Source organism: Dipteris shenzhenensis, chromosome 15 (assembly GCF_047967505.1).
Source record: "Dipteris shenzhenensis isolate YYH24624 ecotype China chromosome 15, Dip_SZ_1.0, whole genome shotgun sequence".
Taxonomy (NCBI): Eukaryota; Viridiplantae; Streptophyta; class Polypodiopsida; order Gleicheniales; family Dipteridaceae; genus Dipteris; species Dipteris shenzhenensis.
In genome coordinates, this window is record NC_141610.1 from 38,429,085 (window position 1) to 38,501,173 (window position 72,089).

The 72,089-nt window shown below is 41.5% G+C and overlaps 1 protein-coding gene across 1 annotated transcript; it reads right to left on the reverse strand.

Annotated features, from left to right (window-relative positions):
• Positions 1-7,088: 7,088 nt before the first annotated feature.
• LOC147893777 (auxin transporter-like protein 1) lies at positions 7,089-30,591 on the reverse strand. Its single transcript, XM_087386524.1, has 8 exons — positions 30,237-30,591; positions 29,880-30,065; positions 29,452-29,564; positions 29,170-29,353; positions 28,972-29,069; positions 28,675-28,882; positions 28,304-28,558; positions 7,089-7,314 (listed from the first exon to the last, which is right to left on the reverse strand). Exons 1-8 carry the CDS (start codon positions 30,387-30,389, stop codon positions 7,108-7,110), a joined length of 1,404 nt encoding a protein of 467 aa, XP_087242650.1. The 5' UTR covers positions 30,390-30,591; the 3' UTR covers positions 7,089-7,107.
• Positions 30,592-72,089: the final 41,498 nt, after the last annotated feature.

Sequence of the window (72,089 nt, forward strand, 5' to 3'; positions counted from 1 at the left end):
ATGCTATCCTAAAATTTGTTGCACAATCCTATACTAAAACAATGCCCTTTAGACTGTTTATCGTTTCGTTAACCGTCAGATTTCATCCCATGCGTGCTTTTAGTATATCCCAACAACCACCATGCTGGTTTCCCATAACGAATCCATTCATCTTGTAATAATAGAAGCAAACCACCATGCTAGTGGCTGTTCATATTCTAGTGCAACCAACCACCACATTGCCGATAACTTATCATGTACTAATCTTGCACTACTACCGTGCTATCCCTACACCACTGCCATGCTATCCTAAAATTTGTCGCACGGTGCTAGTGCCCTTTAGACTAGGTATAGTTAACCATCAGATTTCAACCACCAGGCTACTTAAAACATTTAAGTACTAACATGAAAGCAGGTCGATACAAAATCAGGTATTAGGAGCACCATGAGAGTATCCACAATTTCAAGAAATGTCTGCAAGATTTTTATTATTTCAAGGAAATTCTAGACTGCCAACTATCTTATCAACCTCTCTATAGCAAGCGTCTCCCAGCTCTGGAGGCCAATCTACTGCACTATGGTAGACCTCTTCACACACTCGGATCACACGCTGCTTGCTTGAGTCTGTGACTTATACGCCCATAGTAACTCCTCCTTTCGCTGGGGGTCCTCTTCATCTTGCTCTTTGCGCTCTATATATCTTTGAGCCTCTTTCATGTCCTGCTAAAAGAAACCTACATCATGAGCTTGACAAGTACCTTAAAGGAGCATAAAAAACAATAGCCAAGGAAATTAATAATCACCATCTGTGCCGACTCTAAGTAATACACCCACCACCAAAGCATGTCCTCCTTGCAGCTAATTTTCTCCTTCTTCTCCGGGTCTGTTTCTATGAGGATTCCATCCAGCATCATTTTCAGATAGAAAAAAGCATTCCAAAGTCTTTTGGGTATGCCATAGATTCGCAGTAGGTGGATTGGTGTACAGAGTTTGGATCGATGTACAGAGTTTTAGGGCTAGATTTCATAATGGGCTCTTAGTTGTGTCTGTACTACACTTAAATAGGGAGAGAGTTCATTGAGCCTGACCTTCTCATTTTTCAGTCTCATGTTAGTTGTTTAGATCTAAATCTTTCATCTCACATAAGTTGTCTAATCAAAATCTTTCGTGGTACAATAGTTCACTAATCAAAATCTTTCAGTCTCACATTAGTGATCTAATCGAAGTCTTTTGTCTCACATTACGTGTCAAATTGAAATCTTTCATCTCATTATTATCATCGCACTGGCATGGATCAAAGGACACTATCTAGTCACTTAGCTGAGGAAACATTGCCCAAGTAAACTTTGGAGAAGATTAACAATTCAATAGATTACACACAGATTACATAGATTACAATCTCAAAGACTACTTCCCTTCATGCCACTTCCTCTTGAATTGAGCTTCCTGATTGTAGGCTCGGCCTTCTTGCTCCTTTCCTAAAGTGGGCCGGTTCCTCCCTTCAGGCTCCTTTTCCTCGCAGTTAGGTTCGGTCTTTGCCTTCTTCAATTTGAGCTCCTTGTCTTTAAGATCTTTTGCCCAAATGGCAAATTGAGCTGCAGCATCTATTTTCTCATCGTAGATAGCTATAGTAGGTAGGCGCATTTGATATATCCATGACCTAGGCAATGGCAAATGGCATTCTCTACATAGCAATTTTATATGCACCCACACTCGAAAGCAAAAAATGTGCACAGGGTGGTAGCATGCAGGCCATCAGATACAACAATCATCTATGATGGGGGTATGGCAGACCATGCACCCTACTGCATAGCAGGATAGGCATCCGATTTCACTATTACGGTTGTCAATACCACAATCTTGCTCTGTACATGACGAAGTTGCTTCTTGATTCCTTCCTCCCTCATCCCAAGGCTGTGGATGTTCATCTCCTCCACTTTTTGCTCACTCTGTGCAATAGCTTCATTTGAATCCCTTAGCATCTGTTGAACTTTCATAAATTCCTGAAAAACTTCTTCATGGGTGGTTTCCAAGACTTCCACTCTAGTTTGGAAATCTCATAGCGCGATGGACTGCTTTTCGTAACTATCAAAAGCCACGGCAAGCTTGTGCAAACATCTATCATGATCTTCGTGTAGGGTATTGTAGCTTGCTCTTTGGACTTCCAACAGTGTTTCAAAAAAACAACCCTCACCATGGCTGCTGCAAATTTCTCCACCGTAGTGGTTGGAACTTGCTCCACCGTGGCTGCTCTCTGCATCCTTCCTGCTAGCTTGGGGAGCTATCTCATTGTCTTCTCCACCTTGGCTCCTCTCTGCCCCATCCTTGCTAGCCTCAAAGCTCTCTCGCAATTCCTGCATCACCTTTCTAGTTTGTGCATTCTTCCTTTTTAGCTCCTCCATCATCTAGTGTTTTTCAATGTTCAATGAGTTTTCCATGTTGCAGAGCCATTTGTACAGACCCCCCTTTTCGGCTCTCTGATCTTCAAGGTTCTTTCGCATCTTTTCTAGCTCCTTGTCCACCATGTCCCCGTCATTTCTCACTTCTTCGAGCCTATCTCAACTCCTTCATGCACTTCTCTGCTTCTTCTCTTCTATGCCTTTCCATGTCAACTAATTTTGTGGCGGCCTCAGCTTGCTCTTGTGCCTACAAGGCCCTCTCTTGTGCCTCCTCCACCTTGGCTTCTACACCTTCCTTGAGACTTTTCTCAAGTTGCATTGCCTTTGCTACATCGGTGGCTTTCTCTTGTAGAAAAGTCACCTTCTGAGACATTTGCTTCTCGTATTGCTCAAAAATCCCTTTGAGGGTAGATGCCATTAGGTGCATTGCAACTCTAGCGAACTGAGATGACAATTGGGATTTGCCATCCATGAAATTCTTTAGGTTGGTTAACATGCTCTTGGAGATCGTCCTTAAGAAATATACATCACATCCTTTCAGTTGCTCTACTACTGCTTGAACCTACCAGAACTTGCAGGTTCCTCTCGTATCAGGAAAGAAGAGAATGGTCTTCTTCAATACATCTTGGAGTTCTGTTGGCAAGCTCGAAATCTTGACTCCGCCATCTTTACTAATTTGAGCATTAGGGTATACATCTAGAATATCATGTCTCTTCCACTGCTTCTTGAAAAAGTGTGCTTGCATAGTGCCTCTAGAAATTCCTAGAGCCTTTTCAATCACGCTTTCATTGACGGCAATCTTGTGACCTTGACAGACTAGTTGCTCCTCCACGTTAACCTCCTGCAACATCCTGGTGAAGTTTTGGAGAGCATCCAAATTGGGCTTTTGAATAGCGAGAGAGGAGCTCCCATATGTCAGGATTTCAAGATTAGGGGAGGAGGGGCTCTTGCACTGTGTTGCAAAGGGGGAGGAAAGATTGTGTGAGGAGCCTCCCGGACTGTGCAGGGTCCATTACAAGAGGGGATACAAGTTGCAAGAAGAGTGCAAGGAAGAAAGAAATGGTCAAGAGGGATAGCAGATGAAGTAGTGAAGGAAATGGAATAGTGGAGGCTTGAGATTGATCATTGCAAGGGAGAACGAAACGTTCAAGAGGGATATAAGAGGAAACGGTTAAGGGAATGGAATAGATGACTACACTATCAAGGTGAGAGCCACCACGGTGGTTGTAGCCCGACTACTGTCAAGGTGAGAGCCACTGCAGTGGTTGGCCCGAATTCTGAATAATTCAAGGCGGCAATACTGAGTTGCATGGTAATTAATGATTAGAGGTGATGGCATCTAAGATTCCCAGCCACATTTGTGGTGGCAGCTAAGATCCATCGGGCTGTCAGTTAATTAACATCCACCACATTGGCCCGCAATTACTCAGCTTCCAGTTACCACCACCGGGCTTGCATGCATGATTACTACGAGTGTAGTAAATTATGGTAATGAGGGATTAGAGGTGATTAGGCTTCATGATTTACTTTTGTGGGAATTACTGCCCGATGGTGGTGGCTGTCATCAACCACGTCTATCATGGCTATAATTCCACTGTGCCACCGCTCACCCACCACCATGCTTTAGCATGCATGATCACTATGAGTGCAGTAAAAATTACTAGTCACTGAGCTTGCATGCTCAATAGAGAACTAGAGTGCATGGTAATGAGTGATTAGACATAAATTATTGCCCAGTGGTGGTGGCTCTCATCAGCCACGTCTGTCATAGCTAAGTTAATTACCAGCCACCGAAGTGGCACCACATGGCATCTTCTTCATGATTACCAGCCTGTCTGGGGGATTCCACCGCGGTGGCCTACAATTAATATGAATGGAACCCCAGGCTCCAGCCACCACAGTGGCTTGAACTTTATAATATATATAAGATCTGTGGCATTTGGCATTTTACTATGTTGCTCTAATCTGCTCATGCTCTGCTACTTTGCTCCACACCCCTCCTCTATCCTCTATCTCTTTTGTGCCCCTGCTCTCCTTTGGTCCACGCTCCCTCCTCCAACTCTTGCCACTGCATGTGCTCCCCTGCTCATCTTCTGCTCACCCACTCATCTTTAGCATTCCTAGTTGGTTCCCCCCTCGATGCTCTGTGATCCCAATAATATCTACCTTCTTGCACTCATGTGAAGTAGAAATGCTCGCACTAGTGGAGACCCTTCATTCCCACAGGCGACTCCCCACACATCTGAATGTCATCACCTTGGATAACATGCTCATAGAGGGCCTCTTTATGGCTGTGCTATATGGGTTTCCCCTAGATGTCGACGAAGCCCTTAATATTTTCATGCAGAGTACTCTCAACTTGTTGGAGGGGCCATAATCTGAGTCCTGGCAATGTGCATGGTCTTCGGCCTCTCCATCGCATCCTCCTTTGCCTCCCTAAAAACTTTTAATGCAACAAGCTAGACAGGAGGAAAACTGAGTTGTACTAATTCCCTCTTGCTCGGACGAGGCTGGATGTAATCTTTTGGGTAAGCTCAATGATCTGTTGGCTCACTAGATGTAATGTTTTGGTCTCTAAGGCATTTATGTAATCTCTTTTTGTTTAATTTGAGGCTCTCAATATGCACTGTTGTTAGCTTTTATATTTGTATTTGAATGGTTATGGCTGCTACCTACAATCTTTTGTTTAAGGCTCTCAGCAATTGCCGAGTTTTTATAAATGTAAGATCCTCTGTTCAATTTTTTCTCGGTATAAGTTGATAATTTTTATATAACTTGTTATTGGACGTAAATGTACATTGTAATCACTTTTGCTCAATTTTCACTCGATAAATTATACTTTTGCCATCATTTATATTTACTATAACAAGGACTCAAATACTAGGAAAGAAGGACTACAATTTCCTTGGTTTATGACCAAAATAGCGCTAAAATTACTCCAAGGACCCCACCATGGTGGTTGCATGGAGATACATCTAGAAAAATACAATTAAACTTTCAGAAAATGCAATTGATGATATGGCCCTTGAGGGGTCCCCTTTAGGGACAAGGGCCATATCAACATGCCATTTCTATCCAGTGGCATCCTGATATTGCATAATGCATGTAGATATGGCCCTTGCCCTTAAGGGGAACCCCTCAAGGGCCATATCGTCAATTGCATTTTGCTTGGTTGCACAACAGAATACATTTTCCTTGGTACACAGTGTGGTGGCTTTCATAGATCTTCTCCCGTAATACGTAAAAATAGGTAACGGAGCTATAACTCCAAAAACCAGCGCGGTGGTCTCTTCAAGACAACCTTGAATTCTGGGTCACGCCAGAGACTACGCTGAGGCGATGCTCAAAATGATAGATTGTGTCTCATTATTATATCAAAAACTAGTGCGATGGTCTCTCTAAGACAACCTATGATTTGCATGGGCTGTGGGCAAAGAAGCGACAAAAGGCTACATGATGACAAGTGGCCAGCAGGCCAGAGACTGTGATGCGACGGTGTTCAAAATGATAGATTGCATCTAGTTATTATGGTAAGAACCAATGCGGTGGTCTCTCCAAGCCAACCTTCAATTTTAATAATCTGCATGGGTGTGTGCCCAGTGACACGTGGCAAAGCTGTAGCAAAAGGCTGCGCGATAGTAAGTGATCAGGCGGCGAAGGCCAGAGAGTGCACTACGCAAAGCAGTACAGAGATGCCATGTGTTGAGCTATGCGGTGTTCTGAACAAATAGATTGCGTCTCATTATTACGCCAATGTGACTTCATGACGTCGGGAGAAATTTTACGACGAGAGCGTGGGTCCGCACAAAATTCAAATATTCACCTAGAAGTTCATCGCGTCGCGACCCCAAAATGGCCTCGAAAATAGTTATTCGATTGGCTACACCCAAGCTAACGTTGACCCATTTGGATAAGACTTAGCAAGTATTTGGTTCTAAAACCACATTAGCATAATATTCCTCATTATTGGACTTTTCTTTGGTCCAATTTTAAAATGAGCAAATGTGCATCTAGACAAGGAGTTAGAACTCTAGAATGATATTCTTACATACTTGAGCTTTCTAGTACATGCCTCCATGGAGTTCACAGTATTATAGCCTTTATACATGATAGCATTACAACACAATCCTAAAACCTATGATACCACAATCCTAAAATATGGACTCTTCCAAATTGTAGACTCTTCCAAAATAAATATCACGGATCCTTCTAGATATGAATATTTTGTGGATCAATGATAGCATGATACAACAATTCTAAACATGGGCTCTCTGATATATATGGTCTTTCAAAAATGTCATGGATATTCTAAGGTATGTATATTTTTATAATAAACCACAATTTTTACTTTTAATCAACACTACAATTAATATGGCACTCATATCTAAACACACATGTGCACTGCGCCTGACCTTGCTTCACTAGGTGCATTTCATATAAGCCTTAATTTCACCCTATGATTTTGCTACCCATATAGTTTTGATACACCATGAAGTTCTTATTGATATTTTTAACAAATACATTTTTTAAGATATAAGAATAAATAAATAAAGATGCCATACACATGCATGTGCACATGTAGAACAAATCATATGGCCACGCGCATGCACATGACTATGTCCACACACACGTGCACACACGCACACACACACACACACACACATTCATGTTAAAGCTTTAGAGAGTGATCCAAAACTAGCTTTTGGCCATCTACATTTGTTTTATTTTGTTAAGTATTCTTTACAAGGGAAATATTTGTAGGGCATTGGTAACACTTATCAAATAGCCCAAAGTCACTAACTTGCTGCAAGAGATTTGAAAAGCTTGCCCAACTCCCAAAACCAAATCCAAAAGTTAAAATTACAAGGATAATAATAGAGTTCATGATAGTGAGAAGGTTCCTCCATGCATAGCTTTGGATCCCTTCAACCACACACTGTACACAAGAAAAGTCAAATGAAAGTAGTAAATCCTCCAATCTTTTGAGGAAAAATCCACAACCTCATCTTAAGCTTGAGGGGTTCACCGAGCACAAAAGTTTAAAGTACCATGTGCATTTAAAAGGAGGGTACTTGAGTTTAGCTTTTGAAAAAACTTTAACATGATCAAAATAACAAGAGGGGGTTTTTAATTGAAATTTAAAAAAAAACCATTAGTTCATAAGTAAATAGGGGTAGCATTATTGGGGAGATTTTAGTTGAGGGTGTTTCAAAACACCTCTTGTAGAATGCATGTGATACATAGGTTTCTTAGTAATACACCCCCAAGATCTTAAGTATCATTTATATATAATGCCTATATGTGCAAATCAAGGAGAATTTGCACATGCTAACGAAGCATTATAAGTCTATTCCAAATTATCAAGCCTTTTTAATAGACTCAGTATAAGACAAGTCTATTAGAGGAAATGTGCATGGTAAGAAAACATTATAAGTCTATTCCAAATTATCAAGCTTTTCTAATAGACTCAGTATGAGACAAGCAAAGAAAAATATATGCTCATAGTTGAACTCTTGTTGGGGATGAACGTGCCAATATGACAATCTCATTGGAACATAAAATGTAGTAATTGCTTCCACTAGTATGGTCATTTATGTAGAGCATCTTATGTAGAAGTCTTTTATGATTGTGAAAAGGCAATAAGTCTCGAGTCTTGACTACATTTTCTAGCAACATCATGTATTTAAGTATTAAATCTTCATGGTTTGAAATCTTTGGACAAATAAATCATCTATAAGCTTCCTAAATCAAATAATGTACAAATAATACGAGGGTAGAAATTACATATTGCATGACTTTAGTTTCATTCATGAAAATATAAAGACTTTTTGAAAAGACAATGAATTGTGTGTGTCATTCAAAGTTCCAATTTTCTGATGAAAAAATGACTCACTATTGCCACATGAAGGTTTGTAGAGAGCTTCACATACTTTCTTTCTATTTACGCCATTATAGTACATGTAGTTTTAAAAATGAAAAAGTCAAAATTTAGATAAACATCTAGTTAAAATATTTCCATCCAACTTACTCAAATGTAGCTAGCTAAAATCCAAAGACGAAAGATTCTTTCATGGAGCTTATTTCAGGACTAATATGCTTTCCAGAGTCTACAGACTTTTCTTTCTCAATCTAGGATCCCAAGATGTGGTGGTTGTTCCACTTACACCCATTCTTTGAAATTTCCATTCAAAAAGAAAAACTTGATGTCCATGTATAAGACTAGCCACCATCCCTATGTTGCTAAGGCCAAGACAATTTGAATTGTGTTCAACTTTGTTGTGGGGGAAAATTTACCTTGATAATTAAATCTTTCGACTTATACAATATTTATTCTATGAGCCAAGCATTGTACTTAGCTAATGAGCCATTATATTTATATTTGGCCATATAGACCCACTTGATGTCGATAACCTTGCATTTCTCTAGATGAGCTCCAAGGTCTCAAGTGAGATTCTTGATAATGGAACCATACTCAATATACATATCTTCCATAAAAATTGGGTTGCCTTGTGCCTTTGCAAGACTTTTGGGATGATCCACCTTCTTTTGTGTAGCCATAAGAGACCAAATGTGTAATTTTGCTTGGGCCCTTTGTTCCTCGTCTAGTCTCTTTAAATGGTAGTGGTCCAATGGTGCATCCTTGCTTATCAAAGGGTTATTGCTACCCAAAATTCGCTCACCTTATTAGGGAATGGTGTTCTCCTTGGTTCTTCAAGAGCATCATCTTCGTCTTCATCATCTTTATCTTCACTTGGCCTCCCATTCACCTTGGTGATTTGTAGATCTACTACTACTGATTGTGTTTGCTAGATAGAAAGTTGTGAATTTTTTTGGAGAGGATACCTCTTCAATCGATGATGATTCTCTCAAAACACCACATCTTAGCTCAATGTGATATTTCATTTTGTAGGATCGTAAAGTCATCATCCATTCATCTCTTGACTATATCCTAAGAACATACACTTTTGGCCCACTTGGTTGTGAATGCATTTAGCACATTCAAATAATAATCACTTCCAAAAGCTCTAAAATATGCAACTAGATCACTTCCAAATTTTCTAAAATGTGCAACTAGAGGGTTTTTCCTATAGTAAGCATGTTGACAGGTCATCCACTTTACCACTTTGGTGTTAGCTTTAGTTGATAATATGCATTGTTCTGTGAAGCACTTGAGGCCAAATAATTTCAACAAATCCTTTCCTTTGAGCTTACTCTTAGACATTTAATAGATGACATACGTGATATCATAAGTGTCCCCTTGTGAATACCCCAAGCAGGAGGACAAGGTTTCCATATGGATGCACTTCCAAGCATTGGTGACTGAGATTGTGATTATAGCAACCCGATCTTATAGGTTATTCACCTTTCTAAGAAACTGCTCTACTTCTTTAGACTCAAATAGTTTCTCTAACACACACTAATTCTCAAGATTATGGATCCTGATCTTATTCATGGTTGAATGTTAGTTTTTGAGCACTATCCATACTTATAAAATTGTAGAAACATGTCGAATTAAATCCATAACACAATCACTCATAGGTAACAATCCTACACATTGTTTCAATGTCCCTTTCTTCCATGCTAAGATCTCAACAAGATATGATTGTCCTTCCTCCATTGTTAGGAATTGAAATTGTAACTGAAATCATGTCCACCGCACTTGCCACCTCCCATACAAACTTAAAATAGGATTCATTGCAAATTTTTAGAGTGTGTGGTTTGTCTTTTCCAACTTTCCATTGGATTAAGATGGTGGGCTTCACACTCTTGTTGTAGGTTACGTATCTCTCCAAATCTACTCACAAATAGAAAAGTGGCAATACCTCTTGCCTAGAACCAAAGATTTGATAATAAAATACAACTTTTGCATGTAACATGCATAACAAATACCTTTGTAGACAATATAGAGACAAAAAATATGGAGACTAAAACTTTATTCCTACAAATCATTACAATAATTAGCAGATACAAAAAATAAGTATATTTAGCTCAAAATATCACATCCATTTCAACAAGGCACTTAACTCATAGTACAAATGAATCCATAAGTTGTCATGGATGAGTGATGACATGGAACCCGCACAAAAAAAATGAAAGCTCCAAGATAATCAACCTATAGACAAATTTTAGTGTTTCCATCACAACTTCATACAACTTCATGAATTGATAATGTGCCCATTTTTCGATATTGTGATGTCCATGGACTGAATGTAATTAACTATTGGTATCTTTGAATATAACCCATCCTCTCCTTAAGCTACAATAAAGGGAACAAACCTCCACAATATCTACGAAAAATGACAAAACATGTGATGCATCAAATTCCTAGGATACGTGGCTATTGTTGAGGCTTCCTCATGGCATTGATAGCTAACTATATTTATCTCAAAAGAGCAATGACACAAATCTACAACTCAACTCAAGTCAAAGTACAAATGAACTAAGTATTGGCTTATATTTATGGGTATAAGATTGGTTCCAACACATATACAAACTAACAATTTAGGAAAACTCCTAGAGCTAACATAGCTATATTTACCTAGAAAATTATCCTAGTGTTACCATCACAACTACATGTATTGATAAATTTGTTGCTAGTTTTCCCTCAATAATGTCAATATAGTCATATTTCCTTAACTTTTAATGTTTGGATCTTATCGACCTTCTCATTATGCTATGACAAATGGGAGAAATATTGGCAATTGTATATACCAACACATAGTGGCAACAAGTTTCATTTTGTAAAATTCTCAAGAGGCATTATTGATTTTTATGCTTTCTTAAGGCATCAATATTTCCATCGAGTGATACCATTAGGTATCTAATATTTCATTAAAAATGGTTATATCGATAACATGTGGCAAAAACTCGATCCACCTCATGTCAAACTCTTACTTTACTCCCCCCAACTCATTGACTGGTTGCATGGCATTGCCTCCCATTTTGGCTAGCTGGTAAATGTACTTTCTATATTTATTTTTTTATTACTCACCATTATGTATTTCGAAATTCATTTCACGTGTCATGTCATCCATACATATTCATATCAATAGAGTCAACAAGAAAAAGATCCTCGGATGTACCATTATGCATGAAAACCATACAAGTCCACTATCAAAATGTTGTAGTTTACAAAAATGACGACATTGATTAGGATTATGACATCACTGTTCTTTGGCATTTGCTTGTTTTCAAATTCATGTACTCACAACAAGTATTCTCCTCCATGCTATTTTTGCTAGGATGATTAATGCATTGCATTTTGTTCAATGAACAACCCTCATAAAAAACTAGATGTGGCTATAGGGCATTAAAGGATCCATTATACATGAGGTAAAACCAAATTCTTGGAATTTAATCATTTATGTGGCCTATGCAATTTTGCCACAAATTGTTATTGCTTTTGATTCAGTCTCTTTGGGTTTGAATCGATCCTTTCCTTATGAGGGTAAAGGGTCTTGAAGGGGCTAATGGGTCGGCAGAACCGAACAACAATGATTGTAATTGTGTGGTCCGTGCTACTGGCGTCTATTTTTTCTTTGCTCTGGTTTCGAATCAATCCTTTCCTGATGAGGGTAAAGCATCCAGATACGGTACTATGTGGCTTCAACTGCTGACTAGATGATGCGATTGTTTGAAAGCTTGCTTCCAACTATGTTGTGCATAAAACTGAGGCTATCGAACGATTAGATCAACTCGAGGTACATTGAAAATCTTAGAAGCTTCTAGGCTCTTCATTTAAATACTACATTAGTTGCGCTTGCTTTCAAGAGTCAGAATGAAGATTGGAGGTATCTCTTTAGATAAGGAAGCAGTCATTGTTTGGTAGAGCGTGGCTCAGGGGATCTTTTCTCTGTTTAATGATGGAACTCATTGAGGCGAGATGGAAATTGGGCGTGTAAAGCTCAAAACTAACTGATTTTTGTTGAGAGAGCGCAAGTCTGAGAATTGGTATATCATCTACTTGTATGGAGAGGCTAACTGTTCTTTTTGGAGGATTGTGGTGCGCTCACAGTACACTACTGATTCAGATATGTGATTCATATTCTAACAATCACCTACTCATTTCATTTCATCAAAAGTAATCTCCAATTTTCTTGTGCCGTAACTTTCCCTCCAGAGCCTCTTGCATCTTCACAGTCTTTGGTGTTCGTATCTCTGTAGTCTTTGGTGTTCCAGCCCGTAGCAGTGGTTACTTAGCCATTTGCCCTAGAGGTTGTTACAGTCACTCTTCAGGGAGAGAATTGAGTCAAAAGATGGAAATGAAGACGAAGACAGAGATAGAGATGGCAGAGACATACGCTTGTTATGAAGACATGGTCTCCTATAGGATCAAAGCTAGCCACTACACAACAAGAGTGAAAGATTGAATGGATCATATCTCTTGCTTCAATCCTAGGAGGCTCAAGTTATAACATAACCACAAGATTCCATGTAGAGTCTCAGTCGTGGTCTTCTTTCTTCACAAGCAATAACTACAGACAGGAAATCCTCGTCTCATGTTGCAATATCAATAGGTCCTAGTTGCAGCATTACCACAGGATGGGCTTCTCTCCCCATTAGTAGGCCATTCAAATAATATTTCCCCAGTCACATCTCAGGTGGACTTACTGTGAGGAATACTCAAGTAAGTAGCTCAAATTCTTGTGTCTTGTCACTGTCCTGATAGCCTTGCCACTCTATTTCAATTTTTATACCTTATAGGAGCATCTTGCAGGTTCACCCGTGAATTTGTTCATTATGCCAAAGACCCTGATTGCCTCATTTGGTCAGAGGTCTTATAAATTATGCTATCTAGCTTCTTTTTATTAGCTGCTTTGTTTTTTGTCACTCTGCTCCTTGAACTTTCATACAGCAGGGCACCTTATTTTGGGAGCTGGTCGTCTCATTCTAGGATGATTTTGGAGCTGGTTTCCAGATATTTTTGCTGGTTTTGCAATCCATGACCTGTATAGCCCTTTTGGTTAGTTACATTTAAAGTAAAGATCACTGAGTCAGTAGCTTAGTTTTTTTATTGATATGAGTTGTTGCTCCGGTTATGAACTGGCCACCCTCAATAAATGCATTAAAATTTATTGTGGAAGCTGATTTTGCCATTGATTGACTGTTCTGGACCTGGTCGGCTCAGTTTTACCTTTGCTGGTTGTGTTTGGTATGAATGGCTGTATGGAAATAGAGCAGCAGATTCAAGGTTGCACAAGTGCTAGAACAAGGGCAGATGGAGCCTGGGTTGGTAGGTAATGAAAAAGGACAAGGATTGGGCCCTCAAATTGGACCTAGAAGATGTCAAAGTTATGGCAAGAGAGCCAAGGCTTGTGGCAGTTTGCAACATGGCCAGGCAGGGCTTCCAAAGCCCAAAGAAGATAGACAACTAGGTGGCTCAGCGAGCTTACCTGGATCAGCAGCCTATTTCCCATACTAGTAAGTCAGTCCATATGGAGGGGTCAAGGCATTTGGACCGACACTTCGACACCCGAGATCTGGAAAAAACTCAGTAATAAAGCTGTGAAAAACCCTAGTACAAAATACTGAAAGAGGGAAGGGAAGGGGTAGGGAAGGGGCCATGGAGAGCAGCTGGTCGGCTCCCCTTCTTGCTGACCGACTAGGGAGAGCTTGAGGCTATTTCCCTCCTTGGTGTTTCATTCATCTTGTGGAGCAGTAGATCACTCCATTCCAGGGCCAGGCAGAGGAGCAAAGCCAACCCAGTCTGGCACCTAAGGAGCAGGGTAGTGGAGCAATTCATCCACTCTGTACTCCCTTCCACTTGGTTGTTGAGCTATGTGTTTCGAGCTCTCGAGCAGCCCGTTGTTTCTGAGATTTCCCCCCAGGTGTAGCGGGGCTTTCTCCAGAGATCACTTGCGATTCTCCTGTGCCTTTCTCGCCTTTCTCTCCTTCTCAGTGTGGTGTGTGTGTGAGGTGTGTTCTCTCTCTCTCTCTCTCTCTCTCTCTTCCATTCATTTCCGCACATGGTCTCAAAGCCATAGTTAGCTTGAGACCCGAGGGGCGGAGGGAGTGTCGAGCCAACACACAGAGAAGAGGATAAGGGTGCTATTCGGAGGTGTCTTTGAGGAGCAACGTGTGCAAGGAGTGGACTGTTCGGGTGACCAGCAAAGGGTGACTTTGAAGGGTGTTTTCAGACCAGAGAGGAGGTGTCCCTGAGGGATGAAAATCGAGGTGTGAAGGTACATTGGGCTATCAGCCCCTTCATCCTCGTCTTCAACCTTCAACCCTCAGCTCCTTCCATCCCCATCCAGCCTTCTCTTTCAGTTCATCGTCCTCTTCACTCCCACATGGCGACTTTGTCTAGGATGGCAGAGAACAAGACTAGAATTCCAGTGTTGCCCACGTTCCTCGTTGACCCGCAGTTGGATGGGCCCAATTACGGCGTTTGGCGGGTGATGATGGAATCTATGTTACAGTCATATGACATGGCATATTTCGTCTTGATATGTGTTGCCCGGCCAAATCCCCTGGTAGAGGACCTTGGTGTCCTAGCTCGAAAGGAGGCTGAGACTCTATCCCAGCTGTGGGACGATGTTAATGCTAGGATAAGATCATTTATAATTCTTAACTGTACTCCTCATGTGATTAATCAAATGAAGCACATGACGGTGGCCAAAAGTATATGGGAGCATTTGGCATCCATGTATAATTGAATCTCTCCCATAGAGAGGGTTTCATTGGAGGTCCATATGAGGTTGTTGGATCCCAAGAAGTCTTCATCGATGCGGGACCACATCAACAAGTTACAGGAACTTCAGCAGGAGATCCTGCAGGCGCGGAAGCATATTTCATCAAAGGACATGGCCATTACTCTTCTAGCCCACTTATCCTCTCAGTACGGGGCCTTCTATTCATCCCTTATCACCAGTGGTAGGTTGAATGAGTTAACCTGGTAGGAATTGGTCCCCATGGTGCTTGACCAAGAGGAGCGCTTCGACGATCGTACCTACGATAGTCAGCCAAAGGCTTTGACATCTGATAAAAGGGTAGAAAGCAGTTGACAGCTACGGAACGAGAAGCTCTCAAGGCATCCCGTACATGTAACTGATGTTGCCAGAAAGGTCATTATTGGCGTCAGTGTCCCCAAAGGAACGCAGAGGGGTCCTGTAACCACATCGCCAATAGTGTGACTGCTATGACCATGTACACTCCAGCCTTTTAGTAGCACAAGGCAAGTGCTGCCCGTAGGCTCTCTGGATCGAGATGGAGGATTGCTTGCTTGTCTGTGGCAGGTGGACCTGCCGATCAAGTGCACTGAGCAGGGAGTCATTTATCGAGGCAGTCTATCAGACAAGACCTGGTGTCACCTTCCTCTTCACTTCTCTAGCCTTATCTCTCTTATCACGGGAGTAGCACCCTGATTTTTCCTCCCAGCCTATTCTGCCAAGACTTCCAAGCAAGAGAGAGAGAGCTGTAATCGAAATCACGTCAAAACCAATTCTTCACTTCTCTCACTAGCCTTGACACACCCCAAATCCCTAGATAGATCTAGATGCCACATGTCATCCATATAGGGCCTTCCTAATGCAACATTTCACCCCTCTCTTGGGATGCATTTAATTCCTTGCCCCTAGGCACAATCTTTGCACTAGGCCCTTGGTCTCAGATCTATCTAGTCTGGTGCTATCAGCCCTCACCTAGGACCTTGACATTAATCCCTCCCGATCATTTACATAAAGCGCAAACACATATATTACAAAGATAGATCCTATAAGGGAAATGTCGACTGATTCTTCCGAGGTCATGCTACCTCGGCTAGAGCGTAACATTCCTTCCCTCTTCAGACATCAGCGTCCTCGATGATAAAGTCTGGGAACACTCTCCGCAACTGATATACGGATTCCCAGGTAGCTTCGGATAGAGGCTGGCCATGCCATGCAACCAACACCGTGGGTATCTTCCGATTTCGTATTTGCATTGTTCCTCGGTCCAGGATTCTTGTTGGTTTGCGCCTTGCAATATCCTCTATCTCCTGAAACAAAACCACACCTTCGATTAGTGAGTCACCAGTATGTAAAAATTTCTTTAAACGTGAAACATGAAAAACCGGGTGCACCTTACACCCCTGTGGCAATTCTAATTTATAGGCTACACTGCCTATTCTCTTTAGAATTAACCACGGCCCACAGTATCGAGGTGATAACTTAGCACACTCTCCTGAAGTCAACGACTTCGAGTGCGAAGGAATTCTGAGAAAAACTTTTTCTTCTTCTTCAAATACTCTTATAGACCGATTTTCATCCGCATACACCTTGGCTCTATCCATAGCCTGGCGGATATTAGCTCTCGCAAGTGCTAGCATCTCCCGCATCTGAACAACAAAGTTCGCGGCACTAGGCACTTTCTGAGGTACTCCAACTATAGTTGGATTGGCTGGTCTATAACCATAGTTCAGCTCAAACGGACTGAACCCAGTAGATGAATGTTTCCTATCATTGTAGGCAAACTCCAACAATGGTAACCACTTGTCCCATGTATGTTGCCTCAATGACACATATGCCCTCAGCATATCTTCTAAAGTCTGGTTGACTCTCTCCGTCTGACCATCCGTCTCAGGATGATCCCCACTACTCATTCCCAACTCAGTCCTTAGTGTCTCAAATACCGCTGTCCAAAAGTGACCGGTAAACCTGACATCTCGGTCTGACACTATGGATCTAGGCAATCCATGCAGACGAAATATATGTCTAATAAACAACTCCGCTACTTGCGGGGCACTAATAGACTCTCTAGTCGGAATGAAGTGAGCCATCTTGGTTAGACGATCAACCACCACAAGGATAGAATTATACCCTCCTTGTGTTGCAGGTAACCCTACAATAAAGTCCATGGAAATGCTCTCCCACTTACTTAGTGGTATTTCCAAGGGCTGTAAAAGTCCGGGTGGCTTCACCCGCTCGGCCTTACTTACCTGACACGAGAAACACCGTGTCACATATTCATGAATATGCTTTTTCATCTTTGGCCAAAAGAAATCTCGCTTCACGAGATCATATGTCTTCTCGACTCCTGGATGTCCCGCACACGGGCTATCATGGCATTGTCGAATGACTCTCTGCCTGAGATCATTCTGACCAGGTACTACAACCTTGCCATTTCTAACTAGCATACCATCCCTTATGGTATATCTTGCATAAGTTTGGCCTTTTCTGGATGCCAGGTCATCCTTTTCATTTTTCCCGGGTTTTAACACATGAGCCTTAGGCCATAAGCTCTGGACAAACTCGTCCACCTTCTGAGTTTCTCTGATCTCGGTCATTAGAGCACTCTCTAATACCGTGAAACTCAGGTTGTGCATAATGCGAGACAACGCATCAGCTACCTTATTGTCTTTTCCCCTTCGGTACCGAATCGTTAGATTAAACTCCTGCATGAGCTCTGCCCACCTAGCTTGGCGGCCCCTCAAGTCAGGCTGTTTACAAAAATGTTTCAGAGTATCATGATCCACATCCACATAAAACTCTGAACCATACAGATAATGCCTCCATGTTTTCAAAGCATGGATAACAGCATACAACTCCAATTCATGAGTTGGCCAATTCCTTTGAGAGGGAGAAAGCTTCTTGCTTTCGAAGGCTACTGGCCTTCCCTCTTGAAGGAGAACTGCTCCTACCGCAATGCCACTCGCATCGGTTTCTAGGAACAACGGTTTCTGGGGATCAACTATTTTTAACACCGGTCCTGAGACCACAGCTTGTTTTATGGTGTTAAAACTTTCCTGTTGATTCTGTCCCCAAATAAAAGGTACTTTATCTGAGGTCAGATCAGTCAATGGCGATACTATTTCGGAATATCCTTTGATATGCCTTCTATAAAACTGGACAAATCCCAAGAATGATCGCAACGCGGTCAGACTCTGAGGGATTGGCCAAGTTAGTATCGCAGCCACTTTCTTCGGATCCATTTCTACCCCCTGTGGAGTAATTATGAACCCTAAGTACTCAAGCCTAACCATACACAGTATAGTTTTCTTTTTATTCACGTAAAGACTGGCTTTCCTCAAAGTACTAAACACTATCCTTAAGTGTTCACAATGCTCAGTAACACTTTTACTGAATATCAAGATATCGTCAATGAAATGTACTACGAACTTTCCGATATACGGACGTAGTAAATCGTTCATAAGCATGACGAAGGTCGCTGGAGCATTGGTAAGTCCGAAGGGCATTACCAAAAACTCATAATGACCAAACCTGCTTCTAAAAGCGGTTTTATGCACATCCTCGGCTCTAATCCGGATCTGATGATAGCCGCACTTAAGATCTATCTTGCTGAAAATCACGGCTCCATGTAATGCATCTAGCAAATCATCAATCCGAGCCATCGGATACCTGTGCTTAACAGTGATATTATTTAATGCTCTGTAATCTATACAGAGGCGAAACGTATCATCCTTTTTCCTCTTTAATATCACTAGTGAAGCAAAAGGTGAGAAACTTGGTTGAATCTGCCCCAACTTGAGGTATTCTTCCAGTTGCCTACGCACCTCCGCTTCTTCAGTAAAACTCATTCTATAGGGAGTTCTATTTACAGGTTCTGCCCTCGGGATCAGTTCAATCTTATGCTGAACTTTCCGCTCTGGAGGTAACCCATAAGGTAGTTCATCCCTAAAACATTCAGAGAACTCCTCTGTTATAAGATTAGCCAGCTTGGCCATCTCATCACTTTGCGTAACATCAGTGCTAGCCGAAGACTCATCCACCGACTCTACCGATGCTGTGCAAAGGTATAAAAACTCTACTTGAGCCTTTCTGATTTCCATCACGGAAACCAACGGTCCCTGAGGTATATCTCTTTCACCTCGCAAGACATAAAGCACATCATTCATCTTGAATTGATATACGTGCTTTTTCCAATCAATGGCTGGATTCTTCCTAGAATGCCACGCCATTCCCACGGCTATATCCGCATGAGCAAGCTTGGTTATTTCAAAATCAAGCTTCTCAGCATAGTCCTGAATCCGAAGCTCCAACTGGGTAACCCTTTGGTCCCATACTTCAGTTGAACTTCCATCAGCCATCCTGACTGTATACGCATAGTCAGATGGACTTGTCTTTAATTTCAGCCTCTTCACGAGCTTGGAGTTAATCACATTGTGAGTTGACGCTGAGTCAAACAACACAATGACATCATGACTGGCCACTTGCCCTTTCATTTTGATTAACTCCGTATCATTGAAGGCTGTATACCCCGTTGCTGCGGGCTTAGATAGGATGTTATCAGGTGCACTCGTCACTAACTTAGTAACAGACACACAGAACAAACAAGGTACTAACCTCTGAGAAGATCCCGCTAGCTGAATCTGCATCTCTTCCGCTCTAGGACTTCCCTGCATCTCCACGTCGCACTCTGAGATCACCATCTCAGCCATCCGACGATCTTTATTACGTGGACAATCTCTCCACTAATGAGGTTGAAGGCAACCAAAGCATAAGCCTTCTCTCCTCGCTTTTTCCCTTTGTTCTGGGTTCAAGGGAGACTTAGACCAAGCCCGGGCTGCCATTGGAGTTACTTTCCTTTTCACTCCAATGGTGGTACTTGGTTTAGGAGTTTCAGCCGGTCTCGCCTGCTTGGCTTGACCACTCGGCTGCGAACCACTCCCTCTACTAGCCCACTTCTTCTTAAACCCAGATTTTTTTGGATACCCATACTGGGTTCCGACCTGTGCAAACCCACTTGGCTTGCTGCCCTTGGCATCCTCGTAGTTCAGGGCTATAGCTATTGCATCATCTAGCGTGTTCGCGAACTTAGCCCGAACTTCCATTTTTATTCGATCATTCAATCCAAATATGAAATCTTTCACTTGGATTGATTGAGGCAGGGGTTCGTCAACCTTCATTACACTCTCTCGAAACTTATCAGTGTATTCTGCCACTGATAAATTTCTCTGACGAAGGTTCCTATATTGATCCCAAGCTCGGGATGCCTCGTCAGGAGGTAAGAAGTGTTTCCTGAACTCTCTTTTAAACCCCTCCCAGGTAGTGGATGCTATGCCATCTTTTTGCTGTTTAATCCACCACCGATCCGCAGCCTCACTAAACATATGGGTGGCCTCGCGGATCTCTTTGATGTCATTTCTGATCTCACAAATGGCGAACGCCTCGTCCCATTTGTGTAACCAGGTCTCAATGACATCGGAGCTACGGTCGTTCATCCGACCAGAATACTTTTCCGGTCTGTAATTGGCAATATTTGGCACTTTAGCCTTCCTAGGCTCGACCGTATGGACACTAGACTCCAGTTCCATTGGAGCCTTTCCCTTCTCTTCTCGAGAAGGTCTGGCAGACATACTCTGTAGCACTCTCCTAAGTTCAGATTGCCCTGCGTTGGCTTGTAATTGCTGCGCTAACAACTGTTGCAAGGCATCCTCCAGCAATGCAATCCTGCCAGATAAAGTATGAGCTACTGGGCGCGATCCCTGCTGGGTCGGCCGGACTCCTGATTCACCAGGGTCCCTCCTGGAAGCCCCTTCTTCTGCTTCCATTTAGTTCAGTAGGTGTTTTGTTTTGGGGCTTTTTTTTTTTTTTTTTTTTTTAACACCCCTAGAACACTGTATTTACAAACTGATGCAATTCAGTGTACTGACACTCTGAACACAATTCCCTATACTAGGGAATTCCTGCAATCCCACATTCACACTGATCAAGCATTTAATACAGGCATATATCACAGATGGCGCTTTTCCCTATACTAGGGAAATTCCTGCAGTCTAATTCTAACTGAAGCACACAGGCATCTGCTCAAGCATAATTTGTTCTTGCTATAGCATCATCAACTGCGACCTCTGCCAAAACCACAAAAGTCTAACTGCTTCCGACAAAACAGGAATAACGAAAACCAAAAGGAAAATAGATAGAGTGCTCCCTGGACTTCGAATCCCACAGCTTGCAGCCCGAGCAATTTGCTCCTGCACACCGTTCACGAGCTGCTTGCGTACGTCGATCTACCAAAGGAATCGATCCTCATTCCGTATTCCGTCAGGTCAACCCGTCAGATGGAGGTCTTGTGCGTCACCCAGCCTACGTACCACGTTAAACCTGCCTATCGACCGTCGTCACGGTTCGTTCACGACCAGTCTGCGCTCCTCGTCGAATCACTTATGTGAAACTCCTTAAACACCACCCGTGGCCCAGCAAGGCCTTGTGACTGTGCATCGACAGTTCTGGCCAAAGCCTTTGCAATCTCTGAGTTAACTGATCGGCGCCGTGCCTTCCAGAGGTCCCTGTTCCGTCAGGGTTACGGGAACCCTGCTCTCCGTTCCTGTCGATGACTATCTCCAGCCCACGGACTAATCTCTTGCGCCAACGATCCTACGCTCCGTCGTTCTGCGCCAACCTACCAGCTAACCCCACGCTATCTTCGTCGAATCGCTGCATCAGCCCGTTCGTGGGTCCACGTGAGCGCCGCTCCTCACAGACCTCGTCGTCATACTCGGTTGATCCGTCACCAGCTACCGTCCGTCGACGTAGCACCTTCACGCACCACCGTATGATCAACGATTCTCTACTACCGTTAGCCCGTGACTGTTCGTCGACCAGCCAGCCTTCTGATTCGTTTCTTTCCAACCTTGAGCTCTGATACCAACTATCACCTTCCTCTTCACTTCTCTAGCCTTATCTCTCTTATCACGGGAGTAGCACCCTGATTTTTCCTCCCAGCCTATTCTGCCAAGACTTCCAAGCAAGAGAGAGAGAGCTGTAATCGAAATCACGTCAAAACCAATTCTTCACTTCTCTCACTAGCCTTGACACACCCCAAATCCCTAGATAGATCTAGATGCCACATGTCATCCATATAGGGCCTTCCTAATGCAACATTTCACCCCTCTCTTGGGATGCATTTAATTCCTTGCCCCTAGGCACAATCTTTGCACTAGGCCCTTGGTCTCAGATCTATCTAGTCTGGTGCTATCAGCCCTCACCTAGGACCTTGACATTAATCCCTCCCGATCATTTACATAAAGCGCAAACACATATATTACAAAGATAGATCCTATAAGGGAAATGTCGACTGATTCTTCCGAGGTCATGCTACCTCGGCTAGAGCGTAACACCTGGAGACATGAGGAGTTGTTCCCGCTGATATTTTGTTTGGACGTCATGACCTAGAAGATCCAAAGGGGGTCTCCTAGTGGTCTGCTGCAGCGATTGTCTGACGCTGGTGGAGATCCGGATGGGGCAGTAGATTGCCAGTGCGGGAACCCAGACATAGTTGATTGATCCTTGTGAGCTGTTATCAGCTCGTTGTCATTGGAGCACAGAAGTTCATCGATTTGGTGACAGTGTACCAGTTTGGACTTGAGAGCGGGCTTCAGAGGGGGCTATCTAGCTCTACGATATAGGTGCCCATGCAAGGAAGTAGACCTTGCACTGGAGGCAGTATCAGTTGGATTATTGTTCCAAGGTCCTCTTTTGGTGCTCGCTTGCTTTTGCAGTCCCAGGTTCAATGTAGCGGATTTGTAAATACCAAACGGAGAGCAAAACCAGCAAACTAACAAACAGGAAATATGATGGAGGGAGAGACACTTCGACACCCTAGATCTGGAAATAACTCTGCAATAATGCTGATAAAACCCTTAGAACAAGATACTGAAAGAGTGCAGGGGAGGGGCCTATAAATAGGGCCCCAACTTGGCAGCAGTCAGCTGCTTCAATGTCCCCACGTCAGCCTCAAAACACCTGTGAACTGTCCATGCTTTGAACACCTGCAAGAAGCAATCATCACTAGTCTCAAGCAATCATCACTAGTCTCTTGATGACCTGCAAACAGCAATCAGCTGCTTCAATATCCCCATGCCAACTTGAAAGAGCACTCTCTGCCAGTCCCTCGATGACCTCCAAACAACCCCTTTATGCTATGGTCGCTTGCCCTCGTGGATCTGTGAACGGCAAACTGAGAGCAAAAACAGCAAATACACAAATAGAAAAGTGTGTGGAGGGTGAGACACTTCAACACCCGAGATCTGGAAAAAACTCAATAATGAAGCTGAGAAAAACCCTAGTACAAGATACTGAAAGAGGGCAGCGAAGGGGCCTAGCCCTATTGCTGAGCAGACGGTGGTGCTGCAATTTTAGATGTTCTAAACAATTTGGAAAGCTTGGCGCATGTTAAGTTTTCCAAATTGTGGGAAGATTACCACTTCAAATTCTGCCTCCAGACCTCGATCACAAAGGGTTCTCATGCAACATTTGGCAGCGTAGTAGCTCTTCACAAACGTCATCTTTCTGCAAACTAACCTGCCATTGAAGCTATTCAAAAAGAGGTGTCCTCTTTTCTAGATCTATAAAGGGGGCACGCATTTTCCAAATCTACATAGGGGGCACGCATTAGTAATGTTCTTCCACTTGGCCAGCTTGCTTCTTGTAGGGAGCCAATGAAGAAGTGCTTTCCAGCTCATAAAATTGAGTTTGGCATACTGAATCCTCCATTTGGATGGTGATCCAGAGTCCTGCAAACTCTGTTAAACCTTCAAATTTCACCTGGAGCATTGCAAGTACTCTTGTAAACATTTTGTAGAATCGATATTTCCCATTGAGAAGCATCCAACATTTCAGCCCACTGATTCATTTTAACCACGCAATTGGTTGGGCAGCTGTCGCCAATCACCTACATCACGGTTTGTAAAATAAATGTCTCTGGCTTTCAAGTTGAGTTTAATTGTGACCTGCTCATTAGTGAGCCAATACATTTGTTTCTCATTCTAAATGTCTTTCTAAACTACTTGGTTGTGAGGATTCCTTGCTCTTCTGGATCGACACAAGCCAGAAGCTGCCCTTCCAAGTCAAGGGTGCTAGACCACCAGATGCTTTTCAAGAAAGCAGCATCACCTCAAACGTAAGTGCAGCTAGTCCAGTCCAAAGGGGCGTTGAGCTCCTTTCATGCTTGTTGTTGCAATATTCCCTGTTGACATGAACGAGCCTCAAAACTTGAGGGGAAAGTGTGGAAAAACTTTATGATGCCAAGGAAGGCCACTCCACTTTCCAAAGCCATGTCTTGGGTGTTCTTCAATAATCCACTTGAGCATCTCACACCAATCCATTTGCATAGCAAAGACTGAGCTGTCTTTTAACTCCATGCTGTGACATATGCCTGTTGAGTACTGGAGCTTGCACTTGATCTTCTTGAGTATCCATCCAAATGTCTTAGCCCTCTATACATACTCGCATATGGAGTGAGTTCGCATTTGAAAATTTCTTTGTAAGATCTCGCGATGTTTATTATGTTGTGTAGGAGTTGGCTGTAGCAAGAAACTCATTTCCATAACATGGTATCAAAGCTAAGCTATTGACAAGCTTTGGTGCCTTGGAGATCGACAACAAAAGGCCTTCTTTAAACTGAATGGTGGTGACCTAGCCAAGTAGGAAGGATATTCCACATTAGGGTGTGTTGTGTTAACGAGCAGTGCTGAAATAGGTTGAAGACTTTAGTTTACATACAGCCATTTGTGTTGATCCATACCATAGGCACGTCCTATCTCGGCTGTGGTCCCAGCAACTCCATGCTGTTGTCTTGTCCAGACCTGCCACATCAATAGACTAAATCCATATGGTTCTTCTCAGGCTTCTCTCCCAGGCCTAACAATGCTGAGCCATCTCCAAAAACTGGCACGTGTTGGTTTAGTGATTACACATCATCATGAGGTGCCTATGGTATGGATAGCTGTATCGAAATAGAGCAGCAGATTCAAGGTTGCACAAGTGTAGGCAAGAATCATTGAGCCAGACAATATCACATTTAACTTGTATGCCAGTATGGAAACTCTGGAACAGGGTTGGGAGATTCATGCAACTATGACTAGCAACAGATAGGAGTCACATGGATGTGTCCTACACATGGCTTTCATAAATGCACTTGTCAAGATGGGACCTATGATTATAGCTTTTGCTCATAATTCACATGACAAATGCGCTTTGAATGTTTTCCATCAGAGGAAGCTTGAAGGCTTCAAGCTGAATGAAATCACCTTTGTCTATGCTCTTGAAGTGTGTGCCAGTCCATCAGAGGAAGCTTGAGGGCTTCAAGCTGAATGAAATCACCTTTGTCTATGCTCTTGAAGCGTGTGCCAGTTTGGCTACTTATTAACAGAGGTGTAGGCAAATCATGCTGCTATATTAGATCATGGATGTCTCCAACACATGGCTTTGGAAACTGCACTTGTCAAGATGGATGTGATGTGTGTTAGCATGTGCAAAGCAAGGAGATTGTTTACCATAATCCCTTATGACAATGGTCTCCTCGACTGCCATAATTGTGGCTTTTGACCACAATGGGCATTGCTTGGAGGCATTGGATACTTCCATCAAAGCGCAGCAAGCTGATCAAGGTTACAGCAAGCACTGCCTTACAGTTGGCTGTCCACAGGGAGCAGTCTAGAGGTGAGATTGCAGGAGGTTACAGCAAGCACTGCCTTACAGTTGGTTGTCCATAGGGAGTAGTCTAGAGGTGAGATTGCAGGCAGCATCAGGCCTACCATCTTGTGCCTTGGACTTAGGATATTACAACAGGAGAAGCACACAAGGTGGAGCTTGGGCCTGAGCAGATTTTGCAGCAAGGGAAGCTTTGTCTATGTTCTTGAAGCATGTGCCAGTTTGGCTGCTTAACAGAGGTGTAGGCAAATCATGCTGCTATATTAGATCATGGATGTCTCCAACACATGGCTTTGGAAACTGCACTTGTAAAGATGGATGGAATGTGCTTGTTGCCTTCTGTCCTAGAATAGACAGCCCTACTTTGCTACCTTTGTAGCTCCCAAGATACCTTGGGTGCTGCAGTCTACTTGCAGACCTCTAACATGAGCCTGACAACTTTGCATTGATATCTTTCACCGCTCCAAGGTACTCCTATAAAGTTGCAGTAATCTGCTAGTGATCTTTTGTGCAGTTCTTGGTTCCCACATGGCCAGCTAGCATGCTGCCCATGTTGCATCCCTACCAATGCTGTCAGTTTTTCCCCCATGCATGGCCACGTTGCATTCTGACCCTCTGTTGGACACCTAACCCATACTCTCCCATATGTTGCCAGCAGTAAAAGTATGGATCTCTTGACCTTTCTGTAAGGCTGCTATGCTAGCACTAAGAACATAGACAAAGGTTACCTTGTATGGCTTCACACCTTTAGCTTGCTTTTGACCGAACAGTTGTAGGGCTTCCTTGCTGAACCCGTTCTGAGCAGATGTTGAAATTATGGTATTCCATGAGACCACATTTTACATAGGCATCACTGCAAACACAGATCTTGAATCATCTAGACTCCCACATTTGCCATACATATTGACAAGGGCTGTCCCCACAACATTAGATTTCAATTTACAGCCAATAAAACTAGCATGTAAGTGCCCCAATCTTCCAAGGCTTTTTCTTTGGTGCACACATCCAAAATGCAAATGAAAATGACCTTGTTATGGTCAATGCTTTCACCTGCATTTGACCAAATAGTTGTAAAGCCTCCTTGCTGTGCACTTCCTGGAGACAAGCTGTGATCATGGTGGCATTCCACGAGATCGCCGCATCCTGTACTGCAATCTTTGCAAAAAAAACCATTGAATCGTGTAGACACACTATAATCATGGCATTCCAAGAGGTTGCATTCCGAAGTGGCATCTATGCAAACACAGCCCTTGAATCATCCATGCTGCTACACTTAACATACATATTGACAAGAGTTGTCACCACCACCACATCTGACTACCATCTGTTGCCAACAATAAGAGCATATATCTCTAGACCTTTCTCTAAGGCTGCTACAATAGCACATGCATCTAATACACAAGTAAAAACTTGTTTTTCTAGACTTGTATTTGAATTTCTTCAAACAATTGTAAAGCTTCTTTGCCAAATTCATTCTAGGCTTAACATAGCAATCATAATACTCCAGGAGTATTTTGTTGAAAACAACTTGTGCATACTCCAAGCTTTCACATTTTCCATACATTTCAACAAGAAGGTTACTCAGAAATCTGTTATCCAAATATCCATGCTACTGATGCACACGCTCACTCTAAGAACTAAACAAGGATTTCCTCATTCAAGCTTTCAGGATAGCAATCATAATTCCTTGCAAACCCAATCTGATGGTGCCCATCCAATATATGTATATGACAAGGGTTTCTAGTTTGTAGCTCCTTAAGCACCTTCTTTGCAACCTTGGATCACTCACAATTCCTTTGTACTTGCCAAAATCTGATTTCGTATCCCTCACCCAATGGATCTCATCATACAAGCTTTCAAGAAGACAGAAGCCATCATTCCTCACAAGCTCACTCTTATGGTGCCCGTCTAACCTAGGTGTGAGAAAGCCCCCCCTCATTCCTAGCTCCTCTTTTACAAGCTTGAAACCATACAAAGTCAACATACTATATACTCGCTGCACATATACCTAGAACAAGAACCACCCTAGATGTTGATATGGCATGTTAGGGGTCGAGAACTTCTGAACTGAGGGCAAATTCTTAAAAAATTACCCTCCGTGCCCGATCGACTTTGCCCGCTGGCAGAGGTGGTGAGTCTTTCTTCATCTTAGATACAAGTGACTCGCGGCTTCATCGCTTGCCACTTCTATCTTAGGTAAAGGCATCCCATGGCCTCTACGAGGCACCTCATCTGAATCCCATGTTTGTCCGGAATATATAGAAATAAAACAGGGCTACTTTCTTGTGCCTCTTCTCTCATGAAGGTCTGGGTGTGGGAGCAAATTTGAGCGAATGGGAACTGAGGATCACGGTGTCCCTCGGCTACCAAGTCCACTCCATGTCCCAACGTGGAACGGTGGCACTGCAATTACTTGGAACTTCCTTTCGTTGTATCTATATAATCTATATATGTATAATAATGTGAACGGCATCTTGGACGGTTAGTGTGACCAACACGTTCTACTTGTTAGATGCAAACTCCAGACCGCAGAGCAGAGAGATGACGCTACAATACCTGGAGGGAAGCCGGGCTTCTGTGCACGATCATGAACGCAACTGTGGGAATAATGTACACCGAGAGACTCATGACGATGGCGCCCATAAGGGAGTTCAGAGGCCCGAAGAAAGGAAACATTAGTGCAAGGAACCATAGCAACAGCGCCACTGGCAACCTCGCCAAAATCCTCAACACAGATCTAGATTCGTGAACTCTCAGCAGCTTTTCCCACATGAAATTCAGTGGCATGATGTAGAGACCAAACGCAATGGCCTGCACCCACAAGCGCCAGCCCCCCTGTTCTGAGTAACGTTCCAGGGCTTTCCAGTCTCAACATTGAAATGGTCTTGACGGAAAGACACCAAGAGGCGACGGACACGAAAACTTACCTGATGAATAATCATGAGAACGAGGCCAACGCTACGAAACGTAGATGAGGGGAGAATAGCGAACGCATTCGTTACTGTAAGGAGCTCGTCTCCGAAAGCCCAGTACATGGCTAAACAATGGGGCATGGTAATTGTCAGCACATAAAGAACTGCTGAGGGGTAGACGTACTTGTAACGGTCCGGTGTCCACATTGCATGCATGATCTCTCTATCAGACGGAAATATGGCAACATCAGAAACGCACAAAAAACACTATTTTCCTTAAGATTATTGCAGGGTGCAGTAGGTGGTGCATACACGACGATGGCGTTGCCGCCGAATGCGAACAGGATGTTGGTTGTGCCGGTGAAGAAAGTCTCGAGCTTCTGAGGAACAGAGTGCTTAACGTTGGGTATCTGCGTAATGGACCCAAGTTCACAGACAACTGCTTTCAGGCTGAACATCACAATTGAGAGTCAAAGTTCCAACATCGCGAGCTTTGAGAGGGATACTGACCTGACCGTGCACTAGAGCTGCACTGAACAAGTACCAGGCTGTGTACGTTGTTGTGAGCACTCCGACGATAGACCACACACGCAGGTTGTGGAAAGACGGAAGAAACACCGTAAGGGTGGAAATCGCCCCAAAAATCAGAGCCCACGAGCGCTTGTCCAGATTGGGGTTTAAGTAGTAGGCATTACTAGAGCAACACACACAACCACATCATCAGGATGGAATGGAATTTGCGTCAAAAGCATTTTGGTGAAGATAACCGGCGTCTTGTCCATCTATCGATACCTCGCGCACGCTATGATCTGCACTACTGCAACTCCGGCCAGCGTCACAATGTTTAATACCAGCGACAGGCGACGAAGCCAAGCTCCAACCAGAAAGCCCATCACTTCATGGTACTGCATCCAAATCACACGACATGAATTCTATTCAAACAAGCGCCATAACGTAATAGTTTAAGCGTCGCATTGTTACCCACCAAATCGGAAAGTCAGTATAGATGCTACGAGTAGCGACAATTAGATAATAGTAGAGATATGAAACGCTTCACTAAAGGACTGGCTCGTGAGAAAGCTCCCTAAACTTGTTTTTCTTTCGTTTAAGTCTTCTTATTCTTCTCAATCGAACAGAATACCTGTCATCTCCCAATATCTTGCCCAGTATTATATTGCTGTCCCCCAAATTCACATTAAGGACAGGGCACGAGGTCTTGCCTGGATGATATGCCTTTGGAATACCACCCCCTCTTTCTCTTTGCGCAATCGATATTCCATGTACAGACACGCCATCAGGTAGCAAGTCCAGCAGCCGATGCCAGCATATAATAAATGCGAGAAAACGCCTAACCCATATCCCATCTGCGCGTAAGAATACGGCATCGAAAGAATGACTTGGCCAACCTGCACAATTCACGTTCAGGTGATACATTGAAGCCTTCGGTCGTTCCTACCTAAGGGATATATATGTAACCACTCTGAGCGCTCCTGAAGAGTCCAGACCTCATGATCTTGTCCGATGAGGTCGATGCACATCTATCGCTCTGGAGTGCACCACGGTATTAATTTACTAACCTGGGCCGATACTGCAATCAACCACGCATCGTAAACGGATCCGCCGTGCCAGACGTATTTGTTCCATACATGTTCCAGCTTCTTCGCACTGCTGCTCTGCCCATTCATGTCTGCCTCCTCCACCTCCATGTCGGGCGCTCCCGCTCTCTCCATGCCTGTCGCTCACCCTGGCTTCCTCTCTCTCTCTCTCTCTCTCTCTCCCCGTCTACACCGTGGAGATTTGTGCTAGGACGCAGTCTATCTAGCCGAATGCGCCTGTTCCAAGTGCAGTGTGCAAAGCTAGTCGAGAGGAGCTTCAGTTGCGTCTCATCTCGATTCTCCACGTTGTCGATCTTTCTCTTTCCAGGCATGGTGGGGGATTGAAATTGGGTGGATACAACTCAGACTGTCCTAACACTCCACAGGGCAGAAGACGACGCACAGGAAAGTTGAGCCGTGAAGGGTCCCGGTATGAAAGAACGTTTGTACTGTGATTGAGCACTAGATGTGACTTTGAGAGATCAATACTACCACTTTGTTATTAGCGTCATAGCTTCATAATTAATCTTTTATGCCAAGGGGGCCTGCTAATTACACAGCAGGAGAAACAGATCCTCAGCTCTTGTTCAGCTTAAAATTGTACGATCACAATATAGAAAGACCCTCGAGAATAACCGAAAAGAAATGCATCATGGAGACTTCATATTGTAAATAGACAAAGAGACAAAGAATAGCGTCGCCCGAGAAGGAATGCAACACACTGCTCACAAGGCAAAGCATTTACCCTTAGTACCAACCCTTGTGGGTCTTTACAACACTACAACTATTAAACCATCGAGTAACACTAGGTTGGTAGAAGGACATAAAAATGTCCCAAGGATACATTTATGTCCTCTTAACTTATCCACTTACTAGAATTATTCTAAGTCATTGATAAGCTACTTTGATGTTTTGATTATTAACCCTAATTGCTCATGTACCCAAAAAAATTGGAATCATTGTGAATTGGAACTTATACCTATGACTTTGAATTTTACCTAAAGTTTTAAAGTCGAGTTGTGACTCAACTTTTAGATGAAATGCCCATACTTTTTTATTACAAAAAGTTTTTTCATAGTTTTTAAGTCCCATAGTCTAATAATAACTATAACACACATGTTTATATTTCTTTTGGAGTTAGATAATATATTCATACTTATTATGATCTATGGAGTCAAAATTAAATCTTGTGAACACTGATAACTATGCCAAATTTACAAGTTTCAAATGCAACCATACTTTGTGTATGTCTTCCACAACAACACAAAGCACCCATAGATGCACACATAGACACGTTTTCTTAACTTTAAAAAAAACTTACGGATGCGTCTATTAGCATTAGTGTGTCTACAAACCCGCATCGACTGATGCGCCTATAGACCGCTTTTAGATGCTCTTTAGAAATTAAAAACAAAAAAACAAAAAGACGCGTTCATAGACGCACTTATAGAGGCTCCGTAGATTTATTTATTTTAATAAAGGCAAAATTTTGTGTGGTTGAACAGAATGTTATGTATGCTGTGTGGTTACAAGAATCCCATTTTCACAGTGTGCAATTCAATTCTTACAGCCAATCGCATTTTAATTAGCACGCTCGGCATTTTAATTAGCACATCTATAGCTGACGATTACAATTTCGAATAAAATATTACAACTCTAAAACATTTAGTTCACAAGGCATTCATTGATAGAACATTGCACAAGGAAATTGAAAGCCAAAAAAATAAAAGGAGTGTATATTAATTCATAGCCCAAAAAGTGCTTGTATGTACATTTAGCACGAAGCCAAGCCACGTTCTGTGGCTTCAAGAGAGCCACGAAGCCAAGCCAATGGCTTCAAGTACAAAAAAGAGTAGCTAGCACTACTTCTACGACTAATCTAAGTTCTCTGTGTCCTCGCTCCCTTCTTTGCTCCCTTCTTCATCGCCTTCCTCCGTATCTTGTTCCTCCTGATCAGCCCCAGGGCCCTATAAACGAGGGACAACATGTATCAATGTATGAAAAATCAAATCTTCATTTACAATATTGACATTATTTAAGTACTTTTAAATACCTAGGGGGGCACTCTAGTAGTCTAGATATACTACTCCTGAGTAATCAACCTGTCATCATAGAAGTGCCTCCATGTATCTCCTCTACGATGGTGGCGGTGGTAGGCTGTCTTGACAGGAGTAGGGTACTTGGCCACGATATCAAGCTGCAAGGTGACACAATTTGTAGAGGGGTTAGTACAAAGAAACAACCTCCTAATAAACCACATAAACACTATATAATTTGAGATCAATACTTACAAATTGGGCCTCCCATGATTCAACACCCCCTGGCAATCTCTATAGTTGTTAGCAATTATAGAGCGCATGAAGAGCATGATGTCTCCTATCTGAGTGATGTCATAGAGGATCGTACCACATGTGACCCTATGGCACGTCTGCATCATCTGAATCATTTCCGCCCCCACCATTATGCCCCTCAAAGCCCTATGCCATGCATCCCCCATCGCTCTCCTTACTACTACGTCAGCTGCCCTGTCATGTCGAGCTAGTACACTAGCTAGTCATATCTCGAGAAGTGACTCTCGACTACACAGGAGTACAGTGGCAGCTCTGCGAGGCAAAAGGGCCTCCTGACTGCAGGGGAGAAGGGTCTCCAGACCGCCACAGGGGAGAAGGGAGTGTTGATGATCAGGGATAAGGGACACTAGACCGCAAGGGAAAAGGGACTCCTAATAATTGGGCAGAAAGGGCGCAGCTCTGTAGCCTACTCAGCAGTCTCGACTCCACAGGAGTAATCTCAGCTGGTGTGGGGTTGGGCTGATTAATAGTCTATATTGCCGACTCCTGGGGGGTTTTTAGAGTACCAGTCATGTATGTGTATAATTCCCAAGGAGTGGGAGGGTGTCCCAAAATGTTATTTAAATCCCGAAAGATGGCATCCCGAAGATCAGGCCAGGCTGAAGAGCTTCCTGGCCACATGATGAACTGAAGAAAAGAAAAGAAGAAGATTACCATTGAGCATGCCCTCTTTCCATCATGCATGTAATCATTGGGGCGAAAGAAAAAATAGAGTGATAGCTTGACATTGAGCGAGCATTTACAGACTCCTGCATTCTTTGAATTAGTGATAGAAGTCTGTATCTGCTTGCTCAATGTCAGACTATTGAAGCTTGACATGGGGAAAAAGAGAAGGAAACAGAGGAGAAAAGAGAGGAAAAGAGGGGAAAAGAGAGGAAAAGAGAGAAGGAAAGAGAGGAGAAAAGAGAGGGGGAAAGAGAGGAGAAAAAAGAGGGGAAAAGAGAGAAAAAGAGAGGAAAAGAGATGAAAAGAGAGGGGGAAAGAGAGGGGGAAAGAGGGAAAAAGAGAGGAAAAGAGAGGGGGAAAGAGAGGAGAAAAGAGAGAAAAAGAGAGAAAAAGAGAGGAGAAAAGAGAGGAAAAGAGAGGGGAAAAGAGAGAAAAAGAGAGGTAAAAGGGGGGGAGAAAAAAGAGAGGATAAAAGAAAGAAAAAGAGAGAAGGAAAGAGAGGAGAAAAGAGAGGAAAAGAGAGGAAGAGAGGAAAAAAGAGAAGGAAAGAGAGGAGAAAAGAGACGAAAAGAGGGGAAAAAAGAGAGAAAAAGAGAGGAGATAAGAGAGAAAAAGAGAGGAAAAAAGAGAAGGAAACAGAGGAGAAAAGAGAGGAAAAGAGAGGAGAAAAGAGAGGAACAAAGAGGAGAAAAAAGAGAAAAAGATTGCTCCATCATGCATGCCCTCATTCTTTATCCTGCCCTCATGCTTCAGTCCAATTTTCCTCTTTCTTGGACCTGCCCTCATGCAATCACTTATTTTCATCATTCATGCAATCCCTTATTTCCTCACGAATGCTTAAGGCATTGAAAATTCGACTTAAACATGCATGCAAAGGAGAAAGGAAAGAGAAGGAAGGGGAAGGGGAAGGGGAAGGGAAAGGGGAAGGGGAAAGGGAAGGGGAAAGGAAATAAAACATAAGAAAATTGTCAGAGCGCGTCTATAGACACGTCTGACAGCGCGTCTACAGGCACGGTTGCCTGTTTTTGAAAAATTTAGATGCACTGTTAGACGCATCTGCAGATGCACTCCAACAGACACCTTTTTTTAAAAATGTGAAAAGGACATGCGCTTGACCCCAAAAAGAACAACACTAGTACCAAGAACATTCCTTCCCTGCATATGACAAAGGACGAATCCAAGGAGAGCAACTTCCAAGAAGACCAACCACCAAGAGACTTACCTTGGATAGAGGTATGGAAGCTTCTTGTCTTTCTTCAAAGCTACTTCTCCTTCTTCTCTTCCTTGTTCACCCTCTTCTCTTTTATGCTTGGGAATGAGCGTGTAAGCCTGGAGATGAGTGTGGGTGCTTAGGGATGAGTGTCATTGCCTAGAGATGTGTGTGTTAATAGGAAAGCAAGCCGCACGACGCTAACAGTATGTGAAGAAAAGCAAGCATGCTAAAAGTAGGCTCAAAAATCAGTTCGCATTCTATGTGTCTAAAAGCGCATTTATCAGTGAGTCTAAAAACGTGTCTATCAGTGCATCTACACTATTTTAGACATGCCTATAGATGGGTTCCACAGTATAGACGTGGTGTTAGACACGCTTTCAGACACTACATGGAGTTTTGACATTTGCAACTCATGTAAAAATACATTTTTTGGGTTGTTTATCTATAGGATGTCTTCATCTTCAATAAGTAGCTCCAGTGAGGATGAATCCCTTCATATCCACCATCGCGAAATGTGGTTGGAGCAAAAAATCAAATGTATGTGTGATCAATGTCGAGGAAACATGTATCGTGCACGTAGAATTACACTCAATCATGTCTCAAAGTACGAAGAATGGGATGCAACTGTAAACATGGTAAGTGAAAGCGCTAAGGTTGATTGAGATACCTATGGGTGTTCATGTGTTTGATATATGATCCTTTTTTAATTTGATACAGGATGTTGTGTCACACCGCATATGTTGCCCTATGCTCATCTCGTGAGGAGGCGAAGCGTTAGCGATATGAAGTGGGATCTTCAGGAGGGACCGTTACAGATGCATGGAGTGATGGTGATAGTAGCCCTTTGCCATTACCTCATGAGGTCATGGAGGAGGAGGTGTTTGATGATATGGTGTGAAATTTATATGTCCATGAGTCCTCAGGTAGGGATGATAGCATGGAGAAGGGAGATCTTTTTACTACAACATTGACTCCACTGTTTGAGGGGTGCACATTCTCTGTTCTACGTGCCTCCCTTGAGTTACTAAACTTACAAACCATCTATGGATGGAGCAATGCAAGTTTGAATGCATTACTCAAGTAAGCTTTAAAGTCTATTTTACAAACATGGTGAATTATGCTAGTGGGTCAATTACTCAAATGCTTTTTCTCATTTATGTTCTTCACGTGCAGGCTATTGTGTAAAATGCTTCCAAGGGAGAATAAATTATCGACCTCAAGAGATATGGCAAAGCAACATGTGACTTCTCTTAGAGGATTGGATTACAAGCGCATCCATTCGTGCGTCAACGATTGCATTCTGTTTCATGGACCACATAAGGATGCAAGAGAGTGTCGTACTTGTGGAGAGACAAGATATAGAGCATATCTCAAAACTTTGGATGTGCCTCGTAAGGTTCTATGACATCTTCCCATAATCCCTTGCATCCAACATATGTTTAAGTGCAAATCCATTGCAGATCTCATGTCATGGCATTCCTCCCATTGATCAACCAGTGGCAAGTGGAGAACTCCCACCGACACTCCTGTGTGGAAGCATATTGAAGACACATGGCCAAGCTTCAAGGAAGAACATAGGAACTTGAGACTTGGATTGGGTATGGACAGTGTGAACCCATTTGGTCTCAAAAGCACCTCTTATAGTGTATGGCCAGTGATATTGGTGAATTATAATCTTCCACCATCTATGGTGATTAAGAAAGGACATGTTATGTTATCCCTTCTAATTCTAGGGAAACATAAAGTCAAAAATCATGATGTTTATCTGGAGCCTTTGATTGATGAGCTAGAGATACTTTGGAGAGGTATCGAGGTGCATGATGTGAGCAGCCTCCCTCGTCATGAGACTTCAACTGCAAAGCAATCTTGGTGTGGACGATGCATGAGACTTCCCAGAGTGTTCAAGTAAGCATTGAACTTTTAATTATGAGTAGGCAATCGATGTGGCACCCTGAACCCACCTTGAACTCTTAATTGTGTCTATTGTTCAGGTCTCACTACATTGAATTACCATGCATGTCTTGTTTGTGGTCCTTTGCTAGTTGCCTCATGGAGATGCATTGAATAAGGTCATCTATGAGAATCACCATCGATTTCTCCCACCTGATCATCCTAGATATATCACCCCATGGAATGAAGTCCCCCCAAAGTCACTCACTATAGGAGATTGGATGAGAATTTGGGATGGTTCCACAACTCCTCCACCACTTGGCATGAGCTGGTAAGGGTTTGTAACTATTGTGTGCTATATTGAATGGAAATAAAGATTGCATGCTAACACCATGTTTTGTTTAGATAATCCATCTTTTCTCGACTACCATATTGGTCCCACCTCATCACCTTCTTGATCCCATGCATATCTTCAAGAATGTGGCATCTACCATTTGGGAACATTTGAATGGGACACGAGATTCCACAGGCATAAAGGAGGATCTACGCACCACAGGGAGGATGCGTGAAGCTTGGCCACAAGAGAGGCCAAATAGGCGTGTCTTTTTACCTTGTGCACCGTGGAGGTTATCAAAGCTAGAGATGGTGGCCATGAAGTGAGCTATCACTACAGTTCATACTCCCACTAGATGCATGACGTGTTTGAAGGGGGCCTTCACAAAGAGCAAGAAAAGAGGTGTAGAGCAATTATATGGCTTGAAATCTCATGATTGGCACAAGATGCTCCACGTAACTATTTTATGTGCATAATATATTTTCCCTTCCAAATTTTTGAGTGAATTAGAAGCAACTAATCAACCATTCCTCGTGTGTTCAGTTCATACTGCCTACTAGCATTTCTCGTAGTGCATCGAAGGATGTGAAGGATTGTATTTACAAGATGGGCGAGCTTGTGAAGTACTTTACAGGATACAAAATGTGAAGCGTATCAATGCTCCATGCAAGGTTTTCATATTGCTAATATGGTGTACTTTTTCCTTTCTAGGTATGTGAGCTCAAAGGAAATAGATCCCACCATGCTTGAGAATACTCGAGTTATGTCAGTGGAGGTGGTTTGTTTAGTGGAGGAGACCTTTCCACATTCTATTCTCACAAGCTAACTACATGGATGAGATTGCTATATGTGGCACTGTACATGCACGATGGTTGTTCTTCCTCGAGCACTTCATGAAGACCTTGAAGGGTTTCGTGAGGCAAAATGCAAGTCCCAAAGGTAGCACGGTCAAGGGTTGGTTGGTAGAAGAGTCACTTGTATATATTTTTGAGTTTCTTGTTGATGTGGATAGCTCTCTCCCATGACTATGGAGAGATGATGAAGACCTAAGCATGACCTCTATTGTGCCTCAAGGGAAAGGATGGAGAAAAGTAATAGACATAGAGTTGCTTAATAATATCAACCTCTATTGCATGCTTAATAGTGATGTAATGAAAAGATGGGTGACAAGGTATAAGGATGCAAAGGCAAGAAGACAAGGAGAAAGGGCCCTCTTTCGTACATACCACGAATCTCGTGTGCCATACCCTCAGCATCTAAGAGCACTTCCAAAGGATATTCATGTGGATTCGCCACTTGACAAAATAGAGAGAGCAGAGAGAGATGAGGGGATGCATATCACAATGGAACAATGGGAGTATGCTAGAGGATGCATGAGCAAGGTTGGTATATAGAATGTTATGCATAAGTTAGGAGCTTTCAACAACTCATCACATGATGTTGGATATAGTCCAACCCACTTGGCTAAGGAATTTTTGGCTAATCCAGCCACCTTCTATGTAGGGCAATGTAATATCACAAGATCACCTTGATGCAACTTTGAGGGATCTACATGCATGGTAAGGATTAATTATATTATCACATTTAGTCTTTCTATTAGGCCATTACAATCTTGGTGCTATGGACTTGTGAATTGGTGCTTTGTATGCAAACGGTTTGTCACATGAGCATTTCTTTTGATTTTAAATTTCAAACCTTATTCAGGCCAAATGTACCTCAAGCAAGGCCCATGGTATAAAATTACATTATCAAGAAAAACATTTACCACATCCATTGATGTAGATTGGCCAAGCTAGCCTACCTTGTCATGGACACTCATGGTGAGGAGAAAAGACAAGCAAGGCTTACGGGACTTAAAAGCTCACAAAAATGCAAACAAATGTGAATCCAAAATCTTGTCCACTCCTTTTATTGAATTGGCTCTAATGCTTGTACATACACATAATTAATCTCTAAATTTCTTGCAATTTAAATTAAACTAGAATTATTGCTTTTACATGCACATATGATGCCTCAAAATTTATTAAATTTATGAAATGATCATACTTGAAATCGTGAAGATCACAAAATAAGTGCATCCATTCAAATTTTAGTTCCATACTCTAAAAGATAAGAAATAAAACTACTATACATATCATAACTTATATTTGTGATTTAAGTTTCTTAAAATTTGGAACTACGAAATATTACATTGTTTGTCACATCATGATGCCTTGGCTTATTCATGCTTGAGACATAAACAAAGTACTTCTCTTGACATAGAAGAGATTATATGAAGCATATTGCAAATGCTTTGGGAAACATTTATAATTACCCAAAAAATTTGCATTTTTATAAGATAAGAACCAAAATCTAAAACATAAGCAACAAAACTAAAGTATCCATTAACAACATTGAGCTTATAACATGAAGTTGTATATCTATCTCAATGAATTCATATTAAGTATACTTGACTCTCCTTATGTCACACCAGTATTCAATAGAAAAATAAACTGCATATGACACAGGCTAACTACTTTTTACATCGTGCTTTGATTTTAAAAACATGATGATAAATTATTATGTATAAACTATCATGTAACAAAAACAATGTTTGCAAGTTTTCACATGATTCAATAACTTTTGTTGAACTAAAATATACTATATAGTTTACATGGATATTTAAAGCACTTAAAATTGAACTTCTAAAAGAGATAAAGCATGAAGAAAAAGAGTTCCATGCAAAAGTATCATGCTGTAAAACTGTGTAGACACATTACAATCAATAGTAACTGCTCAAAACATGTTTATTACAATCACAACTTCAAAAAAAAAAACCATCTCAAACATCTAATCAATAGTTAAACTTAAGCATCCAAAGGTTTGTCAAGTTTTCTTTGGATACATCATCTAGAAATGGCGACCATCAAGTTCAAGCTTCAATTCGATGTTTTGCATCAAGTTGAATCTTTAATTCAATGTTTTGCATCAAGTTGAATCTTCAATTCTATGATTCGCATTGAATTGGAGCTTCAATTGGTGCAAAACATCAAATTAAGGTCTAAAATTTATGTAAAATATCAAGTTGAATGTTCAAATTGATTATTTGCATCAAGTTGAAGCCTAGACTTGATGTAAAACATTGAATTTAATGTTTGACATCAAGTTAAAGCATAAAGTTGATGTGTAAGGTCAAGTTCAAGCATGAACTTAATATCCAATTGTAATTTTTGTATCATAATTTTATTTACAAGGAAATATTACCGATTTTCCATGGTAATATAGTAATCAAACTATTTGCATAGCCAAGGGGTGGAGGGGTGCTTCCAAGGTTTGAGCAACAACATAGCCAATGGGCATAGGGGGGTAGGGGCACAAGGGGCACAAGTGCACAAAGATGAGTAGAGGAACAGGGGGTGTAAGGGCGAAGGGGGAATAGGGGTGAGTAGGGTTGCAAAGGTGCAAGGCGAGTAGTGGCACAAGGGGGAATAGGGATGAGTAGGGTTGTAAAGGTGCAAGGCAAGTAGTGGCACAAGGGCTTCGATGTGTTGCATCTAGTTGAAGCTTCATCTCGGATGCAAAACTTCAAATTGGAGCTTAAACTTCATGTAAAACATCAATTTGAAGGTTGAATTTGATGTTTTGCATCAAGTTGAAGCCTTGACTTCATGTAAAAACATCAAAGATTTGAATCCTTAACTTGATACAAAACATCTAATTGAAGCTCAAACTAGATGTTATAAAACATCAAGTTGAAGGTTTAATTTGATGTCTTGTGTTAAGTTAAAGCCTAGACTTGATGTAAAACATTGAATGTGATGTTTAACATCAAGTTTACAGCTTAAATTTTATGCCCAAACTAAAGTTCAAGCATGAACATAATATTCAATTGTAATTTTTGTTTCATAATTTGACTTACAAAGTGTATTATCAAATTTCCATGCTTTTATTGTAATCAAACTAGTGGCACAGCTAAGGGGTATAACCACGGGGTAGAGGGACGTGGCTATGTAGTAGCAGATAGAATAGGGCAATTAGGGGCCTATAGGAACTAGGCAAATAGGGACACAAGGGCATAGGGCGAGTAGGGCGTTGTGGGCGCAGGGACATAGGGGGCAGCGACAATCAATTGGAGCGATAAGGGGCTAGCATAGGGGCGATGAGGGGATGAAACAAATAAGAGGGGATGTCACATCCAAGTAAGGGATGGGATGGCATAGCTAGGGGAAAGGGTGATGGCGCATCCAAGAGGTACAACAAGATGGAGAAGGAGATGGCAAAAAGCTCTCTTTAAGTGAAAATCGGGTGTGAAAGTACTTTAATTTTCACTTTTGCATCAAGTTAACCTCCAAATCAATGCAAAACATCGAGTATGAGGTTAACTTGATGCAAAAGTTTAGAATAAAGTACTTTCACACCCGATTTTCATTTAAGGACATACCCTAAAGCAAATCTTCAAATTGTGTAAATCACAATTCAACCTAAACGATCATGGATTGAGATTTGGACCTCTTATACAAAGTTATACATAGCAATTTAAGATTTCTAATGCATCAAAAAGATCCCCAATCGGAGTTGGGGAGAAAAAGTTATGATCAAAATAGTGACTTCTACTCCTTTCTTTGAAGAAAACTTCACATTGCGTAAATCAAACTTTTTGCCTAATACATCATGGACTTAGATTTCGACCTTTTCAACAACGTTGTAGATAGCAATTCAATATTTCTAATGCATCAAAGAGATTTTGAATCTAAGTTCGGGATCAAAAGTTACGATCAAAATAGTGATTGTTTCTTTTTTCCTCGAAGAGGAGAGTTAGATTGCATGAATTAAATTTCAATCTAATAGTTTATGGATTCAAATTTTGACCTCTTCTATAAAGTTGTAGTGAAATTCAAGATTTCCAACGCATCAAAAAACTCCTCCATTAAAGTTTGGGATCAAAACTTATGACATAATAGTGACTGTTGCTTTTTTCTTGGAAGAAGGGATTCGTTGCCCTAAGTCATTATAAGCGCATCTAAATTTATTTGAAGCATCTCATTTGATAGTGAGTTCAATCTTGAACTCTATGTCAGATATTGAGTACAAGCTTAAACTAGATGTTGAACATCAAATTGAAGGTTAACATAATGACATCAAACATCAAGTTGAAGGTTTGATGTGATGTTAGACATCGCCTGTAAGGTTGTAGCTAATACCTTGAATCAAGTTTGAGCTTCAACTCCTTCAATAGTGTCAATTTTAACTTCTAAAAGTTTTTAACTTCTTATTTGGCATTTATTTAAATGCTATTATTGTAATGCATAGGAATATGTTTCTTCCACTTCAGTTGGGGATAAAACCAATGCAACCAATAATAATGATGCTCTAGAAAGTCATCAAGAGTAGTCAATCTTTAAAACTTATCACAACACAGTTTGTTGTTACTTATTAATGATCACTTTTCAATGGTTTTTTTGCTTTTTAAAATATAGTCGTTGATCCTTACTTCCAATATTAGCACAATAACCTTTCCATTTAGGATTAATGATTATGTTGAACTATTTTCTTTCAATAATCATGTTATTTCTTGGAATATAAGGAGGAAATATTACCCAAATAATATGAAATGGTGTTAAAAAGCAAGGCAGCCAAACATCGCGTAGCGAATTGCCTAGGCAATTTTTGGCAAAAATGTCTTAAAGATGGTTATGGTCCAAGCAGGTGGCCTCAGTAGGAAGTTGGACAATTAGAGGAAGGCCAACGGGCCAATAAAATCTTACTCTAGTGTAGGGAGGTCAATGCCCATGCAGGAGACTCTAGAATGCAAGCCTTCACATGTCAAAGAGAAGAAGCTCAAACCACCTTCAGTAAAACATGTAGAACTCACTAAGGAAATGTTTGTGAGTGTAAAACTTAGCTTTGTTAGAAAGGAAGAAGCCTTAAGGACAACAAAAGATGACTATAAGGGAAAAAGAGATACTCTGCTTCAGCTAGAAGGTGCTTCTACTCAGATAAATTGTTTTTGCTAGAGATATAAACATTGAAAAAGAAGATGGCTGCAATATTGGCATCACCCTAGCCTGACCTGGTGGTAGCTAGAAAGCTAGAGGCACAAATTCAGCTATGTGAGAAGGGTTTCGGGTTTGTGGGGTTAACGTAGATAGCCACTCACTAGTGAAGGAAACTCTTGAGTCACTACAATTAACCACACCCAAAGTGCTTTTCTCTATTTTACTCTAAATCTCTAGAAAGCAATACTTTTAAGGCCTTACATAAATTGGAATTTCTTCTAGCAAAAATGTATGGGATTTCATACACTTGAAAATTCTTTCTAACACACACAAAGTTCTTTCAAATGTTAGAAATCACACTTAGGAAGTAGAAAGATCTAACAGACACCTGAAATCCATTCCAGCTAGTTGAAAGTGCTTGCATGCACCTCAAATTTATTGGAAGGGATTCTGATCACCTGAAAGTGCTTTTAATCATCTAAAAATGCCTTTTCTTTATTGTTCATAGCACTTGAAAGCACTTAAGTGTGCTAGCAAGCATGTTTTAGAGCTTAAAAGCACTTGAAAGTGCTTTTGGCTGAATTATGGGCACTTGAGTGTGCTTTAATCATCTGAAAGTGCCTTTTCAATGTGGTCAAAAGCACATTAACTCATTTCAAAGTACTTGAAAGTGCTTTCATGCACCTCAAATTTATTGGAAGGGATTTTTAATCACTTGAAATTGCTTTCAATAATCTAAAAAGCTTTTTCTTTACTATTGTTCGTGTGAAGAGAGTGGGAGAAAAGTAAGGAGTCTCACTTGCAGCTTTCTCACATACACAATGGGGGAATATACACAAAGGTTAACAAAACATGGGTGCCTGAGGATCTATGGAGCACTCTAAGGTGGATGGAACCTATGTGGAGACATGATGAAGAGAGTGCTCATGACATGTACCTCAAGTCAATTAGGTTCCAAGATAGATTAGCTTGGACTCATAAAGAGAATCCAGAGATAGTGCAAAGTGCTTGATTGATATTACTTCAAATGAACCTCCCTTTTATAGGTGAGGGTACTTACATCTATTTGCTTGCTCACATGTGGGATATGTCCTCCATGCCATGTGGCAGCTTGCCCTTTTCTCATACCTTTGCTCTACAAGTGCTCATGGCACCACAACTCTCAACACCTCCCCTTGGTGCCATGATCCTTTGGCTACTACAAGGTGGTCAGATGTGAGTTACAAGATCAAATCCTCCCCTGGGTGCCTACATGGCTACTCTTAGGTGGTCAGGCTTGATTTACAAATATAGGCAAGGTTGGCAAAGTTTTTTGCTTTTCAATACATGTTGTTATTGTCATTCTGCTCATGGCTTGATGATGACTCCACATAGTTGACTTGTTGGTTCTTCAATCTGCAAACTTCTTCCTTGTGTCGCTTCATGCATGATGCTTTGTTATTCCATGTGCCTTGATGCTTTATGTGTGGATGCCATGCTTTTTGCTATGGTCATCTCATGCACTTGTGCTTTTGGCATGCTTATGACAATGATGTGTGCATTCATGCTTTGATTTGTTATTTGTTACAAAGGTCTTACCAATTGATTTCTTTTAATATTGGTAGTGTCTAATTGCATACAATGATTCTGACTTGATAAGCACGTAGAGCTTGAAAAAATGATCACTTTTCCTTTTTGGAGTGTGTCCAAATTCTTCCTGGATTTGAAGTTACGGCTTGTCAAAGGTTCTGTGAAGAAGAGGGCCTTTGATGATGTGGCACAGGGATTCACATGTAGAATTCCATACTGTGCTTAGTAGGGGCTCTGTGCTTAGGTGGCACTATGCCACGTGGCTAACTTTTAACTAAACTGAATTAACCCAGAGGTCAAACAAACCTAACTATGGTTCAAGTAACTGAACGTAACCCCACTAACTAAACCACCCCTAGCTGTGGTTAAGTTTTATCTTTGACACGTGTCAATTGTGGAGACCTTAGGACTTTGTGAAGAGATAATTCAGCAGAGATCTTGGGTGATGACGGCGTCATGGTTTCAGAGACCTGTGAAGCTATGGTGAAGAGAAGGCGGCCATGGCGATGGAGGCCTTATAGGTGGTTCTAGGTGGAGCAGCCATTGCAGCCGTGGGTTTACGTTTTTTTGGCATTCTGGAAGCTAGATGGGCTATAGAGGCATCGTTGAAGGGGTGCAGTCAAGCTATAGGAGCTGTTGAGATGTTGCCTGGTAGGTTTGTGCTCGTGGACGGTCAGTCGCCAAGCGACGATGAGGATGAGCCGCTGCTATGGTCAAACCTTGTTGTGCCTCTGTCTTGCTAACTTGCTACGCCGTCAAGCTGGTCGATGCAGTGGAGTGGCCATTGGGCTGTTTGGAAGCTTGGAGCAGGAGCAGCCACTGCTGGGTGCACTGTTTGAAGGAACAGGTTAGTGAGCCGTGCGGTTGCTTGTTTGCTTCTGTGTCATGGCTGCTCATCATGTAGGTGGCTTGCAGCGTCTGTAGAGGCTTGTCGAGGGCTCTTGGATGGTGCTGAATCTGTGGTTGATGCTGTTACTACAGATTTGGGCTAGGGTTGCACTGGCTTTTAGAGTTGCAGGAGCCGTGGTCGTTCAGGAGCACCCTTCACTGCAGTAGGACCAAGCCCAAGGCAAGCGTATTGTATTTGCATGAAAAGCCTGCTCAACTGATGGCAGATTCATGTAAGCCACCAGCTCGTCATCGATGGAGGCGCTGGAGTGTAGAAGGATTCTTATGCTAGCCTTTGGAGGTTAGAGTCAACCTTCTATAGTAGCTCGTGGATGTGTGCTACAATAGAAGTCACTACTGGGGCTAGACGACCATGGAGGCTAGTTTATGAAGATTGAGCTTGTAGAGATAGCTCTTGGTGGCTTCAAGGCTAGAAGCCGACCAGTCGACTAGTCAATTTGGAGCACTAGAATGACAATAGATAGGAAACTTTTCTCAAAGCTTTCAACAAACTGAACAATCAGAGACTCTCTTTCTCACAAGCTCTCTCTAAGAAGAAGAAGAAGAAGAACTCCTCACAAAATCGATCTCTAAAAGAAATGAATTCTCTCTCTCTCTCTCATCAGGTATGACAGAAATATCTCAAAGCAATGAATGGAATTTTCATTCAATGGATGGAATCCTTTCAATCTATAACTAAAACTGACCTAGGAGAACTCATGAGCTCCTAAGACATGCCTACAACTAATCTAGGAATGGAAGCAATCCTAGTGAACTAGTAATGAGCTAAACTAGGAAAGCTAAACCTATGCTTTGATACCATGACAAAACATGTGTGCCTCAGGATCTATGGAGCACTATAAGGTGGATGGAACCTATGTGGAGACATGATGAAGAGAGTGCTCATGACATGTACCTCAAGTCAATTAGGTTCCAAGATAGATAAGCTTGGACTCATAAAGAGAATCTTGAGATAGTGCAAAGTGCTTGATTGATATTACTTCAAATGAACCTTCCTTTTTTAGGTGAGGGTACTTACATCCATTTGCTTGCTCACATGTGGGATATGTCCTCCATGCCATGTGGCAGCTTGCCCTTTGCTCATACCTTTGCTCTACAAGTGCTCATGGCACCACAACTCTCAATAAAGGTGGAGGCTGAAAACAGTTTTCCTCTTCTTAGTTGTGAAAGCCAAAAGAACTCTAAGTACAAAAGAATAGGTGAACCCTATATGTGGGTCTCAAACCAAACTCAGCTAACTAAGGTGGCATACTAACTGAGCCACTAACTAGAGTACATAAAGATAGCTGTCATCCAGCTATTATTCATGGGTGGTGTACCAACCGCATCTACAACTAACAAGTCAGTGACATAAATGCACAACGGTCACCCTGGCATATCACGAGTGGAGCCCGATATCTCAACACTCCCCCTCAATCTCAATTCCAATTCCTGCACACTAAGTAGGTCTCTGAACTTGTGCAGCTTTTCTGCACCCAATGCCTTCGTGAATATGTCAGCTACCTGATCCTTTGTGCTGACATAAACTAGATCAATAAAACCTACTAGAACCTTCTCCCGCACATAGTGATAATGCACCTCAATGTGCTTTGTTCTAGCATGATAGATTGCGTTATTTGCCAAGTGTATACTGCTCATGTTGTCACAATAAATGATGATTGGCCCATCCTGATGCATATCATCAAGTAGCTTATGCAACCAAGCTACCTCACATGCAGCCATTGCTGCATCCCTATACTCAGCCTCTGTGCTCGACAAGGCAACTGTGGTTGTTTCTTGCTGCTCCAAGTGACTACAGCACTCCCAAAAGAGAACCTATATCCACTTGTAGATCGTCTATCAGAAATACTACCAACCCAATCAGCATCATTGTATCCATGCAACTGTATCTGAACCCCAGTCTCATAAAATAGTCCATACTACAATGTGGACTTCACATACCTCAATATGCATCTAACCGAATCCAAATGCGGTTTCCTTGGAGCCTACATAAACTGACTTACCAACCCAACAGGAAATCTTAAATCTGGCCTGGTAATAGTCATATAAATCAAACTTCCTACTATGCGTTTGTACATAGTAGGGTCTTCCAGAAGCTCTCCCGCATCTGTGCTCAGCTTCATATTCTGCTTCAAAGGAACTGAAATAGGCTTACAGCCTATCATCCCATATTTCGACAGCATGTCCAATCCATACTGCCTCTGCAAGAGCCATATCCCACTTGTGGATCTAATCACCTCAATGCCCAACAAGTAACGTAGCTCTCTCGAATCCTTCATCTCAAACTTCTACTTCAATAGCATTTTCACATGAAGGATATCTTCATCACTATCACCTTTGATGATCAAATCATCAACATAAATGACAAGAAGCATAATGCCTTTCTCTGTTTTTCTCACATAAAGTGAGAAATTTACCTTGGAAATTTGAAAGCCAATAGTGACAAGATACTATCCTATCTTGTCAGACGATGCTCTGGGTGCTTGCTTCAAGCCATACAAGGCTTTCTTCAACTTGCAAACAAACTCAGGATGAACAACATGAACATAACCTCGTGGCTGCTCCATATAGACCTCTTCTTGCAAATCACCATGCAAGAAAGCATTCTTAACATCCATTTGATGTAAAGAACATCCCTTTGATGCAACCATAGCATTGACTGCTCTTACAGTTGCCATCCTTGCAACCGGACTAAATGTTTCTTCATAATCAATGCCATATGTCTGTGCATACCCCTTGACAACTAATCTTGCCTTGTATCTGTTCACAGAACCATCTGCATTGTGGTTCACCTTATAAACCCACTTGTAGCCAATTGCATTCTTGTCTTTAGGCAAAGGCACCAATTCCCATGTAGCATTTGCTTCCAAGGCATCCATGGCTTTCTCCCATTTTCCATTTCCCATGGCTTGCTCAAAAGAAGTGGGTTCTGGTTCATGTATCACTTTGACCATATAGGCATAGTGAATGGCTGTAAATCCATCATATTTCAACCTATCCACAGGATAATTGGCTCTAGTAGACTTGCACAAAATAGGCTCACTACAGGTGCTCTCAAAACATCCCTTGTCTTCCTTACTCCAAGTGTAACAATAGAAAGAATACCCAACTCATCGTCAAGGCTCTATTCTGAGCCACTGGATTCACCATCCACAAAAGAGTGACCTGCATTCACATCAACCATGGGTTGATCTACTTCCTCTTTTCCTTTTTGTGATACTTGCATACCACCATCTGCATTGCTTTGAGGAGATCCTCCTAATCTCAATCTACCTATCCATGGTGGAGTATGTGAACCACTACTAGAGGACACTACACGTCCACTAATATTTTGTGATTGCTGCTGTGAATTCTGTGCAGCATTACCATTTTGTGCATCTACATCATCAATCACATTTATTGGTTTATACCAGCTGCTCATCTCATAAAAAGCAACATCTCTGCTCACTGTAAACTTATGAGTAGAAGGGTTATAGCATTTTTACCCTTTCTGCTACAGAGAATAACCAATAAATATGCGCTTCTCAGCTTTTGGTTCCAGCTTGGATCTCAACTCATTTGGCACATGAACATAGGCAATGAACATATTTCAAATGAGAAATATCTGGTTTCCTATCAGTATACCTCTCCTCTGGCATCACGCCATGTATTGTTGCAGTGGGAGTCCAGTTCATTATGTAGACTGCTGTAGCAACTGCTTCAACCCAATAATAATCTGGTTGGCCTTTTTCATTGAGCATGGCACGAGATACCTCTCCAATATGCCTGTTTTTCCTTTCTGCAAGTCCATTTTGCTGTGGGGTATGACTGCATGAATACTGCTACTTTATGCCATGCTCCTGCAGGAACCTTGCAAACTCATTTGAAAGGTACTCTCCCCCTCCATCTGACCTTAGTCATTTTATTTATAGGCATGTTTCTTTCTCCACCATAGCTTTAAAAGCTTTGAAATGCCCAAACACTTCCCTTTTCTTTTTCATAAAATACACCCAAACTTTTATGCTGTAGTCATAAATAAAAGTGACAAAATAATGACAACCTCCAATAGATGCAGCTTTAGTAGTCCACACATTAGAGTGGATTAATTCCAATGGCCTCTTACTCTCTTGAACATGTCTAGGAAATGGTTTCCTTGCTTGTTTTCCAAATTGACAGGCTTCACATACCTTATGCATTTCTGCAACCTTGAACTTAGGCAATCTTGCAATAATATTTTGGGCTTGCATTAATTTAAGTCGCTATACATTAACATGACCAATATGTTTGTGCCAGATATCAATATCTGCAACTACATTAGTCCCATGTGCACACATTGCTACACTCAATTGAGGCATGTCTGCATCCAACGTAAACATCCTGCCCTTCTTCTTCCCTTTTGCTATCAAGTGACCTTTATTTTTCATATCCTCAACAAAGCATCCATGAGGATTAAATCTGACCTGCAAGCCTTGCTCAACCATTTGACCAATAGAAACCAGGTTCTTGGTGATATTTGGGACATGAAATACATCAAATAGGTATTTCTTTTTTCCATCCTGCATAGACAAAGGAATTTTACCAATCTGCACAATAGGATGTGCAGTATCATCACCAGTCTCCACAAATCCTGGTCTTTCCATTTTCCTTGCATCCTGCATCCATTCTACATGACTTATCATGTGGTTTAATGCACCTAAGTCAACATACCACACATCATTGCTTTCTTCTGCACTTGTCATAGAATTGGCCATGTGCTACACCATAAACAGATACTCATTTCAGTCATCACCCTATCTACTAGAGGATGCATAATTGCCTTGCTGCAATTTTCCAGTCATGATGTCATTCCGCTTTTTATAGCAATCTTAAACCATATGACCCATTTTACCATAGTAGTAGCATTCAACATTGTTGTTTGCATTTTGGCCTCTCTGCCATCCACCACGACCTCTTTGGCTCCCCCTGCCTCTAAAGTTACCACATCCTCCTCCATAGGACTGGTTTTCTTGAATTTGCTGTATATTCTGATTTCTGCCCGAGCCTCCAGATCGGCATGCTCTTCGCCCTTACCTACAGCATATATTGGCCTCTCACCACACCGCGAAGGGCATCCCAATCTGAGACAGTGCACTCTTGCACTTTTTGGTTGTACTACTTGCAAAGATTTGCTCCCAAAGTCGAAAAAGGAAAGCAACACTGATCCTCTTACCAAGACACCACGAACTTGGTTTGCTTTTTTCAGCTCCTTACCACGAACCAAGCTCTAATACCATGTGAAGAGAGTGGGAGAGAAGTAAGAAGTCTCACTTGCAGTTTTCTCACATATACAATGGGGGAATATACACAAAGGTGGAGGCTGAAAACAATTTTCCTCTTCTTAGATGTGAAAGCCAAAAGAACTCTAAGTACAAAGGAATAGGTGAACCTTATATGTGGGTCTCAAACCAAACTCAGCTAACTAAGGTGGCATACTAACTGAGCCACGAACTAGAGTACACAAAGATAGCTGTCATCCAACTATCATTCATGGGCAGTGTACCAACCGCATCTACAGCTAATAAGTTGGTGACATAAATGCACAACGGTCACCTTGGCATATCACAAGTGGAGCTTGATATCTCAACAGTTCGTAGCACTTGAAAGCACTTAAATGTACTGGCAAGCACATTTTAAAGCTTAAAAGCACTTCAAAGTGCTTTTGCCCAATTTCGAGCACTTGAATATTCTTTTAGTCATTGGAAAGTGCCTTTTGAATGTGCTAGAAAGCACATTAACACATTTCAAAGTACTTGAAAGTGATTTCATGTACCTAATATTGCTTTCTTGCACCTCATATTGCTTGAAAGTGCTTTAGAGTACTTGAAAGTGCTTCAAAATACTTCTTCAATGCATTGCAAAGTACTTAATGTGCTTCAAAGTACTTGAAAATGCTTGAGAGTACTTTTTGAATGTGTTGCAAGGTACTTAACATGCTCCAAGGTACTTGAAAGTGCTTCAATCCTTTTTGAAAACACTTTAATGAACCATGTAGGTCTCATCAGCACTTTGCTTGACTTTCTCTGTGTGCATAGTGAAATTCTTTATCTGTTCCTTATCTCTGATCATTTATTATTTTTAATATTCCCATGTAGAATACACATGAACCTACTATGACCGCAGTTGCAAACGCGGAAAGACAATGTGTTGAGATATCGAGCTCCATCTGCTAGGGTGACCGTTGTGCATTTATGTCACTGACTTGTTAGCTGCAGATGCAGTTGGTACATTGCCCATGAATAATAGCTAGATGATAGCTATCTTTATGTACTCTAGTTAGTGGCTCAGTTAGTATGCCACCTTAGTTAGCTGATTTTGGTTTGAGACCCACATATAGGGTTCACCTATTCTTTTGTACGTAGTGTTCATTTGGCTTTCACAACTAAGAAGAGGAAAACTGTTTTCAGCCTCCACCTTTGTGTATATTCCCCCATTGTGCATGTGAGAAAGCTACAAATGAGACTCCTTCCTTCTCTCCCACTCTCTTCACATGGTATCAGAGCTCGGTTCGTGGTAGGAGCTCAAGAAAGCAAACCAAGTTCACGATGTCCTAGTAAGAGGATCAGTGTTGCTTTCATTTTTTTTTCGAGTTTGGGAGCAAATCTCTGCAAATAGCATAGTCAGAAAGTGCAAGAGTGCACTATCTCAGATTGGGATGCCCTTCATGGTGTGGCGAGAGGGTGAAATTATTTTTTTGATTTGAGGCCATTTTGGGGTCCATTTTGGTGGCAGAAGTTTTCCGCAGGCACCCAGGAAAGTGCCCTGTTTTTGCTGTGCGACCATTGTTCTACAGGTCGGTGAAAAGTTATCATAGAAATTACATTGTATGCCACTGCAAAGAGATATTGGGAGTAAGAGAATCATTCTTATTACCTGTTGATGCATAATCATCACTAGGAAGTGACTGTGTGGTCAAATACCACTCTCTTTAGTTTTGCAGATTTGCCCTCGTGAGGCAGAAGTTGTGTTTCTTTGCAGTGACAGAATATTTTACAGTGTTCTGTAATGGTGTCTGATGCTTTTCACAAATTTTCACTGAAAAGCTTGACAAGAACAACTTCCAAGCATGGAAGTTTAGAATGACCAATTTCCTTAAGGGAAAAGGCTATTGGGAGTTCATTACTGGAGTTGAACAAGAACCAGTTATTCTTAATGCTCCCAATCAATAGGAGTTGCAGGCATTTAAAGGCTGGCATGAGAGAGCTAGAAAAGTTATGTACTAGCTATCTATCAGTATTTCAGATTCTATGATTGTGCATATTCAAGACACAAGCATGCCGAAGAAGGCATGGGATACTTTGACAAAAATGTATAGCACAAACACGCAAGCCAAGAAAATGCAACTCAAGTAGGAGTTGCATAATGTGCAGAGAGAAAATATGAGCATCAATGACTACCATATGAAGGTCAAGAAGATTGCAGATGCACTTACTTCTATTGGGTCTCCAGTGGAAGATGATGATTTAGTTTCTGTGACCTTGAATGGTCTAGGAAAGGATTATGCACAATTCCAGACATCCATTGCCGTCTGTGAGAATTTTCCTGATTTTGAGGAGTTGATTGCTCTTCTAATTTTTTTAGAGTAGAGAAATGGTGGTGCATCTTCTTCAGGAGGAACTTCAAAAGAAGCTATCTTCTACTCAAATGCTAGAAGAGGTAGAGGCAGAGGTAGAGCAGGCCGATTTGGAGGCTGTGGCAAAAATCAGAATATGCAGCAAATTCAAGAAAACCAGTCCTATGGAGGAGGACGTGGTAACTTTAGAGGCAAGGGGAGACAAAGAGGTTGTGGTGGATGGCAGAGAGGCCAAAATGCAAACAACAATGTTGAGTGCTACTACTATGGTTAAATGGGTCATGTGGTTAAAGACTGCTATAAAAGTTAGAATGACATCATGACTGGAAAATTGCAGCAAGGCAATTATGCATACTCTAGTAGATAGGGTGATGACAAAAATGAGCATCTGTTTATGGTGCAGCACATGACCAATTATGTGAAAAGTGTAGAAGAAAGCAATGATGTGTGGTATGTTGACTCAAGTGCGTCAAACCACATGACAGGTCATGCAGAATGGATGTAGGATGCAAGCAAAATGAAAAGACTAGGATTTATTGAGACTGGTGATGATATTGCACATCCTATTGTGCGGATTGGTAAAATTCCTTCGTCTATGCAAGATGGAAAAAAGAAATACCTGTCTGATGTGTTTCATGTCTCGAATATCACTGAGAACCTAGTTTCTATTGGTCAAATGGTTGAGCAGGGCTTGAAGGTCAAATTTAATCCTCATGGATGCTTTGTTGAGGATATGAAAAATAAAGGTGACTTGATAGCAAAAGGGAAGAAGAACGGCATGATGTTTACATTGGATGCATACATGCCTAAATTGAGTGCGACAATGTTTGCACATGGGATTGGTGTAGTTGCAGATATTGATATCTGGCATAAACGCATTGGTCATGTTAATGTACAGTGACTTAAATTAATGCACGGCCAAAATATTGTTGTAGGATTGCCTAAGTTTAAGGTTACAAAAATGCATAAGGTATGTGAAGCGTGTCAATTTGGAAAACAGGCAAGGAAGCCATTTCCTAGACATGTTCAAGAGAGTAAGAGGCCATTGGAATTAATCCACTCTGATGTGTGGACTACTAAAGCTACATCTATTGGAGGCTGTCATTATTTTGTCACTTTTATTGATGACTACGGTAGAAAAGTTTGGGTGTATTTTATGAAAAAGAAAAGTGAAGTGTTTGGGCATTTCAAAGCTTTTAAAGCTATGGTTGAAAAAGAAACAAGCCTGTAAATAAAATGCCTAAGGTCAGATGGAGGGGGAGACCACCTCTCAAATGAGTTTGCAAGCTTCCTACAGGAGCATGGCATAAAGCAACAATATTCATGCAGTCATACCCCAAGGCAAAATGGACGTGCAGAAAGGAAAAACATGCATATTGGAGAGGTATCTCATGCCATGCTCAAAGAAAAAGACCTGCCATATTATTATTGGGCTGAAGCAGTTGCTACAGTAGTCTACATAATGAACAGGACTCCCACTACAGCAATACATGGCATGACGCTAGAGGAGAGGTATACTAGTAGGAAACCAGATATTTCTCATTTGAAAGTTTTTGGTTGCATTGCCTATGTTCATGTGCCAGATGAGTTGAGATCCAAGTTGGATCTAAAAGCGAAGAAGTGCATCTTTATTGGTTATTCTCTGCAGCATAGATGCTATAACCCTCCTACTCGTAAGTTTACAGTGAGCAAAGATGTTTTTTATGAGATGAGCAGCTGATATAAACCAATAAATGCGATTGATGATGTAGATGCACAAAATGGTAATGCTACACAGAATTCATAGCAGCAATCACAAAATATTAGTGGACGTGTAGTGTCCTCTAGCAATGGTTCACATACTTCACCATGGACAGGCAGATTGAGATCAGGAGGATCTCCTCAAAGCAATGCAAATAGTGGTATGCAAGTATCATGAAAAGGAAAAGAGAAAGTAGATGAGCCCATGGTTGATGTGAATGCAGGTCACTCTTATGTGGATGGTGAATCCAGTGGCTCAGAACAGAGCCTTGATGATGAGTTGGGTATTCCTTCTGTTGTTACACTTGGAGTAAGGAAGACAAGGGATGTTTTGAGAGCACCTGGTAGTGAGCCTATTTTGTGTAGGTCTACTAGATCTAGGTATCCTATGGATAGGCTGAAATATGATGGATTTACAGCCATTCACTATGCCTATATGGTCAAAGTGATACATGAACCAGAACCCACTTCTTTTGAGCAAGCCATGGGATAAGAAAAATGGGAGAAAGACATGGATGAGGAAATGGATTCCTTGGAAGCAAATGCTACATGGGAATTGGTGCCTTTGCCTAAAGACAAGAATGCAATTGGTTGCAAGTGGGTTTATAAGGTGAAGCACAATGCATATGGTTCTGTGAACAAATACAAGGCAAGATTAGTTGTCAAGGGGTATGCACAGACATATGGCATTGATTATGAAGAAACATTCAATCTAGTTGCAAGATGGCAACCGTAAGAGCAGTCATTACTATGGCTACATCAAAGGGATGCTCTTTACATCAGATGGATGTAAAGAATGCTTTCTTGCATGGTGATTTACAAGAAGAGGTCTATTTGGAGTAGCCACCAGGTTATGTTTGCAGGTTGAAGAAAGCCTTGTATGGCTTGAAGCAAGCACCCAGAGCATGGTCTAACAAGATAGGATAGTATCTTGTCACTATTGGCTTTCAGATTTCCAAGGCAAATTTCTCACTTTATGTGAGAAAAATAGAGAAAGGCATTATGCTGCTTGTCATTTATGTTGATGATTTGATCATCACAGGTGATAGTGATGAAGATATCCTTCATGTGAAAATGCTATTGAAGCAGAAGTTTGAGATGAAGGATTTGGGAGAGCCGCATTACTTCTTGGGCATTGAGGTAATTAGATCCACAAGTGGGATATGGCTCTTGCAGAGGCAGTATGGATTGGACATGCTGTCCAAATATGGGATGATAGGTTGTAAGCCTATTTCAATTCCTTTGGAGCAGAATGTGAAGTTGAGTGCAGATGCAGGTGAGCTTCTGGAAGACCCTACTATGTACAGACGCATAGTAGGAAGTTTGATTTATGTGACTATTACCAGGCCAGATTTGAGCTATGCTATTGGGTTGGTAAGTCAGTTTATGCAGGCTCCAAGGAAATTTCATTTGGATGCGACTAGATGCATACTGAGGTATGTGAAGTCCACATTGCAGTATGGACTATTTTATGAGACTGGCATTCAGATACAATTGCATGGATACACTAATGCTGATTGGGCTGGTAGTATTTCTAATAGACAATATACAAGTGGATATATGTTCTCTTTTGGAAGTGCTGCAGTCACTTGGAGCAACAAGAAACAGCTACAATTGCCTTGTCGGATTGGTAAAATTCCTTCGTCTATGCAAGATGGAAAAAAGAAATACCTATCTGATGTGTTTCATGTCTCGAATATCACTGAGAACCTAGTTTCTATTGGTCAAATGGTTGAGCAGGGCTTGAAGGTCAAATTTAATCCTCATGGATGCTTTGTTGAGGATATGAAAAATAAAGGTGACTTGATAGCAAAAGGGAAGAAGAACGGCATGATGTTTACATTGGATGCATACATGCCTAAATTGAGTGCGACAATGTTTGCACATGGGATTGGTGTAGTTGCAGATATTGATATCTGGCATAAACGCATTGGTCATGTTAATGTACAGTGACTTAAATTAATGCACGGCCAAAATATTGTTGTAGGATTGCCTAAGTTTAAGGTTACAAAAATGCATAAGGTATGTGAAGCGTGTCAATTTGGAAAACAGGCAAGGAAGCCATTTCCTAGACATGTTCAAGAGAGTAAGAGGCCATTGGAATTAATCCACTCTGATGTGTGGACTACTAAAGCTACATCTATTGGAGGCTGTCATTATTTTGTCACTTTTATTGATGACTACGGTAGAAAAGTTTGGGTGTATTTTATGAAAAAGAAAAGTGAAGTGTTTGGGCATTTCAAAGCTTTTAAAGCTATGGTTGAAAAAGAAACAAGCCTGTAAATAAAATGCCTAAGGTCAGATGGAGGGGGAGACCACCTCTCAAATGAGTTTGCAAGCTTCCTACAGGAGCATGGCATAAAGCAACAATATTCATGCAGTCATACCCCAAGGCAAAATGGACGTGCAGAAAGGAAAAACATGCATATTGGAGAGGTATCTCATGCCATGCTCAAAGAAAAAGACCTGCCATATTATTATTGGGCTGAAGCAGTTGCTACAGTAGTCTACATAATGAACAGGACTCCCACTACAGCAATACATGGCATGACGCTAGAGGAGAGGTATACTAGTAGGAAACCAGATATTTCTCATTTGAAAGTTTTTGGTTGCATTGCCTATGTTCATGTGCCAGATGAGTTGAGATCCAAGTTGGATCTAAAAGCGAAGAAGTGCATCTTTATTGGTTATTCTCTGCAGCATAGATGCTATAACCCTCCTACTCGTAAGTTTACAGTGAGCAAAGATGTTTTTTATGAGATGAGCAGCTGATATAAACCAATAAATGCGATTGATGATGTAGATGCACAAAATGGTAATGCTACACAGAATTCATAGCAGCAATCACAAAATATTAGTGGACGTGTAGTGTCCTCTAGCAATGGTTCACATACTTCACCATGGACAGGTAGATTGAGATCAGGAGGATCTCCTCAAAGCAATGCAAATAGTGGTATGCAAGTATCATGAAAAGGAAAAGAGAAAGTAGATGAGCCCATGGTTGATGTGAATGCAGGTCACTCTTATGTGGATGGTGAATCCAGTGGCTCGGAACAGAGCCTTGATGATGAGTTGGGTATTCCTTCTGTTGTTACACTTGGAGTAAGGAAGACAAGGGATGTTTTGAGAGCACCTGGTAGTGAGCCTATTTTGTGTAGGTCTACTAGATCTAGGTATCCTATGGATAGGCTGAAATATGATGGATTTACAGCCATTCACTATGCCTATATGGTCAAAGTGATACATGAACCAGAACCCACTTCTTTTGAGCAAGCCATGGGATAAGAAAAATGGGAGAAAGACATGGATGAGGAAATGGATTCCTTGGAAGCAAATGCTACATGGGAATTGGTGCCTTTGCCTAAAGACAAGAATGCAATTGGTTGCAAGTGGGTTTATAAGGTGAAGCACAATGCATATGGTTCTGTGAACAAATACAAGGCAAGATTAGTTGTCAAGGGGTATGCACAGACATATGGCATTGATTATGAAGAAACATTCAATCTAGTTGCAAGTTGGCAACCGTAAGAGCAGTCATTACTATGGCTACATCAAAGGGATGCTCTTTACATCAGATGGATGTAAAGAATGCTTTCTTGCATGGTGATTTACAAGAAGAGGTCTGTTTGCAGGTTGAAGAAAGCCTTGTATGGCTTGAAGCAAGCACCCAGAGCATGGTCTAACAAGATAGGACAGTATCTTGTCACTATTGGCTTTCAGATTTCCAAGGCAGATTTCTCACTTTATGTGAGAAAAATAGAGAAAGGCATTATGCTGCTTGTCATTTATGTTGATGATTTGATCATCACAGGTGATAGTGATGAAGATATCCTTCATGTGAAAATGCTATTGAAGCAGAAGTTTGAGATGAAGGATTTGGGAGAGCCGCATTACTTCTTGGGCATTGAGGTAATTAGATCCACAAGTGGGATATGGCTCTTGCAGAGGCAGTATGGATTGGACATGCTGTCCAAATATGGGATGACAGGTTGTAAGCCTATTTCAATTCCTTTGGAGCAGAATGTGAAGTTGAGTGCAGATGCAGGTGAGCTTCTGGAAGACCCTACTATGTACAGACGCATAGTAGGAAGTTTGATTTATGTGACTATTACCAGGCCAGATTTGAGCTATGCTATTGGGTTGGTAAGTCAGTTTATGCAGGCTCCAAGGAAATTTCATTTGGATGCGACTAGATGCATACTGAGGTATGTGAAGTCCACATTGCAGTATGGACTATTTTATGAGACTGGCATTCAGATACAATTGCATGGATACACTAATGCTGATTGGGCTGGTAGTATTTCTAATAGACAATATACAAGTGGATATATGTTCTCTTTTGGAAGTGCTGCAGTCACTTGGAGCAACAAGAAACAGCTACAATTGCCTTGTCGGATTGGTAAAATTCCTTCGTCTATGCAAGATGGAAAAAAGAAATACCTGTCTGATGTGTTTCATGTCTCGAATATCACTCGAATATCACTGAGAACCTAGTTTCTATTGGTCAAATGGTTGAGCAGGGCTTGAAGGTCAAATTTAATCCTCATGGATGCTTTGTTGAGGATATGAAAAATAAAGGTGACTTGATAGCAAAAGGGAAGAAGAACGGCATGATGTTTACATTGGATGCATACATGCCTAAATTGAGTGCGACAATGTTTGCACATGGGATTGGTGTAGTTGCAGATATTGATATCTGGCATAAACGCATTGGTCATGTTAATGTACAGTGACTTAAATTAATGCACGGCCAAAATATTGTTGTAGGATTGCCTAAGTTTAAGGTTACAAAAATGCATAAGGTATGTGAAGCGTGTCAATTTGGAAAACAGGCAAGGAAGCCATTTCCTAGACATGTTCAAGAGAGTAAGAGGCCATTGGAATTAATCCACTCTGATGTGTGGACTACTAAAGCTACATCTATTGGAGGCTGTCATTATTTTGTCACTTTTATTGATGACTACGGTAGAAAAGTTTGGGTGTATTTTATGAAAAAGAAAAGTGAAGTGTTTGGGCATTTCAAAGCTTTTAAAGCTATGGTTGAAAAAGAAACAAGCCTGTAAATAAAATGCCTAAGGTCAGATGGAGGGGGAGACCACCTCTCAAATGAGTTTGCAAGCTTCCTACAGGAGCATGGCATAAAGCAACAATATTCATGCAGTCATACCCCAAGGCAAAATGGACGTGCAGAAAGGAAAAACATGCATATTGGAGAGGTATCTCATGCCATGCTCAAAGAAAAAGACCTGCCATATTATTATTGGGCTGAAGCAGTTGCTATAGTAGTCTACATAATGAACAGGACTCCCACTACAGCAATACATGGCATGACGCTAGAGGAGAGGTATACTAGTAGGAAACCAGATATTTCTCATTTGAAAGTTTTTGGTTGCATTGCCTATGTTCATGTGCCAGATGAGTTGAGATCCAAGTTGGATCTAAAAGCGAAGAAGTGCATCTTTATTGGTTATTCTCTGCAGCATAGATGCTATAACCCTCCTACTCGTAAGTTTACAGTGAGCAAAGATGTTTTTTATGAGATGAGCAGCTGATATAAACCAATAAATGCGATTGATGATGTAGATGCACAAAATGGTAATGCTACACAGAATTCATAGCAGCAATCACAAAATATTAGTGGACGTGTAGTGTCCTCTAGCAATGGTTCACATCCTTCACCATGGACAGGCAGATTGAGATCAGGAGGATCTTCGCAAAGCAATGCAAATAGTGGTATGCAAGTATCATGAAAAGGAAAAGAGAAAGTAGATGAGCCCATGGTTGATGTGAATGCAGGTCACTCTTATGTGGATGGTGAATCCAGTGGCTCAGAACAGAGCCTTGATGATGAGTTGGGTATTCCTTCTGTTGTTACACTTGGAGTAAGGAAGACAAGGGATGTTTTGAGAGCACCTGGTAGTGAGCCTATTTTGTGTAGGTCTACTAGATCTAGGTATCCTATGGATAGGCTGAAATATGATGGATTTACAGCCATTCACTATGCCTATATGGTCAAAGTGATACATGAACCAGAACCCACTTCTTTTGAGCAAGCCATGGGATAAGAAAAATGGGAGAAAGACATGGATGAGGAAATGGATTCCTTGGAAGCAAATGCTACATGGGAATTGGTGCCTTTGCCTAAAGACAAGAATGCAATTGGTTGCAAGTGGGTTTATAAGGTGAAGCACAATGCATATGGTTCTGTGAACAAATACAAGGCAAGATTAGTTGTCAAGGGGTATGCACAGACATATGGCATTGATTATGAAGAAACATTCAATCTAGTTGCAAGATGGCAACCGTAAGAGCAGTCATTACTATGGCTACATCAAAGGGATGCTCTTTACATCAGATGGATGTAAAGAATGCTTTCTTGCATGGTGATTTACAAGAAGAGGTCTATTTGGAGTAGCCACCAGGTTATGTTTGCAGGTTGAAGAAAGCCTTGTATGGCTTGAAGCAAGCACCCAGAGCATGGTCTAACAAGATAGGACAGTATCTTGTCACTATTGGCTTTCGGATTTCCAAGGCAGATTTCTCACTTTATGTGAGAAAAATAGAGAAAGGCATTATGCTGCTTGTCATTTATGTTGATGATTTGATCATCACAGGTGATAGTGATGAAGATATCCTTCATGTGAAAATGCTATTGAAGCAGAAGTTTGAGATGAAGGATTTGGGAGAGCCGCATTACTTCTTGGGCATTGAGGTAATTAGATCCACAAGTGGGATATGGCTCTTGCAGAGGCAGTATGGATTGGACATGCTGTCCAAATATGGGATGACAGGTTGTAAGCCTATTTCAATTCCTTTGGAGCAGAATGTGAAGTTGAGTGCAGATGCAGGTGAGCTTCTGGAAGACCCTACTATGTACAGACGCATAGTAGGAAGTTTGATTTATGTGACTATTACCAGGCCAGATTTGAGCTATGCTATTGGGTTGGTAAGTCAGTTTATGCAGGCTCCAAGGAAATTTCATTTGGATGCGACTAGATGCATACTGAGGTATGTGAAGTCCACATTGCAGTATGGACTATTTTATGAGACTGGCATTCAGATACAATTGCATGGATACACTAATGCTGATTGGGCTGGTAGTATTTCTAATAGACAATATACAAGTGGATATATGTTCTCTTTTGGAAGTGCTGCAGTCACTTGGAGCAACAAGAAACAGCTACAATTGCCTTGTCGAGCACAGAGGCTGAGTACAAGGGTGCAGCAATGGATGCATGTGAGGTAGCTTGGTTGCATAAGCTACTTTATGATTATGCATCAGTCTATAGATGGGCCAATTGTCATTTATTGTGACAACATGAGCAGTATATACTTGGCAAATAACCCACTCTATCATGCTAGGACAAAGCACATTGAGGTGCATTATCATTATGTGTAGGAGAAGGTTCTAGTAGGTTTTATTGATCTAGTTTATGTCAACACAGAGGATCAAGTAGGTGACATATTCACGAAGGCATTGGGTGCAGAGAAGCTGTGCAAGTTCAGAGACCTACTTTGTGTGCAGGAATTGGTATTGAGCTTGAGGGGGAGTGTTGAGATATCAAGCTCCACTCTTGATATGCCAAGGTGACCATTGTGTATTTATGTCACCAACTTGTTAGCTGCAAAAGCGGTTGGTACACCGCCCATGAACAATAGCTAGATGACAGCTATCTTTATGTACTCTAGTTAGTAGCTTAGTAAGTATGCCACCTTAAGTAGCTGAGTTTTGTTTGAGACCCACATATAGGGTTAACCTATTCTTTTGTACTTAGAGTTCTTTTGGCTTTCACAACTAAGAAGAGGAAAATTATTTTCAACCTCCACGTTTGTGTATATTCCCCCATTGTGTATGTGAGAAAGTTGCAAGTGAGACTCCTTCCTTCTCTCCCACTCTCTTCACATAGTGTCTATGTCCAGAGGCATTACTACAACATCTCAATCTTGGCCACAGTTTGAATGTAGAGCCCACACCCCATAATGTGTATAAGGTCAACAACATTACTTTATATGGGGAGTGTGTTGCTTATGGCTTATCCATCGAGGGTGAGGATGTGGTTGGTGTCTACATGCTTTGCATGTTGATACTAATAGCACCCTTTATGCATTTCTAGTGCAAGTACAACCACATCAACATGTGTGAAGCCTGGTTGTAGTTAGAGAATCCCAGAGTTTGCTTGAAGCCAGGTGTCTACCTGCCGACCATCAATGTTTAGTGTTAAATATCCTTGGGGAGAGAATCTTACAGAGGAGCTTTCATTTGATGTACAAGAAGAGAGTGGAGCCAGTCGAGGGGGGTAGGGAATGCAATAGAGAGGGTTACCCAAAAGGTAGAGGAGAAGATTATTAAGGAAGAGATGGTTCATTTGGATGATGCAACAAAAGCTGGTGGGAAAGGAAAATAAAATGCAATAGAGAGTGCTACCAAGAAGGTCAAGGAGAAGACTGCTCAGAAGGAGACTACCCATTTGAATGATGTAGCAGAAGTTGGTGTGGATATTGCTTTGAAAATACTTATTGATGTTAGTTCCAACCCTAATGTAGAAGTGGAAACCCTTTAACAATTGGTGGACAAGTTTTCAATTAAGAGAGGGGGAAGGAGAAAACAAAACAGTAGTGAATCTTGTATGTTGCATTGTCTTGTCAGTAGAATTTGTGGACATATATGTGTAAGACAGGGTTGTCTTGACTTGTCTTGAGACTTTGTGGACATATCTGCATATAAGATAGGGTTTAATGATCTTTTTTTTAACGTAAGAGGGCAACACAAGAACGCAAAAGTAGATGCAATGGATCAAGGACAAAACCCTCTGAAAAATGCAGGGAGTTTTAGACATGTAGAGAAGGTAGAAAAATGTTTCCCCTTCCTTCCCAAAAGTACTACTCTCAGACCATCAGCCAAGCCTAGCACCTACAAAAAGTTTGAGTACTAAAGATCCTTGAATTCACCTTCCATGATTTGAAGGGGGGATGTGAAAAGCATTCACACCACATAAAACACACTCTTTGATCATGTAAAAAACTCTAGAAATGAAGTAGATCCTCCAATGCACTTGCATGAGACAAAGTTCCACTTTTGCAATCTCCACTTTGGAATGACAATATTTTGTCTTTGTGCATGTACTTGTCTCTCTCTATTTGTAATGAAAGTATAGTTCTTATTGTGATAAAGTACACTAGTAAGCATGTTTATTTGCTAAATTTATGGTCCACTTATATAGGAACACGATACCCAACAAAAATTAAGATGCCAAAAATTGCAACAGAAGTCATAGAGATTGACAGGGATAGTGTCACCTAGTATGTTCATGACACCTTCAAAGTTTCAAGAAGATTACTAGAAGAGAAATAAATCCCTTAGCAAGGACCTTAACAATGCATTCATGAACATGTTTGACCCTAGAAGGGCCGATTGTCCCCTGGATTTTGGCCTAGATGCTACAGAGTGTATCGATGACAGTTCAATGAATCACTATCTACGGAAAGATGCACAATAGTTCTTGGTTGTAGCAAGTACATATGCAAATGTGTTTATTTGGATCATTGCAAGCTTGCCAAATTATGTGGAACATAAGTTGGATGAATGCTTTGCAAGAGCAAAAGGTTTGATGGTTGGGTGGATAATGCATAGGAAAGTTGTTTGGCTATTGATTTCAAAATTTCATCAGGGAAACCCGTATTTGTTAAGCATCTCAATCATTTTTGGAAGTTGTTTGTGTAGTTCAATAGTACCAACACCTTGTTGGTAGATGACTCTATGACAAGTGCACCGAGAATCCCCTTGGAAGGTATGTGATAGTCCTAAGGATGGAGGACCAGCAGTATCCCACAAAGGTAAGGCGTTTCATGATGAGTGACCTAGGGACATGGTTGCATAAGTGGCTGCTATCAGTTGATCGGGTGGAATGCACATTAGTGAGCCATTTAATGTGCCTTCATGGCCTGAAAATCAAATTTTATAGGAGTCTCTATGCCAATGAGGAAGAATTTCACCTTATAATGAATGGTTAAACATGGAAAAGAATATGGAAAAGGCTAGGAAAGTGAAAAAGAGGAGGTGAGGGGAAACTATGTACCCCTCCTTATATACATTTTTGTATAGGTTTCCTTTACAATGTAAACATGGGGAACTTTATGTACCCCTCCTTGTACATTTTTGTATATGTTTCCTTCACAATGTAAACATGGGAAAATTTATGTACCCCTAATTATACATTTGGATATGTTGCATTGACAATGCAAACATGGGGAAGTTTATGCACTCCTCTTTATATTGTAAATTGTGGAATGTTATTGGTCCAATCAGTCGCGATTTTGTTGGCCTCTCTATGCATAAATAGTCAACCATATCCACACAATTATAGTTCATCATGGATGGGCCATGGTGTTCAATCTTCCAAGATCATTTTGACAGGGCCACATGATACTATGCCCTCCCTTGTGATCATCGCTTTCACCTTGCCTGTCTTGTGAATACTTTAAAGGTGAGAAGTGTATGTGTGGCATGCAATGCTCCCATGGCACGTGAGTTGTATGACATGCTTGGTAGCATCAATGCAACCTACTCTCCTGATCCGAGGCTACGTACAATTTAAATGATCAGGAGAGGAAGAATTTTGTATACAAATAGACATAAAATATTAAATTATTTTTTGGGCATATATGATCAATTTGCAATAATTGTATTGAAGGTTTGTTTCAATGGTGTATTGAATTAATATTCATTTTTTTCCAATTCTGGTTAAATTTGTTTATGATGATATACTGAAATAATTCTTATTCTCATAGAGTGTAATACTTTGTTTTAGTAGTCGATCATTCTAATGTTGATCATCCTCACAATTTTGATGCTTATCATCAGCATGGTACTCGGGGTCACGATTGTTTGTGGCTACTTTGTGGTGTTATATCACCATGGGACTAAGATATTGCAATGGGAGCTCTGGCCAAAGTAGGGGTCCTACACAAGAGTTTTTGACTCTTCTCATGCAACGTATGTCTCCCTTGTAGATGAGGATAATGATCTAATCTTGAGCCATAAGTTGCAGCTCAGGCAGTTCATCTACTTGGAGAGGCTCGAATTGGAAACACCTCTGCCTCACATGTTGGTGTCCTAGGGAGCGCGTGGAGTCTCCAAAGGAAGTTGATTGATGATAACCATGCAGTCACTATCGTTGGAGTAGGTTGGCTGTCAGAGAGGGAGTCTCCAAGCATTTGGCTTGCTATGTGGGGTGCTAGTCTTCATAGATGTTGCTATCGGATGTTGCTTTCCCATGGCTTCCATAGGAAGAGCAAGGTATTCTCAGTTGCAAGGTTTCGAGGCTTTTTGTCACCTACAGATATATAGGGGTTGTTGTTTGTAGTATACCACGTGTAGCTTAGGACCTTGAGTCGTATTCTAGTGAGAGACATAGGCGTAAGTGTGGTAAGCAAACATAGTGCATGCATGTGTGAAAGGAACGTGCATCATCATGGTTGAGGTAATGAAGGCTTTCGCCTTCATTGGGGGACGTTGCGAGGTTTAGGAGGAGTTTAAGGGTTAGAGGGAGGTTCAAGGTTTAGAAGCAGGTTCCAAGGTTTAGAAGGAGATTCCAAAGTTTAGAAGAGGTTCCAGAGTCTAGAAGGAGATTCCAGAGTTTAGAAGAGGTTCAAGGGTTAGAAGGAGGATCCAAGGTTCAAAGTAGAGTACATGGTGTAGATCATGGAGGTTAAGGGTTGAGGAACTAAGGGTTTAGGGGGAGCATAGGAGTGGGAGAGGAAGAAGGTGTAAGAGCATGGGGGAAAGAAGAGAGAGGAGGTAGGAGGAGGAGGAGGGAGGAGGAGGGAGGACGAGGAGGAGAAGGGAGGAGGAGGAGGGAGGAGGAGAGGGAGAGGATGGGTTGCAAGGTTGGAGGAGAGGGGAGGAGGAGTTGCAAGGTAAGGACATGCTTTTGGACATGGAGTGCAAGGAAGCATGGACACTTGAGACAGTTGTTTGGAATACCAAAGTAGAACTCAACACAATGCCCCAAAGATTGTGGGCTTCATTCCATTATGGGGTATTTATACAAGTTGGAGAGCTTCTCTCTCTGCATGTAGGAATTGTAAGACGTTCTCTCTCTACATGTAGAACTTGCATATACAACTTGCATGTAGGAGTTGCATGTAGAACTCGCATGTTGCATGTAGGAGTTGCATGTAGAACTCGCATGTTGCATGTTGCATGTAGGAGTTGCATGTAGAACTTGCACGTAGAACATGCATGTAGGAATTGCATGTAGGACTTGCATGTAGAACTAACATGTAGTACATCCATGTAGGAATTGCATGTAGGACTTGCATGTAGGAGTTGCAAGTAGAAGTTGCATGTAGGAGTTGCATGTAGAACTCACATGTAGGAATTGCAAGTAAAACTTGCATGTTGAGGATTCCTACGAGAGATTATTCCTAGCCTTTATTCCTAGCCTTATGCAAGTACAAGCAGAGCTTTGCCACTACTCTACACACACATTTTGTACTACCTAAGTCCATGTTGGCAGAGAGACAACATACTCCCGGATCCATTTTATTACCCATCCTCGGGTTATGGCTTATTGTGAGCATGTACCTGGGCTGCCATGCGTGTAGTCCAATGGCTATGGAACTTATGTCATGCCAATCGATCCTGCTGTAAAGGCTTGGCACCATACAAAGTTCTCAGGGGGGTCACTCATCATATGTAATCCTATCATGTGAGTTCAACATAAGGATATTTTTTATTTCTAAAATTTACAGAAATAAATATACATAAGGGACTATTTAAAATAGTTTTGGGAAAAATTTACAAATTTGTATAGAAAAGGGGTACATTTTATTAATGAAAATTTTACAGATAAGGGATTTAAAAAATAGGCCTTGAACGCACGTGATATAGAGTGTTTATACATAATGACCCCCCCGAGACAAATTTTGCTCAGTTTTTAGGTAGCCTGTATCCACCATTTGTTCGAAGAGAGATACATAGCGTGCTTCTAAGAAGATGACTTTTTGATAGAGTCGGCTTGGAGTCTGAGCATTGACCCGTTCATTGGGATTGAAACTGAGTGTAGGCAAATGGCTATTAAGGTAACATGGGACCTCCATAATGTATTCCAATGTTTTCAAAAGATAGTACTTAGGCGAAGGAAGCGATCAATGTTGCCGTGCATTATTTGCTCATGCTGTTGAAGTGCTCGGATCATTGTGCCTTGGATATTCCATTCTACACTAGAGTATGGTTCAATTATTGGCCAATTAATGGTGCAATCTTCATCCAAAGTGTGTATATTAGCTGCCCATTTTTTACGTCGTGGAACTACATAGAACTTGGGATGGGTTATGAGACATGGAGGTGCATGTAGGTACTCTTTCAAGAAGATTACATCATCAAGGAGCTTGGGACGGCACCAATCAGGTTGTGGATCCAACTTGCTTATCCAATCTTCACTAATTTGATGGTGACATGGATGTATATGCCTCCTTAAGCTTTCTCATTTGCAAGGTGACCTTCGCCTCTTGAGGAATGTCTTCTATGGTATTGGACCATTGGTCCAAGACTTGTGCTTGTGAAGTGTTGGCCTCTTTTGTGGTAGCAATTTGGTCCTTTAAGATTCTACATTCCCTTGTAAGCTCGTTAATGCTAAAGGCACGTACTGCTAGATACTATTTCATATCTTCAAGCTTGTCTTTGCAATCCTGGAGCTCTTCTTCTTTGTGAATTAGAGTGAGTCGAGCTTGTGCTACTACCTCCGTCTACTGAGCATGTGTGGAGGTCAAGGAGTTATAGTAGGTCTGTAGGATTGATGTTTCTTGTACAACTATTGTCAGCTGTGTTTGGCATTGGTGGAGGTTGGAGGTCACATCCCTCACTGCCTTCTCTTGAGCTTGGAGAGCTTGGTTCATGCGGACTTCTTCTACCTCCTCCTCATCTATTCGCACCCGAAGTGCCTTGACCTCTATGGCAATTGCCTGGAATTGGTCTTCAATTTTTGTTGCAGTCTATCTATCCAATTCTCTTGCATATCCTTCCTTGGCCAAGCTAGTGAATAGTTTGGACATTTGGATCATTTGGCTAGCTTGATGTTAGAGAATGATAGATGGTGATGAGGACTGTTGGAACACTGAAAGGAAAGAGTAGAGTTGACACAAAATCAGAATACTTGCTTATGGAATGAAGAAAAGAGAGGTCCTTAAGTAGGCACCTCATACAAGGTCACTGACATCACTGATGACCTCAAAGCTCCACAATCATCTCCTCAATCTGCTCCTAGATTCACTCAATCATCCTATGTGGCTTTTCCACCACCTAACTGTGCTTGTGGGCACCTAACTGTGCCTCTAGCACTCACACATAGAAACATAAGGTGTGCCTGAGGCATACACCTTGAGATATCCCAACAAACCCCCCCTCAAGGAAATGCCTCAGGCTATGTCAAGGATACATCTAGTCTCATAGTTTCTCATGCCATCTCATGGTGGTCAAGGATTAATCTATGGCTAGGTTCTCATGCTAGCAAGGGTTCCCTTGGGTGTAAGGTAAACAAAAGGGATACAAAAAGACCTTCCAATGGTTATCTCCCCTGCATGTACATGCACACAATGTCTGCAGGAGGTACCATGAACAAAACATACACATGGCCTACATCATAAGGTGACCAGAGGTGTTTACAAAACACACAAAACACAATAGTTTATTTTCATTCATTTTGGAGGACTATCCAGGCTGAGTACCTTGACATAAAAAGAGAGATCTGGAGCATACATAGAGATGAGTTTAAAATGCATAATCTTCAAAGGATGCCTCATCTTGTGGAGGCTCATTCACTGTAAGTAGATTTGCATTTTCTGTCTTTGCTTTGGCTCTGCAAAACTTCTCACTATGGTTGTTTTTGCCACAGTGCTTGCATGGATTAACTTTGAAGCAGTCCTTTGAAAGGTGATTTGTCTTTCCACAGTGATTGCAAGGAGTATACTTGCCCTTCTGGAATTTCATAACATAAGCAGTGTCATTGCCTTTCCTTAGCTCCATATGCCTTTCTTCTTTTTGGAGAGCTGAGATAATGCCTTCAAGGTTAGGATTGGGAAGATTCTTCAAAGTGCTAACAATGTGATCAAAACTTTCAGGCATACTCTTAAGTAACACTGCCATAGCATCATCAGGGGTGATAGGAGAGTTGATAGAAGCTAATTGAGTCATAAGACTCCGCATATAGTTGACATGAGCAGCTAAAGTAGTATCACTTGCCATCTTTAATTCAAAGAAAGAGATTTTAAGTGATAGTTTAGAGATATGAGAGCTTGCACCAAAAATCATGTCTAGCTTCTGCCAAGCTTCCGAAGGAGACTCCAAGTCAGAGATATGATGTATGTAATCATCACCCAAAGCTAAAGCAATTATACCATATGCTTTTTCTTCTCTTGCTAGATCCCTTGCCGGTCATGTCGGAGTTGAATATTGTCCAGCATTGGAGGCCGTAGAAGAAGCGGTAGGAGTAGGTTTGACAAGTCCCCATAATTTCTCCCGCATCAATGCAAATTTCACCTTCATTTGCCATGTATGGAAGCCCTTTCCATTGAACTTCTCAAGATTATATAAGGTAGCCATGAGAGGGTCTAACCCAGATATTGGGCAGTGTCTATCTCTCTTACAAGGCAAAAATAATTGAAATACTTCCAAAGTATGAGCACTTGATGTAGCATATAGTAGTGACTAGATTTCAAACAATGATGCTTCTTTTTACATGCTTCATAGAAGTGGATGAAATAAACACTTTCCAATCAAAACCAGGTCTAGCAAGTCAAAACAAAACTGAAGCAACACTTGTAGTGAAGTTATTGAAAACTTCAAAAGACCAGAAATGCTAGAGTAGCATTTTATGTAGCATCATTTTCAAAAGCATGTCAAAACTAGAGAGCTAAACTTAGAGGGCTCATAGCTCACTCTTCAAAGCAAAAGAAAGGGGGCTTTCTGAGGCAAAAGAAAGCTGGTATACCACAGTAGATCCTTTGGGAAGAAGAGGCGAAAATATGCGTCAGGTCGCCTTCTCCTTCTTGAACAAAATCGACTGGTTTTTCTCTGTTTTCTCCTTCAATATGCAGCCATTGCTGCTCAGATTTCAGCACAAGGTAGCTCTAGGATGGAGAAGCTTGCCCTGAAAGGAATTAGACAAAGACGGAGCAGGTGCAGAGAAAACGCAGGAAGAAGAATTGACAACTTTCGTACAATGGCGACCAGCAGAGCTTGACATTCTTCAATTCGTTGCAGCCCGAAATTTGCCCCAATAAGAGGGATCTCCAGCTGGAAGGGCGTGGGAAATGGGTGAGAATCGGAGGAGAACAAGCTCAAGCAAATTTTTGGAAGAAGAGGGAGAGATGGTGAAGAAGAAGAAGAGGAAGAAGATGATGATGTGGCAGAAATGGGCTCAAGGGGGATCAAATGGCTCTGATACCATGTTGGAACACTGAAAGGAAAGAGTAGAGTTGACACAAAATCAGAATACTTGCTTATGGAATGAAGAAAAGAGAGGTCCTTAAGTAGGCACCTCATACAAGGTCACTGACATCACTGATGACCTCAAAGCTCCACAATCATCTCCTCAATCTGCTCCTAGATTCACTCAATCATCCTATGTGGCTTTTCCACCACTAATTGTGCTTGTGGGCACCTAACTGTGCCTCTAGCACTCACACATAGAAACATAAGGTGTGCCTGAGGCATACACCTTGAGATATCCCAACAAGGACTGGCGATACTACTGATACAAGTGGTGTAGCCATCCTGATGATTCTGTAGTACTTGTGGGAGGTTATTGCAATGGTATTTTTCATATTGCTATGTGTAGGCTTGGTATTACAAATTCTAGTGGGACCACAGCCGTACACCAATTGAAAAGGTGTGTTCCCAGTACTGACCTTAAGTGTGGTTCGGTATGCCCATAAGGCTGCATTTAGTTTCTTTGCCCAATTAGAATGTTGTGGTTCTACTACCTTCGTGAGGATAATGCATAATATTTTGTTGGTGGATTCGGCCTCTATCCATTCCCTTGGGGGTAGTAGGGTGTGCCTTTTCTATGGATTACCATAAAGCCAAACAAGAGTTCTTGGATTACCTCATTGACAAAATGTGTGCCTCTATCCGACATAATTTCAATGGGGCATCCAAATCAGGTGATCACATTCTTGTATAAGAATCTTGTTGTGCTTCTGGCATTTGCCTTTCTAACTACTTTAGCTTCAGGCCATTTTGTAAAGTAATCAGTGGCCACAATGATGTAGCATGTTTGTGTTCCTTTTGCTGCTAGATGGATGGGACCCACATAGTCAATCCCCCATTTTTCAAATGGTTTTTGTGCAACAACTATTGTTAGGGGATTGAAGTCTTTGTGTTGTGGTTTAGTAGTCCGTTGGCATACATCACAAACCTTTACATATTCATAGGCATCTTCCAAAAGTGTTGGCCACCAGTATCCTGCGAGGATGACTTTTCTTGTTGTGGCTTCCCCTTGGAAGTGTCCTCCTACAATGCCTTCATGGATGTCTCTCAAGATTGGCATGATCTCATGAGGCATTACACATCTTCTTAATACTTGGTCCTTGCCCATCTT

Excerpts from the sequence above, each read along its gene's own strand:
- LOC147893777 (XM_087386524.1), bottom strand. The coding sequence starts at position 30,389 with ATGGAGAGAGCGGGAGCGCCCGACATGGAGGTGGAGGAGGCAGACATG. Across the intron at positions 30,066-30,236 it reads TGATTGCAGTATCGGCCCAG|GTTGGCCAAGTCATTCTTTC; the intron begins GTTAGTAAATTA and ends TGAATTGTGCAG. Across the intron at positions 29,354-29,451 it reads CAGATCATAGCGTGCGCGAG|TAATGCCTACTACTTAAACC; the intron begins GTATCGATAGAT and ends GTGTTGCTCTAG.